Source organism: Littorina saxatilis, unplaced genomic scaffold, assembly GCF_037325665.1.
Source record: "Littorina saxatilis isolate snail1 unplaced genomic scaffold, US_GU_Lsax_2.0 scaffold_271, whole genome shotgun sequence".
NCBI lineage: Eukaryota > Metazoa > Mollusca > Gastropoda > Littorinimorpha > Littorinidae > Littorina > Littorina saxatilis.
The window spans coordinates 92,538-164,141 of NW_027129343.1; the positions used below are offsets into that span (position 1 = coordinate 92,538).

General features: G+C 41.2%; 4 protein-coding genes across 6 annotated transcripts in view; 2 read left to right on the forward strand and 2 right to left on the reverse strand.

The window, feature by feature from the left end:
* LOC138957619 (3-oxoacyl-[acyl-carrier-protein] reductase FabG-like) overlaps positions 1 to 8,347 on the forward strand; it is an 11,981-nt gene extending 3,634 nt beyond the window's left edge. Inside the window, exons 2-9 of one of the 2 annotated variants that reach the window (XM_070328706.1) lie at positions 21 to 175; positions 1,158 to 1,250; positions 1,863 to 1,948; positions 4,020 to 4,113; positions 5,116 to 5,185; positions 5,682 to 5,718; positions 6,311 to 6,374; positions 6,936 to 8,347. In XM_070328706.1, the coding sequence (XP_070184807.1) occupies positions 21 to 175; positions 1,158 to 1,250; positions 1,863 to 1,948; positions 4,020 to 4,113; positions 5,116 to 5,185; positions 5,682 to 5,718; positions 6,311 to 6,374; positions 6,936 to 7,094 (758 nt within the window). In that variant the 3' untranslated portion in view covers positions 7,095 to 8,347. The remainder of the gene's footprint in view (positions 1 to 20; positions 176 to 1,157; positions 1,251 to 1,862; positions 1,949 to 4,019; positions 4,114 to 5,115; positions 5,186 to 5,681; positions 5,719 to 6,310; positions 6,375 to 6,935) is intronic. The other variant, XM_070328707.1, reaches the window with a different exon arrangement.
* Positions 8,348 to 17,430: 9,083 nt separating this feature from the next.
* On the reverse strand, positions 17,431 to 41,715 carry LOC138957618 (dentin sialophosphoprotein-like). The gene is made up of 8 exons (XM_070328705.1): positions 41,417 to 41,715; positions 31,309 to 31,397; positions 30,639 to 30,745; positions 25,774 to 25,927; positions 24,654 to 24,805; positions 23,472 to 23,523; positions 20,959 to 22,857; positions 17,431 to 20,252 (listed from the first exon to the last, which is right to left on the reverse strand). Exons 2-8 carry the CDS (start codon positions 31,343 to 31,345, stop codon positions 19,996 to 19,998), a joined length of 2,658 nt encoding a protein of 885 aa, XP_070184806.1. The 5' UTR covers positions 31,346 to 31,397; positions 41,417 to 41,715; the 3' UTR covers positions 17,431 to 19,995.
* Positions 41,716 to 41,851: 136 nt separating this feature from the next.
* Positions 41,852 to 59,292, forward strand: LOC138957617 (uncharacterized). 2 transcript variants are annotated; one of them, XM_070328703.1, is made up of 10 exons: positions 41,852 to 41,987; positions 48,687 to 50,898; positions 51,922 to 52,302; positions 53,815 to 54,113; positions 55,468 to 55,621; positions 56,550 to 56,731; positions 57,141 to 57,201; positions 57,677 to 57,802; positions 58,373 to 58,497; positions 59,026 to 59,292. In XM_070328703.1, the coding sequence occupies exons 2-10, from the start codon at positions 48,705 to 48,707 to the stop codon at positions 59,170 to 59,172; spliced, it is 3,669 nt and encodes a 1,222-aa protein (XP_070184804.1). In that variant the 5' UTR covers positions 41,852 to 41,987; positions 48,687 to 48,704; the 3' UTR covers positions 59,173 to 59,292. The 2 variants fall into 2 exon arrangements, with proteins under 2 accessions (XP_070184804.1, XP_070184805.1); XM_070328704.1 differs by lacking the exon at positions 41,852 to 41,987 and adding an exon at positions 44,811 to 45,019.
* Positions 59,293 to 68,435: 9,143 nt separating this feature from the next.
* The window catches only part of LOC138957611 (tryptophan 5-hydroxylase 1-like), a gene marked incomplete at its 5' end in the record, with an annotated part of 3,740 nt that continues 571 nt past the window's right edge, over positions 68,436 to 71,604 (reverse strand). The window contains 4 exons of the mRNA XM_070328697.1: positions 68,436 to 68,676; positions 70,030 to 70,163; positions 70,704 to 70,799; positions 71,140 to 71,266. Coding sequence (XP_070184798.1) covers positions 68,436 to 68,676; positions 70,030 to 70,163; positions 70,704 to 70,799; positions 71,140 to 71,266 — 598 coding nt within the window. The remainder of the gene's footprint in view (positions 68,677 to 70,029; positions 70,164 to 70,703; positions 70,800 to 71,139; positions 71,267 to 71,604) is intronic.

Below are 71,604 nucleotides of genomic sequence, written 5' to 3' on the forward strand. Positions count from 1 at the left end.
GGGTTGCCAACTGATTGCAGGTGCAAGCTCTGGCATTGGTGCTGCTACAGCAGTGCTGTTTTCCAAGCTTGGTGCATCTGTGGCGCTAACAGGGCGGAAGTCTGAGAATCTGCAGCAAGTAGGGAGCCAGTGTGAACAAGCTGTGGGGAAAAAGGTACAAGCTGGGAATTGTAAAGTACGTAAGAATTATTGTCAGAAAGTTCTGGTGGCTTCAGGTGCATGTATACTGAGTTTGCATGTTAGCTTTGTGTTGGCTGTGCTTAATCTAATAGAATGTAAACAAAATTCAGTAACACTTTGTTTCTTGTTGCAATTGTATTTGTGGTTCCTTGTGTTCTTGTGGCATCAGAATTCAGATAATAAACTCAGTCAAGGCAGGTTCTAATGCTCCAAGTAACATGTGCACCACTTGGATATTGTTATATATATATATATATCATGGCTTGTAAGTGTACCTTGCATGTAGCTTTTTCTTTCTTCCTATCTGATTTCTGTTGATTCATTTTTTTATGCTTTGACTTACATGTTCTTATGTATTTTTGTTGTTGTTGATAGCATTGTAATCTCAACCGAAGGCTTTTTGTCACCCTTTGTGATCCTGACTATAATAATAATTAATAGCTGTTCAATGCTCATGCAACTGACAAAAACAGTCTTTTTTTTTAACACACTAATGGGTTTGAAGTTTAACTATATTTTATGGTCTTAATGTGTTTTTTGTGTGTGTTTTTGTTTTGTTTGTTTGTGTTTTTGTGCTACAGTGGATGCTGTTCAAAAATGTTTTTTCCATTTTTTGGAGTAGATTCATTTTGTAACAACTTTTTCAGTGCTTGTTACAGTAGTGTTTTTGCGTTTGTATCAGTGTTATTTTTTTATGACTTTTGAAAACAGTTGTGTCGCATTTCTACTTTAATTTCCACAGTTATAAGTTTGTTGTTCAGAATGTCCACATTGACCAAATGCCTACCTGTGGGGAGGTCACAAAGTATGTAGCAGCGGCCAGTGGGTTGCAGCAGATCTAATATCCTGCTAAATTATGGCTTCACATTGTGGCGAGGCTGCTGCAACCTCTTTTCTGTAAGGGTATTCTGTGTTTGTGTTTCGAATAACTAATTGACATTTATAATAATATCAAGATCTTTCTTTTTTTTTTGCAGCCCTTGCTTTTGGTGGGAGACTTGAGTAAAGAGGAAGACACAAAGCTAGTGTTGGATGAGACGATAAAACAATATGGAAAGCTGAATATACTGGTATAGTACACGTAAGGCCTAAAAAAAAAATAGGTGTGGTTACGGTAACCTGACCTACCCTATTTTTAGGGGCCATAACTTTTTATTACATTTGTCAAAAAATAAAAAAAATAAAAAAAAAAAAAAAAAAACCGAGTGCAAAAAACGCAATGAAAGCGAAAGCGCCCGTGTCGCACACTTATTTCCCTGTCAAGTAGGTTTAATTTGTACACATTAGAAAAAAAAGTTAAAAAAAAAAAAAGTGATTGCCTACCTACCTACCCTATTTTTTTTGGCTATGTTACCGTAACCACACCTATTTTTTTTTTGGCCTAAACTGTAAATTATCGACTTTTTATTTTTTTAGTGTGTGTGTGTTTCTTGACAGTCTCTTTTTTCAGGTGTCTGAATGAATGTATAAATGTACTTGAAGTGCATGCACATTTACTTTGAAGGCAAGAGAAAAGCCCCTGCAGATCATTTTACCACACTTGGATTGCGTACTGGACTGACATACATTTGTGGAACTCATCTGTAAACCTAAATTTCATTTTGAAGAGAACTGCATATATGGCTATACACATATCACCATCTCACTGTATGGTCAATCCCTTGTTTCATATTGTATTGCAGGTGAACTGTGCAGGAGTCATTGAGTTCGGCAGCATAGAGAACACATCCCTAGAGCAGTATGATCGTGTCTTCAACATCAACGTCAGGTGTGTCATGGGTATAAAACTATACTGCCAGTGTTGTTCCCAGCGACAGAGGACAGTAGGTCAATTGGACCTGGATTCAAAATATAATGGTCAGAATGTCCTGGCTGCAAAGAAATTGTTGTGTCCGCTAGAAGACATCAAACGTGTCAAAGCTATTGACATTCTATTGTCCTGGGGTTGGAACAATGTCTCAGATGAAACATGTATGTGTAAATGACCGAAGATTGAGGCCTGGGAACAACACTGATGGGACTGTAGTTGCTGATCTTCATGTCTTCATGAACATGCATGCTGGCAGCTCCTTACCTGGTGGAAACAAAATGCACTATCGTCTGGGGAAGGGGAGGGGGGAGGGGTTTGGAAGTGAGAAGGGATCGAGAGGATACTGTACTAACATAGGTTAAAACATTTAGTACTTTTCATTCTAAGAGGCTACATGCTGCCTAACTATATCAGGCTGGAAGCCCTCACTTGGTGGAAACGAGAATAAGGCAGCAATTTCATCTGGGGTAGGCATGGGGGAAAGGGGGTGGGGGTTGTGTTTGCAAGTGGCAGGGGTGTGTGGTTGGTGAGGAGGAGGGAAGTGCATGGCACGTATTGTACCACTGTCTTGGCTATGATTTCAGCTATACAGTAGTCCCTTCCATTTCCGGCCCTTTCGTGGGCGTGAACCTACCCGGAGCGGCCAGCTTTCCCATGACTAATGAGTTTTCCTTCTATAATTGACTCTTAATGGCCGTTAACCTGTCTGACGCGGTCAACGGTCACTGATTTTTGCCCTAAGGTGCCCCTCTTACTCGACAGGAGCGGCCACTTAACGGCCACTTGTCACTTTCGCGGGCGAGCGCCTGTGGTGTGTGTGTGTGTTGTGTGCACAGACGGCACAGCACGAGCAGACGACATGAATACTTACGCATGCGCAAACTGTAAATACAGACATGCGCATACATGTACATTTACGGCAGTCACTTCCGGATCGATCACAGCTGATGTGAGTTTGAAACACTTGTTTATCTGACACTCAAATACATATATAATAATCCAAACAACACACATAGAAACATACGAAACAATAGCTTAGCCAGGACGATCGAGTTAAACACGCAAATAATTAAGATGTATAAACGAAAGCAAAACTAACAGAGACAATGAATCGGCGGCTCGTGGATGATCGCTTTCTTTTCTTCATGAAAACTTGATCGTGTTTTTTGGGTTTTTTTTGGGTTTTTTTGGAGGAGGAGGGGGCCTGTAATGAACGGCCACCTGATATTTGCGGTCACCTTTGCAATGACTAATGGGTGACCGGATATGGCAGGTACTACTGTACAGTATAGTTGTTGTTGTACAGGTGTTTAAACCAACCTGAGGATGACGGGGACTGGGGAGAGGGAGATGACTCTCTATGCCACTGTCCTAATGCACTATACTTACCTTTCAACTATACTTACTGCTTGTGGTCGACAGGTCTATATAGCACCCAGAGGAGGAAGGAGGGGGTGTATATATATATATATATTGGGAGAGGGAGAGGACACGACGCACTGCACCATTGTAAATAATGGTTTTAAATAAAATTATAAAACTAAAACTTACCGCTTGCGGTCGACAGGTCTCTATACCACCCAGAGGAGGAAGGAGGGGGGTGTATATATTGGGAGAGGGAGAGGACACAACGCACTGCACCATTGTAAATAAAGGTTTTAAATAGAATCATAAAACTAAACTTACCGGCACGGTTGGCCTAGTGGTAAGGCGTCCGCCCCGTGATCGGGAGGTCGTGGGTTCGAACCCCGGCCGGGTCATACCTAAGACTTTAAAATTGGCAATCTAGTGGCTGCTCCGCCTGGCGTCTGGCATTATGGGGATAGTGCTAGGACTGGTTGGTCCGGTGTCAGAATAATGTGACTGGGTGAGACATGAAGCCTGTGCTGCGACTTCTGTCTTGTGTGTGGCGCACGTTATATGTCAAAACAGCATCGCCCTGATATGGCCCTTCGTGGTCGACTGGGCGTTAAGCAAACAAACAAATAAATAAATAAATAAAACTAAACTTACAGCTTGCGGTCGACAGGTCTATATACCACCTGACCATGCTGGCCGTCCCGCACCTGGTGGAAACAAAAGGCAGCATCGTCAACGTCTCCAGCGTCAATGGCATCCGATCGGTCAGTCTTTGCATCCGGTCAATTGTACTGCAGAATTGGTTGTTTCATTTGTTGGATGGAAAGAAATGTGGGTGTCAATAGGGTACAGCTGAACTGCCCCTTAAGACCTCCCCAAATTTGAGAAAATAATTAAGGCTTTAAAAAGGAGGGAGTCTTAAAATGGGGGTTAATTTACAGAGCCGTCAGAGGTTAAGAACAGAAGATCTGAACAATCAAGGTCTTTAAAAAGGGAGAAGTCTTAAATTGGGCCTGGCCGGTGTCACGAACTGAAACCTCTGCTGAACAATCCTTCTCATTGCGGTCAATTAATGCGCATGCGCCAATCTTGGACTTAAAAAATGCGACCCTTTGACCGAACGAACCATGGGTTAGGGTTAGGGTTAGGTTGTTCACGACCTGATTAATCTCCCCATGTTAGCACATGCGCATTGACCGCAATGAGAAGGATTGTTCAGGCAGCGTTTTTAGTTCGTGACACCGGTCTTAAAAGGGGGGTGGGGGGCCACTGTACCGATATTCAGAAATGATTTCAGGAGAAGATCAATGTAATGCTTGGGGGTGGTAGGGTTTATGGTGGAAGGAGGATGCATCTGTAATACACCTCACCTGTGCATGTCAGGTTAGAAAAGATTGTAACATGGTAACAACTAAACAAGACTTAGTGACTACAACAATTAGGCAGCACAAATAATAAAGTTTGTTGAGAACCAAAATAGCTGAACTTTTCAAGATGATAACAAGTGACTACAACAATTGATGTGGCAGCACAACTAATAGTTTGTTGAGAACCAAAATAGCTGAACTTTTCAAGATCATAAAACTTAAAAGCTTGCTCATGGGAACATATCATGTATAAAATAGCTAACAGTGAGGATGCTGACAATTGGAGGAGCTAATAGGATTAGTTCATGCATGTTTTCATTACCTCTGGTACACAATTAATTGGTCTGAATGTTGTACTGGATGATAGAGATTGATAATTATGATTCCATTATGTTCCAGTTTCCAGGTGTGCTTGCTTACAACATGTCCAAGAGTGCAATAGATCAGTTCACTCGCTGTGTTGCATTGGGTAAGTTTTGATTTTAGTTGTTCACAGTTGAGGAAAGCTTGGTTACCAAAAAGCCCCCTAGCTGGTCTATACATGTAATCTACTTGACACTATATTGCAAAGCATTTAGTGTGTAAAGATGCCTCAAGGCATACAAGGCTGTTAGCGTCTTTCTGTCTCCTTCTATATCCCTGTCACAACTGTAATACCCTGTGAATATATGCCAGCTCACTCTTCTTTAATGTTTGGTGCATTATACATCCAGTATTACAATACATACAGTACTATACAATACAATGTTATTGCATGTTGTACGTACTTCAGTAACTCTCAGACCAGCTTGTTAATTCTGAAAATTGTTGCTGAGATACCTTTCAGCAGATATTTATGATTGCACGTTAGATATGTTTGGATGGTAGGACAATAATTTTGAGTTAGGATTTAGTATTTCCATCCTACGAAATTTGATTTTGGTATCTTCACATTAATTGTTTATGACAATTTGAATTTGTTGCAGAACTAGCTCCAAAACAAGTGAGAGTTAACAGCGTGAAGTAAGTTTATAAGCTTGCATGAACATAATTATGTTTTTTAATCTGTCTATACATACCATGTAAATTGTCTTGGGTCAGTGAAGTCCTGAATTACTTGTGATTTGGTGGATCATGCACACACATTACACTGTGCTGAGTTAACGATAACACAATCAGGTGTAACTTTGAGAAAAACAACAATTTCAAAATGCTTTCCAAACCCAAAAACAAAGGCACATGGTTTTAATTCAACTGTCAGCTTAATTGCTTCAGTCACATTCTCTGTACTGCTTGTGAGTTTTCCCACTGATGTGTGTGTGTGTTGTGTGTGTGTATGTGCATTTATATGTGTGTGTGTGCATGTGTGTTTGTGTGCATGCATACATTGTGTGTGTGACAGTGTACATGCAAATGCTTGCAAGCATGCATGCATGTGTGTGTGTGTGTCACAGTGTACATGCAAATGCGTGTAAGCAAGCGTACATGCATGTGTGTGTGTGTGTGTGTGTGTGTGACCTAAGTGTTTACTGTTGTCATGAAGACAGGCGCATATAAATGATTCACAATATAAGCAATTAACAAAAGATCTCATTTATCCTTATGTGTTTTGCAGCCCTGGTGTTGTGGTCACGGAGCTGCAGAAAAGAGGCGGCCTGACTGACGACGCTTATGCTAAGGTACTCACGTGAATTCATGTAAACATTTGTTTGTTTTCTTGCAAAGACAGCATTCATTTGCAAACACTGTTGCAATTGTTTTCGTATGTAAGCAGTCAGTACAGAACAGTTCCCACCAACTGAAACTATGTGCTGGTAATTGTTGAGTTCATGGTAGGAGTACTATCTCCTCTGCGGTGGAGTTTACATGTTAAAAAATCATAATGTGGAAGGTATGGACTTTAATAGGTTTACATTATTTTCATTTTTTGAAGAAAGAAAAAGCAATGCAATGCAATATTGAGGAAACTTTTGCTGTTTGTTTCTTTTGGAGAGGGGGAAGTTGGACAGGAAGGTATGGACTTTAATAGCTTTACATTATTTTCATTTTTTTTAAGAAAGAAAAAGCAATGCAATGCAATATTGAGGAAACTTTTGCTGTTTGTTTCTTTTGGAGAGGGGGAAGTTGGACAGGAGGACGAAGGAGGCTGCGGGAATAGGACTTACATGTATTGTATTACCTGGATGGTTGCTTGCATAGTTGATGCAACATTTTCAGATAAATGTGACATTTTCTTTCAGTTCCTGGAAAGGTCAAAAGAGACACACGCACTGGGTCGCCCTGGGCAACCAGAAGAGGTTGCCCGAGCCATCGCGTTCATGGCGTCTGACGACTCATCCTTTGTCACTGGTGCTTCCATCCCGGTGGACGGTGGGCGACATGCCATGTGTCCCAGATAAACCACCGCAGACTCTACCGCTCAGTACAAATCCTGGCAAGAGTTGTCTGCATTTTAGCATATCTGCATTTATTTCACGTGCTTCTCTGATTGTGGATGATTATCGTATCAGCATTTGGGCAAAATTGTTTATTCTTTTGAATAACTTGAGGTTATTAAGAGTGTTTGTACTGTGGAACCCCCCTTTTGAGGCCCCCAAATTTAAGACTTTGCACCTGTTGTAAAATGCTTGCCTTTTTGCCTCGAAGGTTGATTTAATAGCCCACGCCTTGGCAGGGAGATAATTCAGTCAATGAGCCGACTGTTCTGTGACAAGGGGGACTACTGCGTCACCCTGTCACACTTACTTGCCTGCGATTTGTTTTAAATGTTTGAAACTGACAAGTAATTCTTGTTGTGTAATTAAAGCTGTATGTCCCCAGACTTTCCTGCAGTGAAGGTTATTGCGAAAAGCTTTGTGAAAATGTCTATGTGACCCTCCACCACGGAATGAGTCGCATGTCACCTCGCGCAGTTCTGCGCTAGGCTAAATATAAGTCCGGGGGGTGTCTGGTAACAGTGTGAGGGTCACCTTATCCACAGGCTTATAACTCAATCACTTTTCGCTCTTTTTTAGAACGGTTTTCACCACTGGATAGAGCATAAAAAACTCTTTAGGAAAATGTAAAAATATGAAAATCATGCAAAGGTGACATGCGACTCCATCCGTGGTGGAGGGTCACATATATTTGATTTGCTTTAAGAATGTTTGTCTTGCAAACTTTTAAGAATACAGGGTAGTTAAGCACTGATCGTTTTATCCCCCCCCCCCCCCCAAAACAAAACAAAAAAATCTATGAGTTCTTTTTTGTGTCTGTACACAAAATGTATTGCTAAAGATGTTTGCGACGTTAAACACCAAATAAAGAAAGAAAGAAAGTAAAGATGTTTGCACTGCTTTTTTTTTTTTTGAGTGGCTGTTGCCTTTCTTACAAATTCCAAGATTGTTCTCTATTTCTGAAGAAAGAATGTATCCTGACAAGGCATTAACTTCACAGATACCCAGTTAAGTATTCACCGAATTGTATGCTATTTGTTTTGATTGTTGAATAATAATAAATTATTGTGAACGAGTGAAAGATTGTGATCGAGGAACACTGAATACCATGCATGCTGTATGCATCTTTAATTCAGAATCTAGCTAGCTGCTGCTTTTCTGTGAAATGAGAATTTACAATTGACGCAATGAAATAATAAACGTACATCTGAATATACCGCAAAGTGTGCTGCTTGCATGTATGTTATTTGAGAAAGTGTCTGCTTGTGACAGAAATATACAAATTGAAAACCCTTTCGCTACCTATCCTGCTGCTAAGGCTATTACATGGGATAAGACCATCCCTCATCTTGGACACATACTAAAGAGCAACATCCTGACTGCTTCATGTGCAGCCTTGGATTTATTTTTCATGTGATATGAGACAGCAAGTTAAATGCTGAACAACATTCACAAAACAAATTTATTCTATCCAATGGTTAATTTGGAAATGTCTGCCTTCTGGGTGCAAATAGAGGCCCAGCACCTGACCTATGTTTGTGTGTAAATCGTCTAGCGATACAGAATTTTGCAGCAACTGTGCACAGGAATACAGGATTGTAAGCACAATAACATGTTCGCTGGTTTTAAATTTTGAGAGACAAAAAATCCGGTATTTACCGTCATAGATTGGACCCTGAAAAGTGTTAAAAAAAAAGTTGAATTATATAAGTAACAAAAAAACCGGTGCATTTTCACATCTTTGTGGGGATTTGTTTGTGTGCCTGTCTGACCCATGTGTTTTCCCGTTATGTGTGTGTATGTGTGTGTGTGTGGGGGGGGGGGCACATCTATGTGCATGATAGTGTGCGCATAATTGTGGGTTCTGGGTGTGCGTGTGCTTGTGTCATAGTGTGTGTGGGTTTGTGTTCATGCATCCCTCTGTCTATATCAGTGCGCAGGGTGACTGTCTACACTGTTTGATTCACAGCGGAAACCTTAAAATAAATATTCTGGTCATATAATGGTATTTGTTCATTAAATTAAACCTTCAGCTATCCTGTGACGTGATACGTCAGGTACTGACAGACAGGTCTGGCTGATAGATCTATCTTACAGTCACGTCAGCTCATGATCAATCCAGAACATCCGACAACCATCAACTTTTCCCAGCGAGAGGAATAAAAGTCGATCCCAACCTTCTCTCTATTGAATAGTTCCCTACCCATGAGAAAAATAAATTGAATTGCTCTCTATCTCTCTCACTCTGTGCGTATGTGTATGTGTAAGTGTTTGCTTTGATCATCCCTTCAACCTATTCAGCTTAATGTCAGTATGTGAGACTGATTGCAAGGTTGTTTCCTTTTTAATGTTTTGAATAAATGTTTTAACATAGATGAGGAATCGAGATGAGGGCTGTGGTGTGTCTGTGTGTGTGTGTGTGTGTGTGTGTATGAAGTGATTCCAAGAAAACTACTGGACTGATTTTCATGAATCTTCACAGAGTTCCTGGGTATGATATCCTCAGATTTGTTTTCATTTTTTGGATAGATGTCTTTGATGGCGTCATAGACAAGCATATCTGGCTTTTTGTGAAAGTTGAGGGGACACAATGTCACACCTCCATTTTTCGACCTAATCGCGGATTGAAATTTGGGTCAAGCAATCTTGGACGAAGTCCGTATTGCATTTCAGCTCGGAAGCTTAAAGTTACTGGACCTGTCAACTCCAGGTGCACGGAGCCCCTAGGACTTTCAGTCATGCCTCAGGCAGCTATATACGTCATCCTGAACTCAGGTCAAAAATGAGTTACTTCCCTTCGGGTCTCATTCTATCCCTGACAGGATGCCTTGGTTTTCTTTCTGTGGGTAAGAAATAATTTTTTTACATATTTAGATCTTTTCGTAATGTGTTATGGATATAAACAGATTCGCGATCGTCGATAATTATTTTTCATGGGGTTGTGTAATTTTTAAATGGCAAAGGAAGTGATATGTAAGACAGTTTCAAGCGAGCTATCTTTCGCGGATGTATTTACTGTGCAAACAACTCTAAAGTGTCACGTGATAATCAACTTTACTTCGGCGCACGCCGGAGCAGACGATTTTTTCTGTAACCAGTTAAGAGTGATGCAACCATATATCACGGTCTCCTTCCAACAGCAGTCTCAAAATGTCGACTTGTTTTGACCTTAGAACGATGTCTTTATCATAACTGTGAAGAACAGAACGGAGATCACTGTCGAAGTCGGCCAATCTGCAATCATTTTCGTCTCGCGAACACTAATCTCAAATTTAGATCAGTGTTCGCGAAAAACATATGGGAGATAACTCTGTATTCTTGTTTTGATAGATTCGCGCAACAATTTATCATGCTGTCAGAGAGAAACTGGCGATAGCCGTCGACCGATGATTATCAGAATGCTATATCCGTTTGAAAAAATACCAAGTTTTACTGACTTTCATGCAAGGAGTCAAACACTGCAATTTTTTTACGACTTAATTTTGGATTGCCGTCGGGCAGGCCTGAGTCGCCCTCGACCACGCCCATATCAAGTCCCGCACATGAACTAAATACGTCAAAAGCTTACATGGAAGTCTATTAGTCTCGGTGAAAGGGAGAATTCGTTCTGTTTTGGGTACTTTACGTCAAGTCATTGTAATTGTGATGAGTAAGAACATTTTAAAAGAGGGGTATGTGGGTCCATTTTTAAAACACCGCACCGAGCCTTGAGCCTCAGAACATGGTTACAGAAAATGTCAATTACTATTTGGCTAGATAGAGAAGGTGACATTGGCTTGCTCACTGGAATGGATATAAAACACATTTCATAACTTAACTGATAACTAGAAAGATGCACCTGTATTATATAGGTGCATCATCCATCACCTAGTAATGGGTTAGATTGGCTATAACCATGCAAGAACGAAATCATCAAATAACTTTATCCAAAAAAGAAAAAGAAAACTGTTGGCTAAGTATTGAAGATTTCTTATGTTGCGTTTCAAAAATGTATGCATTGAGGTACAGTGGAACCTCCCGTAACGACCTCTCCCAAGAACGACCCCCTCCTTTTGCCGACCGAAATTCTCAGCACGGATGCTTTCCACACTGTAACTAACCTCCCAAGAATGACGCCCTCCTTTTTCCGACGACCGACCTACCAACTCAGGGTCAATAACGACTTTGACCTTTTAACCAGTGAGTGTCAAAGTTCGTAATTACACAGCACACGCATGCCATTAGTCACGCATCAAGAGTCAGGGGTGGTAGTCTGTAGTGCGTGCAAGTCCAGTTTTACCTATGAGACCGCGCGCGCATGTGTGTGTGTGTTTGTGTTAATTCTATCCATCTGTGCGCTGGTGTATGCATGTACATCATGCTTATCCATATTCATGTATGCACACCAAATGGGGAAAAAAATAGGATAACGGACACAACTTTCAAGACTGAACTGCCCAACAGTTGCCACCCCTGGGAAAAAAAATTATATCTCCCAAAAAGACCCCTCCTTTTTACGACCGATTTGTCTGGGCATTTTCAAGGTCGTTAGTGTGAGGTTTTACTGTATCAAGGTTTGTGGGAATCGCAGAGGGTCTTAAAAAATAAAATAAAAAGAGAGGCGAGGGGGGGCCGGGGGGTTGGTGGTTCACTGCATGTATCTTGATAAATGCATACATACAAAAAGAATCTTAACAGCAGTCTTCATGCTCAACAACCAACAAGTGAAAATTGCACTCCTTTGTTTTTAATATGGTCGTTAGTAAAAATAAGCAAAATTGAAATGTAAAAACAAACAAAACATTTTACAAAATACACAAATATGAAGACTCTTTTGCATTCACGCCATTTTAAGATGTACGTATATGGCTCTTTTTTTTACATTAAGTCAAGTTTTGACTAAATGTTTTAACATAGAGGGGGAATCGAGACGAGGGTCGTGGTGTGTGTGTGTCTGTGCGTGTGTGTGTGTAGAGCGATTCAGACCAAACTACTGGACCGATCTTTATGAAATTTGACATGAGAGTTCCTGGGAATGATATCCCCAGACGTTTTTTTCATTTTTTTGATAAATACTTTTGATGACGTCATATCCGGCTTTTTGTAAAAGTTGAGGCAGCACTGTCACACCCTTATTTATCAATCAAATTGATTGAAATTTTTGTAAAGCAATCTTCGACGAAGGCCGGACTTCGGTATTGCATTTCATTAATGAATTTTTTTTTTATATAAAACGATCCAAATTTACGTTCATCTTATTCTACATCATTTCCTGATTCCAAAAACATATACATATGTTATATTTGGATTAAAAACAATCTCTGAAAATTAAAAATATAAAAATTATGATCAAAATTAAATTTCCGAAATCGATTTAAAAACAATTTCATCTTATTCCTTGTCGGTTCCTAATTCCAAAAACATATAGATATGATATGTTTGGATTAAAAACACACGCAGAAAGTTAAAACGAAGAGAGGTACAGAAAAGCGTGCTATATGCAGCACAGCTGCGAAACCACTACCGCGCTGAACAGGCTCTTCTGTTTCACTCCGTTTTGCACAAGCGGCGGACTATGGTCATTGTGAAAAAATGCAGTGCGTTCAGTTTCATTTTGTGAGTTCCACAGCTTGACTAAATGTAGTAATTTCGTCCTACGCAACTTGTTAATATATACCTTCCTTGTCCGCTCGTCCCCATATATGTAGCTTGCATCGTCACGTGGTAGTCGTGGCCTGAAGGGTGAGAGCGATGTGTCGTAGAGTACGATGTCATGGTCGCTTGTACCAAGTGAAGGGAGAGGCTTGCATCTGGTTGAGAAGGAGGGGTGTGATGTAATCAACAGGTCCAGGGTTATATTAGATTCCTCTGATACAGATCTATAAAAATGCATGTGAACATGCAGTGAGCAGTCCGAATCATCATGTCTGCCTCGACCCCCGAAAGTGCCGATAACTTAAAACAAAGAAAGTCCCCCCCCCCCCCCCCCCGATTTTTTTAAGATATGTACATTAAAATCTGTGCAGTCTGGTGCATTCTGAGACTAAAATTCAACTCGTTTGGATCAGGTAAAAAAGACATTCTCCTCACTCCCCCCCCCCCCCCCCCCCAAAAAAAAAAAACCACAAAAAAAAACACCCAACCAAACACAAAAAACATGATAACATTGTAATGTAAAACTTCAAAAAGTGTACGCTTGTCAAATATAAGGAGTTTGCTGACACATATGTTGTAACTTTGATCAGACGCCCGAATGGTGTGTACTTCTACATTCATTCTTGATCAAAATGTTGTATGATAAGCTCGATGTGGAATTATACATGTTCATGTACATTTCAGAGAAAACATAATCTGAATGCAAGTATATGCCATGTCCACAACACAGTATGATGTAACAAAACACAACAAAAATGACGCCAACAGACATTATACCGTCTTCATTTTCAAATGTTGAAAATGGTATGAAGGCAAAAATGTAAACATGATGAAAGTACTTTCACAATACAGAATGTATCATTAATTCCACTCACTTAATAATAATCCATCAAGTCTTTCTAATATCTTTATGATAACCATATATGTATAAATGGTTTATTATAAGGCCATTAACTGTTTTCAAGAACAAATAAAGAAAAACATACAAACAAATGAATAAACACAACTTAAAAGAGCCATATCATTTATGAACCATGTAAAAAACAAAATTTCCCCCAAAAATCAGCCAATTTAAAAATCTATATCAAATTCAAATTTCTCAACCCCCCAAAATTACAATAAAGTAAAGTTTTCTAAACAAGAGGAAAGAATTTCAAAATGTTGATGTCACGTTCTATTTAAACTCACAAATTAACCTGTTTAATTTAAATTTGCTGTCTGCACAGAATTGAGCTGAGTGAGTCTCTGCAATTGCAGTTTCCTTTGACATGGGAAGTACACGTACTCTGTCAATTTTAAACTTTAAAACATCATGGTAAGGGAAGGTATAAGCACAGTGAGTTTTTCCAAAACTGTTGATCCTATATAAACCTCACAGGAAGCTTGTCAAGTTGTGCAAATGCAAGACCTGCATCATTATTATGCCTCAAGTCATCATCTATATACTCATAAGCAGACTGGTGGTCTCGATGTACACATTACACAGACAATGTGAGCAAATACATTAATAATCTGAGAGGTTAATTGGATCACTGATGCACAGTTTAGGGCATTTGTTGTCTTACATAACTGCAAAACAAAATGCTCGCTTCATACATGCATTTCTCATGCAGTCAGCCCACGCACAACAATTCTGTGATCACAATTTTGCATATACATGTACATGTACACACAACATGCACATGCCAAGGTTTCACAAGCCAGCATTGACAGATAAAAATGTCACAAATTACAACAAAATGAACTTGGATACAAGTAATTAACACAGCAGAAACACTAAATCTTTCCAAAGATCTTACTTAAACAGCAGAAACAAAAAGTACATATCCGTTAAAAAATATAAACAGCTGGTACAATTTGTATAAAGGTTTAACTAATATGCCACTAATATCCTCTGACAAATCCATAGATGATTTCTGGAAACAACTGTCAGGATGTTCAAGTGGTGTGGGAGAGTAATTCACGAGCCCCTTATATCGAGGCAAGCTTTTCAAAATTAAAGCTATTAAGACGAAGCAACTGAACTACCATGTTGCTGACTGGCTTTAACCTGCCATGGCAACAACTAACCTTGATGTGTATGTATATGTTATGCACTGTGTGCATAATATGATACCCTATTCTTTCAAAAAAATACACATCAAAGTTGACGATTCGTTACGGCATTGCACGATTGCTGGCCCGCAGTGGTCATGCACTGACGTGTTTTGACCGAGGTCACGTGAGTAAAGGAAAACAAACATGCTTAGCGATTATTGCCTGTGATCAGCAAGCGCTTTAAAAACCTAGCCTCAATGTCAGCGCCATTGAGTCTGCCACACAACTTAAAAATCATGACAGAGTTTTATTTTAATAATTAAATAATGGTAAATACTAAATGTATACATCTAATTGTGTAAAAGCACAAATACACAGCAAAATACCTTATCCTGTACACTGTACAATTTTCTTATTCCCCCCTCTGCTTCTTTCTCTCTGTAAAGGTGTAGGGCTAGTTATTTTTCGGTAACTTACCCAACAACCAAAATCACTTACCCAACAACGGGCCTGAATCCTCGATAGCTCACAGGTTGATGAGTTAGACTTTGAGGGAACTACTTTAGCGATTGAAAAGTTCCGAACGCTCCAATGTACGAAATATACATCTCTAGACCAAACAATACAAACATACTGCATTTAAACTGGCAACTACAGGCTTGAACACATTAATCTCCATATAAAATCTATGAGTTTGGTTGTTTTCTAAATCCAAATCTAACGATCAGTGCAGAGAAACTCGCTTTAGATCTTTTATGAGTGCACGCAAACTCCCAAGGCAAGTAACTCTCGTACGTAAGACAAGAGTAGTTCCCCTTCCAAATTTCTGAACTGAGTTGCTTGGACAAGAGACTGCAATCCGACGGTTAGTTTTCGACAATATTTCATTTTATAAACAGATCACACGCAACTAAATGCACACATCGCATCAATTTAAAGAACATTACAGCGGTTTCATACACTATTTTGCCCCAGAAAACGGAACTTCATACAGTTTTTAACGTTGGAACACGGGTGCAAAAGTTCGTCTGCTTGTCCCATTCGAAGAAAGAACATTTCCTAAGCGATACCAAAACATGACCAGAACACACACTATCTGCCTTTACCGGCACAGCAGAATAACAACATAACTGTGTACTTGATTTTAGTCCAAAACAGGGAAACTGACAAAAAGTGTTAACAGATTTGATTGATTTTCCCTGAGCTATACAACCGCGCATTATTCAATCGCCAGCGCAGGTAGACTGGTTGAGTGATTTGGATTCGATCAAACTTTCGCACAAAAACTCCTCTTTTCTTTGAATAACTGAAGAAAGGAGGAATAAAGAGGTTACATACCTCGTCTCAGTGATTATTAAAAATAATGGTCTCAGTTCGCGGTCATGAAAAAGCTCGCTGAAGCTCGCATTTTTCATGATCCGCTAACTTCGACCATTATTTTTGATAATCACTGAGACTCGGCATGTAACCTCTACATACCTCACCGATTTGATATGATCAACAAGGAGAGAGGGGAAAGGTCAAAGCTTCTTCGTCTTCGTTCATGGGCTGAAACTCCCACGTACACACGTGTTTTTGCACGAGTGGAATTTTACATCTATGATCGTTTTTACCCCCGCCATTAAGGCAGCCATACGCCACTTTTGGAGGAAGCAATTAGCATGCTGGGTATTTTCGTGTTTCTATAACCCACCGAACCCACCGAACTCTGACATGGATTACAGGATCTTTTCCGTGCGCACTTGGTCTTGTGCTTGCGTGTACACACGAAGGGGGTTAAGTCACTAGCAGGTCTGCACATAAGTTGACCTGGGAGATCGGAAAAATCTCCACACTTAACCCACCAGGCGGCTGTGGCCGGGATTCAAACCCTCGACCTTCCGATTAAGAGGCCGACGTCTTACCACCCCGCCACAGCGCCCGTCGAAGGTCTAAGCTAAAAATTAATACCAATGAAAGTAAACAACTTTTCTTTTCCCTTTTTTCTTTCTGTTAGCTTGTGCCTGCATGTATGCAAGCAAGAATTATTACAGATATTACATTTCATCTTTACACTACCTTCTTTTAACAGTTGAATCAAACTAATTTGCTCAGCGAATATAACAAAACACTCTCCTCTCTGATCTGGTCCGATCTGAATTCCGCCCAAAATAATCAGCCAACAACAACAATTAATAACAAATGTAGTTTCAGAGAAAACTGTTTGTTCCACATTATCCTTAAGGTTAAAACTAACCAATATGATCAAATCAGATCACAGACTCGAGGATCACAAGCATTATAACTACTTTAGCAATCAAAACTGCATGGTTCAGTCGTCCCTGTAGTTGTAACAGATCTATAATTAGCAACACTGGACATTTTCTAATGATCTTTTTGTGACATTGTGCACTTTTCAACCAACGAAAACAATCAAATAACTCGGAAATTCATTGTCTTCCATTCAATCTCTCTCTCTCTCTCTCTCTCTCTCTCTCTCTCTCTCTCTCTCTCTCTCTCTCTCTCTCTCTCTCTCTCTCTCTCTCTCTCTCTCTCTCTCTCTCTCTCTCTCTCTCTCTCTCTCTCTCTGTCTCTCTCTCTCTCTCTCTCTCTCTCTCTATATATATATATATATACCGTATTTTCCGGGTTACAAGGCGCTACAGCGCATAAGGCGCACCCCCTTCTTTTAAAAAAAATTGTAATCCAGTCACCCATTGGGCGCAGGGGGCAGACAGGGCGCACCAAAATTGAAAAAGTATCGAAGAATGAAAATAAGCCGCACATCAAAGGAAGAATACAGAGTGGAAATATGTGTGCTCTGTGTGTGCGGTGAGATCAAAGGCAGGTCCATTGTGATAGCTGGGTTGTCAATTTGTTTATAGACACTGACCTTCTTCCCAGGGGTCAATGACCCAGTTTTAGCTATGAGAGGTGGTTCCCCTGTCATATCTGAGAGAGGAAACACTTCCTGCACCGGGGTCAGTGACCGAGTTTAACCTATGGGGCGGTCTCTTTGATGTCTTGAGAGGAAACTTGGCCAGGGTAGTACCTAGTAGCTGAAACATGCATTATCACAAGTTGTTTGACTGGTACTCAGGCGGTCTCTTTGATTTTTTTCGTATTTCATACACGGATTAGGCGCTTCGTTATACAAGACGCAGGGGTCAAACTCGAGGAAAAAAGTCGCGCCTTATGACCCGGAAAGTACGGTATATATAAATATAACATATAAAGCATGATTATTTTGTTTCATTATTGTTGGTGATATTTTTTTGGTTATTAAACAATTAGCTGCCATCCCCTGTGAAGCCAAGAGTAGCATAATGCTGCATTTTGGAATTTTCATAGTAACAATTGGCTTTTAAGAGTAGCATAAGTGTCTTGAATTTGAATCGCACACCCGCATTAGTTAAGGTTTGCCTTGGACTTTTTTCTTTTCGTTTCATTGTCCGTGTCACAATCAGACATCGCAACATGTCGACTTGGCGGCAAGTGGGACACAGTGTATCGGTAACCCACACCTCCAAGAACATGTTTTAAGTCAATCAAAGAGAATACGCTAACAAAGACTACAACGCGTAAAGGTGATCGAAACGACGTTCTCGATTGGATGTATGAACAAACCATCCCCTTATTGGATCAGACCTTTTCATCAAAAGCGCAGTTTTTACTGACTGCTGCAGATTGTCGAGTGATAAGTGGACAATTTGCATGCTTGTAATTTTTTGTTTGAGCGTAGCATTTTTGACTTTATAGTGTAGAAGTTGCTGCAAAATCGTAGCATACTACACTGAAATCGTAGCAGTTGACAGCTCTGTGATAATGAACCAATACAAATATATGCAAAACATGAACAAAGATTAAGAATGCAGATAAATAAGAAAAGTTGCACATCTTTAAGGCATTAAAATGGTGCTATTAGGCATTGCAAAATCAGCTTTTCAAAAAACGCACTATCTGAACATTTAATTTTTTTTAATCAAATAAAAAATCCTGTTCAGATTGCATTCTCTTTCAGTTATTCTATCATGCACAAAGGCCAAAGCTTACTAAAAATTGTGAAACAGTAAAAATGAGACCATTCACCGTGCATCTTACACATATCATTTTTTAATGTGAAACGTCACCGACTAAACGAGTCAAGATGTCTCTTCTCTATTTCAAATATAAATGTTCACTGATGTCAAAAATTGAAACAAGTGCGAATACAGTGGAACCCCCCTTTTAAGACCCCCCAATTTAAGACTTCCTCCCTTTTAAGACCTTGTTTTTTCCCATGTTCTGTTCATAACCTCTGTAAATTTACCTCCATTTTAAGACTCCCTCCTTATTAAGACCTGATTTTCTCAGATTTGTTAAGGTTTTAAAAGGGGGGTTCCACTGTAATGGCAACACGTACAAAAATCTGTCCCTTAATTCTTTTTTTTTTAAATCTTTTTTTATTTCAGTATTTGGTATATATCTAATCCTGGAACGCCGAAGAAGAAGAAGAAGAAGAAGGTATATATATATCTTATTGTGTTGGGGGATTCCCTCAAGGACATTTGGGTTTGTATAATCCCTGGGGATAGCGTGCAAGGAAAGAATTGCACTACCCAATTTATTTCTTTTCTTCCCTGCATGCAAGTATTTTGGTTAACCAAGGCCTGACACGTTTGCTGTGACCTTTTGATCTTTATCGTGCACAGGATCTTTATTGTTCTGCAAGACTCTCGGGGAACTGAGAAAGAATTTTGAGAACAAACTTTGTCTCGGTGACTTTGACATATCAGCAGTATAAAACTACTCATCGGGTCACTGCCAGCTAGGCTGTGACTGTATGGGTATTGTAAGTCATTATACTTGTTCAACTACAGCACTCAGATCATTACATGGACTACTGAATTGCTATAAATCACACAAAAAGCACCCACTGAGAGCTACTCAGCCTCGGCCCTCACCATAGTCCATGCACACAGAGAAATGAGTACTCATGTACCAGATTGTAAAAACATAAACTCAAAGCCAGCTGCAGCATCAGAACAGTAGATTTGAAAAAAAATAATATTAACTATTGAAAACAACACAAAAACAAGTTTTTTTTCTTTTCTTTGTTGTTTCTTTAAAAGTTATATAGATTATACTGTATCCACGCAATGTCTTGAGCAGTCTCATAGAAAAAAAGTCGTAAAGCTCTATTACACTTTGTGTGTTACAGAACAGTGTTTCAAAATTAACCTCCACGATATCCACATCCGCAATTTGTCCTCCTCTGGCGTCTGTGATTGAAAGCAAGTGCCAGAAGAAAAACATAAGGGGCATCGATGTCCGTGAATTCCTCTTCACACAACAAACATCGCGGAGGACCATGCAACAAGTGTTGACGCCAGAACTGCTTACAGAAGAAACACTTGAAGCAAAGATTCCTGTGACTGCACGGCAGCTGCACTTGCTTTTCTGCGACACGGCAGTGAAGACATGGCAATGTTGCTGTAACAGCAGAGAAAGACAGATCATGAACGGAATTACATGTAGTATGCAACAGAACCCCCTTTTTAAGACTGCTATAAACCGAAGAGGGTTGAGATAAATCATAATCAAAAATCAAGGTCATTTTAAAGCCTTTCAAGGGGCTTAAGAAATTTCAAAATTAACAGTTAGGGTCATAAAAACCAGAAGAAGTTAAACAAAAATCAAGGTCATTTTAAAGCCTTTCAAGGGGCTTAAGAAATTTCAAAATTAACAGTTAGGGTCATAAAAACCAGAAGAAGTTAAACAAAAATCAAGGTCAAAAGCTGGGGTCATCAAAGCTGAAGGAGGTTATAAGACAAGTCAAAAGTTAGGGTTATACTTAGGGGTGAAATTACAAGTGGGTAGTGAACTCAGAACAATTTGTGTGTGTGTGTGTGTGTGTGTGTGTGTGTGTGTGTGTGTGTGTGTGTGTGTGTGTGTGTGTATGTCTGCATTATACATGTGTTTGTGTGTGTGTGCATGTGTGTGCATGTGTGTGCGTATATGCGTTTGTGTGATGGGCGTAAGCCCATGTGCGTATGTGTGCAATTTCCATACATGTGTGCGTATACCTGAGTGTTTGCATGCATGCATGCTTGCGTGCATGTGTGCATGAGTGCCTGTGTGCATGTATCTATGCATGTCAGGCTCTGCAACCAACTTGAACATAACAGCAAAAACTTACCCTCCCTTATGTCTATGTCCACACCAGCGTAGATGTTGTAGCCAATGAGGTCTTGCGGTGCTGCTCCTTCAGCCCCATCATCTTCACTGCTGCGGCTATTGTTACCATCATTGCTTTCATCATCTTCATCTTCATCTTCATCACCATCACCGCTGTTATTGTCGTTACCATCATTGTTTTCATCATCATCACCATTCCCATCACCACTACTGCCACCACCACCAGTGCCTAGGTCATCCTCTGCTTGCTCATCATCAGATTCAGAATCATTATTATCTTCCCAATTTTCCGGAACAGCATCATCTTTCCTTTCCTGGAGGTAGTTGAGGGAACACAGTGCACTCTCAGGTGCTTGAGGATGAGATGAAGCAATGTGCTTTTGAGTGCTATCATGGTGGGGCATAGATCCAGATGGTTGTGTTCTTGCAGCTTCGGATTGGTCGTGCTTGCTACAGCTGTGAGTATGCTGCATAGAGACAGGTTTCTCCTGCTGCCTAGCGCTGTTGACGCTAACTTGAACTGCGCAAGTTTCTTGATGGTGATCCTTCTGTGATATTCTCTGTTGTCTCCCACAGATTGTTGAAGCATCTGGTTGCACGCCTGTGGATAGTGGACACTTAGGATGCCATAGTTTATCATCAGAGGTGACATAAATGGGTTCACTGTCCTTAGCCTTCTGGGTATCGCTCAAACCTGCATCTTCTTCCCGCTTGCCTAGTGGAGAAGGTGGATGATTTTCTTGCCACCGGGCTGTGTTCATAGTACTTGAGGTAGAATTTGTGTTACTCTCTCCCTGTTCCTGAATAGGCAGCTTAAAAAAGTCATCCGCATATGCTCCACTGACAATTAGGGATGATGCGCCTGCCGTCTCAATTCCCTGTTCATCAAAGACCATCCCTGCTGGAGATTCTTCTGTACACATTTGTCCATTCTGAACTGTCAATTTGTCCTTGTGAAGCAAACTAGTGGCAGGTGATGAGATATAAAAATCTGTGCACTGAACATTCTTTTCAATTGCTGTGCCTACAGCCTCATGTCGAGTTTGATTGGTGACCGTGGGTGATGAAGCAGCACCATGTTGACCACCAACCGCTGTTCTGGAAACAGTAATGTCCTTAACAACCCCACCAGTATTTGAATGTGTATCTTCAATGTTTTTATCACTGGCTTTTTTTGAACTTGCTGGTGTGTCCCCTGTTTGCTGATCATTACCTCTATATGCCCCTGTACTGAGCTGTTGCCCATACGGATCATCTGTTGCGAGTGGTGGGATACAGAGATTACCTTCAGTTTCAGTTTCTGGGTTTGTATCAGCTTGAAATTTCGTAGAATTAGCTCCGTGTCTTGAGACCAGAATGTCTTCCCCTTCAGATTTGTCACTTCCGACACATGCTGAGACAATATCTTTGTGTTTTTCGCTTCCTTCTATATTTTCAACAACGCCTGATGCTAGTGTTTGAAATGTGTTCCCTGGACCTTCTTCTTTTGCTTTTAAGGCAGCCAAAGCTGCAAGTTGTTCTTTTTTGGCACGTATTATCTCATCCGGGGCTTCAGAGGCTGTGGCTTTACTACTGACTTTCTCAGCACTACCGGTACTTTCAGCGGTTTCCGCTCGGGACTGTATTTCAGCTTGCTGAATATCAAATGCTTCTGGTGCAGCAGCATCATTACAACTCAATGCAAGTTGATCTGTGGCTCTTGGTTCCAGAGCAAGATTTTTCCCTTCATTTTGTTTGCATGTAGAGGATGCTGTGACAATTGTTTGCTGACCAGACGCTTTAGATGTCGACCCGAGACTATTGTTTGTCGAGGGTGTTGGTGCTAGGCCCTTAGTGCCAAATTGCTGGGAACTCGATTGCTCAGGTGCTCGCACAGTTTCAGGGGTTTTCTGTGTGTCTGCTGGAACACACGATTAACTTTCAAATGTACTTGCTGCATTGTACACAAAAGATAACCATGTTCATGTTCACAAAATTCACATGCATTTTTATGTATACAAACACACACACACATTGTTAGCAGTTTTATATTATTGTTTGCTTGCTGGTTTGTGTTTGCTGTTTGATTGAAACTCAAGGCAATATTAAAGAGAGTGCATAATAAATAATGGCTCTATATACCTATCAAGGTTCTTTGGCCTGTAGAAAATCCATTTTGTTAATCAGTGAACACACACATGACGGTGTATGTTACCAGAAATACATTGATACATTGACTCCGAAACCTCTGCATCAATAGTTGATAGAATTACTCCCCCTCCCCTCCCCCAACAACAACAAAACAAAGAAAAAAAGAAGAAAACAAAACGAAAACAAACAAACAAACAAACAAAACTAATTAGCTAAAGAAAACAAAAACCAAACATGAAACCATAATCTCACAAGAAAAAAATGATTATCAACACCCTGGACCGATATTGTTTAATTCATTGTTTTCTTCTGCATAAGACACTGTGATCACAAACTTCAGAGTACCAAAAACAAATTACAACAAAAAGTGCATCATGCTCATACCTTCTTTGCTTTTTCCTGGGCCTCTTGTTTTCAGTGTCCCTTCACTTGTACCCTTAAAAAGAGAAACTAGTTTAGACTTTAAACAATTTTCATAAATCAAATAGTTGCAAATTAAACAGCTTAATTATTTAGTTCAATTCAGAGTGGCTGCATGACAGTGCAAAGCATGAGAGAGAGAGTCGAAGCGAAAGATGACGAGAGAGAGAGAGAGAGAGAGAGAGAGAGAGAGAGAGAGAGAGAGAGAGAGAGAGAGAGAGAGAGAGAGAGAGAGGGGGAGAGGGAGGGAGACAGAGAGGGAGACAGAGAGAGAGAGAGAGAGAGAGAGAGAGAGAGAGTCAAAGCGAAAGATGACGAGAGAGAGAGAGAGAGAGAGAGAGAGAGAGAGAGAGAGAGAGAGAGAGAGAGGGAGAGAGAGAGAGAGAGAGAGAGAGAGAGGGGGGGTTGGGGGGGGGGGGGGAGGGAGGAAGAGAGTCATAGAGTCTAAAAGAGAAAGAGAGGGAGGGGGCTGAATATGATTTGACAGTTTGCAGGTACAGTGGAACCCCCTGTTAAAGACCTCTGAACATGTGACAAATTCAGGTCTCAAAAATGAGGGAGTCTTAAAATGAGGGTTAATTTACAGACGTTATGAACAGAAAAGCTGAGAAAAGGTAGCTAGTTTTACAAGGAAGGGAGTCTTTAAAGGGGGGGGGGGGGGGGGTTTCCACTGTATTGTCCTATCAGTTCAGGACATTTACCCCTGAAAAGACTTTCTTTCTTTTCTTTCTTTATTTGATGTTTAACGTCGTTTTCAACCACGAAGGTTATATCGCGACGGGGAAAGGGGTGGAGATGGGATAGAGCCACTTGTTAATTGTTTCTTGTTCACAAAAGCACTAATCAAAAATTGCTCCAGGGGCTTGCAACGTAGTACAATATATTACCTAACTGGGAGAATGCAAGTTTCCAGTACAAAGGACTTAACATTTCTGAACAGACTTGATTTCCTCAGGTTTTTGGTTGTCCTAAGAAAGGGGAGTGGGGATGGGGAGAGGGGAGGGGTGGAGGTGTTGGACCACTGTATGAAAACTTAATTACACATCAAAATTGTACTAGCTAACTCAGCAGACACACATGAAGGCATTATAAAGTCTACTTCTTCCTTGTTTCAAAAAGCTTGCAGCCAGTGATTTATTTACTCACTTGCAGTAGAACAGGTCCCTTCTGGTGATCAGCTAGCAAAAAGGGACAGTCATGACAGCAGCGAGCGTGCTCCTCCAAAGGGTCTGCATAACTCCCTGCATTGACTGTGATCGTCATGCCACTGTAAAAACATGCTACTTTGCTGCTCCCATCTGCATAACGCACAAGAAATTATAACACTTAATTGATTATCAGCTGACAGAAAAAAACCCAGAAGAAAGCAGTAACAACACAGTATTTGCCAATCCTGCATGTACGTGTTGTGGTGTGATGAAGTTCTACCAAATGCAGCTCAAGGGAGATAATAACTTTTTCCTTTTTCATTAAAATTTAGGTAAAACTGATTGCACACATGTGCAGTTTTTATTGCATAGGTTTAATGTGTTAACAAGTATTTCTAAGCTCCTGCCGGCATAGCTCTCAGGTTCAGTGAGCCATGCAAGTCTCCAAACCACTTCAAGGTGGCGACCCTTTTTTGATGACAGTTTACAGTTACACAGCATTAGTTTAATCTGTTAAAATGCATTTTGCTAAAACGTTGTATACCAAGGTCAACTGTCTCAACGACTTTTCACAGACATTGGACGCAAAGTGTCAGGTGTATTCACTGTCTCTAGGCACTTTATGTTTTTGGTAATTTGCTCATCAGTACCAATGATACATTATAATGTCCACTCTGTGTAAAAATAACCATAGTCTGGTGTGACGAGTTATTGATTTGTGCAATCAAATTGTCAATCGTGTTTATTCTTCTTTCTCCTGTCTATGCACTCACACAAAGTCGTTTTGAGCGCACTTCTGTAATAATAATTAACTGACACGAAGTACATTTTGTAGAGAATAATCTCGATAAAGGTTGACATTGAATGAAACAAGTGTGAGAATTTTAAGTACCCACATTCGCCCAGAAAATTAAAACAAAAACAAAAAATCAAATAGGATTGAATCGAACTGTAATAGCTAGACCTTAGAACAGCACAGAAGTCTGACATTTCCTCCTTACACCTCATTTACCCTGATCTACCCTCTTTAACTCCTGCCTGCTCCAAAGAAAAAAACAAGTAAAACTATAATGCAGTTTTTCTTTTTCAGCTTTCAGGCACAGAATACAGAAACTGACCTTCCAGATAGAAGAAACCTGCTTCAGCCAGTTTTTCTGGTGGATGCATCTTCCTCAAATGCCAAGAATCATATGTGGAAAAGCGGGCCTCTGGCGATGCCATTTTTGAAAACTTTGGTCCCTCTGATGGTGAGCTTCTTGGGTTCATCGCTTCCTGAAAGAAAGAAGAGTAGCCATAATCACGAAGGACATGGTCGATAGCCCTGAGGTCACCTACAGCCACTCTCTCAAACATGTCGTACACTCACAAGCACACACCTTTATGCGCGCGTACACACACACACACACATGCATGCACACACACACACACACACACACACACACACACACACACACACACACACACACACACACACACACACACACACACACACACAGTCATACACACACACATGCATTATTTTGCAGCACACAGACAAACAAACACAGGTATGCAACTACACATCGATATAATTATGTATATCACAGAGGCAAACACACCAACACACATACTGAGGCAAACACACATCAGAGCCACTATTTGATACTCGGGTGACAGAGAAGTCTGAATTGAGGCTGAAATTTACAAACTAAACAAGAAAGCTGAAATTGTGTGTGCAAAAACATGCATTAATGGGGAATGTTAAACCATGAAAGGATAAGCAGCAGAAAACGCCATTGTTTCTTTAATTTGGTAAAATCTGAGTTTTGCTCGTGAAAATGGACTATCGCTACACGGGACACGAATATTACATTAACATAACTATTACAAGTTATTAACTCTTAAATCATTATGAGACAGTATAAAAAAAGTTGTAAGCACAAAATTGATTTTTTTTTAATCCGGTTTCTGGTGTATATTGCAGAGTTTCGTATGGGACACCGTAACGATAGTCCGCGTGAATTTGAAATTTTTACTCGCAGCGTGTAATTCGTGTAGTAGGGTTGAACCATTTATTCTGTACATTAAGTAACTGATACCTGATATGATGTGAAGCGCTTAGTTTGCTTTAAAGGCACAGCAAGCCTCCCGTAAATTATCACAGATACTGTCAGGCTTTTACACACAGTACAAACACCAGTTCATTTAAACACTCACCGCTTGAGAACATCTTAGGTGACCTCCGTAAAGAGCGAGCAATTTTAAAAGATTTTATTTTTGCGTGGTTTATCTTACCCCTGAGCCATCTTGAACCGGTGTGATCCAGTTTCCTTTTTTTCACAATGTAGTCGTCAGTTTGTGATTTCCAATGCGACTCGCTGTAAGCTTATCTGCAATAGCACGTTATTATGTACCTCTGAATCTAAACGCACCAAACGGATGTGATTCACATGAACTCTAGCGATGGCTTTTGACTGTTCAGAGGAACTGGCGATAGGCATTTCTGTCGTCTGCTACGAGAACCACGACCTTGCGTGACCCTGCTTCCGGGCTTTTCTTTTTTTCAAACTTTCAAAACTTTGAATTGTACTGATCTGGTCTTGATGAAAAAAAAATCTTTTATGATTTAAGAATGTTTGTGTAACAAGCTGTCAATATATCATTTAGATATTAAAAGTTAGGTCCATTGCCAAAACGCACCGTCTGATTTTGTTATCAAACAATCTGCAAAATTATTTCTTTGAAAATTGCTCGCTCTTTACGGAGGGCACCTAAGATGTTCTCAAGTGGTGAGTGTTTAATTGAAAGGGTGTTTGTACTGTGCGTAAAAGCCTGACAATATCTGTGATGGTTTACGGGAGGCGTGCTGTGCCTTTAATGAACATTCAGGAGAAATAAAATTATTTCCATCGGCATGTATGAAGTGATGCAAAGGTACATAAAATATAAAATAAAAGGAAAAACCCCTCCCCCCAAAAAAAATACCCCAACCCAACAACAACAACCAAAAAACACAAATTATCATAGGGATTGTTTAAAAACCTATTTTTTACAATAATCTTTTCACCTGAATTGTTGAAGCTATAATACTGAACGCAGATCTTGGTTCATTCAGATATCAATCTTCAAGACAACCGCACAGTGGGAGCGGATTATTTTTACATGCATTTTGTTCACTTAATGTGTGGGACACGAAACACTTTTCGGTTGACTGCAGATTTCCTATTCAAGATTGTACGTAAACTACATCATCTGTCTGATTTATATATTCAAGTATTATGTCATGTGCACTGCCAATGTGTTCCGTTTGATATTCCGCTCAGTGGTGAAATCTAAAATTGACTGCGGACTATCGTTTCACTAGGGACACGAACATCAAATCGACATGTTCACGTTCAACGACTGAATGAAAGATGAAAACCTTCAATTATATATCGGTACTTGAGTATGCATTTTACCAATATAGGATCACAGTGACCGTGGTCACCTCATGTTGTAGCAGACGATCGTACTGTTTGTAAGCCTTTACTGTAGTAGGACACGACATGTAATGATAGTCCGCCAATTTTCAAATCTAATGTACAAAAAGACTGAATTAACAGATCTGTGATCTGTTACATCTTCTTTATTGAAAGTTCCTCTCACAAACACGCAAGAAAGATAAACTCATGTTTCAAATGAAAGGGAAATATTGCTTCATTGGTTAATGTTGCCGTTCTTTTTTATGACGCAATTTTGGACGAAAAATTCCACTTTAAATCCCGTTTTCCCCCGTATTACCATACACTGATCGGACTATCCTTGCTTGTGCTGTTTTTTCATCTTTTAATACACAAATACACATGATGTTCTAAAGTTAGCGTAATGCACGCTGAAAAAGAGCCACCCACAGTTGTCACCAATACTGAAGAATGTTGACACACAAACAAACACACAAACATACCGTAAGATACAGCATGACTTCCCTTCTTTGTCTCTGTTAATCTAGGGAGACAATATCCAGCGATATTTCTCCGTAGGCCTAAAGTTCGGCCATGACCTAGGCAAAATAACTTGCGCAGCCGCAGAAACAAAAAAATGGAAATCTTTTATGAAATGATTGGGAGCCACGCAAATTTGACCTCTTGATTCCGACCATGAACCCGCTGTTGATAATCTGGAAGGTCGTACCAGAAATGCAGATCTATCTCTGGCCGATTCATAGATTCAACCTACAAACTGCGACCTCATCATTCTGTGATCAGATGGCCAAGCAATGCGTGAAATCTTTTATTCTAAAGCCTTATGGCTCGTTTCGACAAGCATTAAACGGATGAAATTAACCACATGCAGTTTATTCTTCAGAAAAATGCACACAAAAAATGGATTGGGTTCGGTGATTTGTACATAAACGTCTTCCTCACGATAGATTCGCTGATTTGTCCTACGAAGCCGTCATCAACACGAACACAATGATTGCAGAAGCAAACTCTGTACCTACACGACCGAGACACAAGACTGATTATTTCACAGCTGCAATGTGAATAGAGAACAAAGACGTTTTGGGTAAGCTTACTCACGTCAGGTGTTCACTGACAAGCTAGGAACAGACGGAAAATTCCAAACAAAAGTAAATGACGTCAAAGTCTCTTTCGCTTTGCGTGTAACTTTGTCATGACGTCTTTTTGTGACGACAGTATACGCGACAATTTGTTCGCTTCCGGTGTCATTTTAGACTGAAAAGCAACTCAAAAGAAGGAGCTAAGCCTGTGTCTTGAAACAGCTGAAACACTCTTTTGGATTGCCGTTTCAATGTTAACCAAAAAGTTAAAGAAAAAAAACAAGGTTCAGTTGCGAACTGACAGCGGATTGAGCATTTATTCCTGTTGATGAAGGTACGATTGAAGCTTTATTCTCTCCGTCAACCAACAAGACTAGATTTGTAGCAGACGACAAACAAAGTGTGCGTTTTTCCTGTCTTGTTAAGGCAATTATGTCGTTATAAGTTATCTGTACGTTGTGAAGACATTTCAAAACAAAATTTAGCTTTCATGCGTCACGGGATATAAGCTTATACGTTTTCATCCATGGAATTGTTTTTTTCGTCTCGGCAGGGTGAATGAATTCATGTCTTTTCCGGAACTGGACAAAACTGGCCTTGCCAAGACTGAAACAAAATATAGTTCTACAACTTCTAGGCTTGGGTTGATTGCCCATGGTGAATTTCCAATGATTTGTTTCCACATCCCATGACAAATTCTCTTTACTTTGGTCATGCCATATTGTTACAGCTCCGTCCATCCATGGTATCGCGTGATATTTTGTCATGACGGGGTTCACTCAATCTCTTTAAATCTCCCATGGTCGATTTAAACTGTATGACTGCATCGCAACATCTTGTCATTATTCACTCGAATGATATCTCTGTATTTTTGTGAAGAGGTTTAAAATCAACTTGAAACTGTGTTTTTTCAAACATTTAAACATGGGAGGTGAGCGTTTAGAAGGTACTTCTTCTGCGGTTGTGGGCTGAAACTCCTTTGTACACTCGTGTTTTTGCACGAGTGGATTTTTACGTGTATGACAATTTTTACCCCGCCTTTTAGGCAGCCATACGCCGCTTTCGGAGGAAGCATCCTGGGTATTTTCATGTTTCTATGACCCACCGAACTCTGACATGGATTACAGGATCTTTTCCGTGCGTACTTGGTCTTGTGCTTGCGTGTACACATGAAGGGGGATATAAGGCACTAGCAGGTCTGCACATAAGTTGACCTGGAAGATCGGAAAAATCTCCACCTTATTCACCAGGCGCGGCTGGGATTCGAACCCACGACCTTCCGCTTTGGAGACCGGCGTCTTACCACCAAGCCGTTGCGCCCGCCTACAAGGTATTATACCCTATACACAGTTTTTGACAAAAAGTAGGGGGTCGGCATTTGCTCGATACCCGGCACTTTCAAGGTAGTTTATGGTACACACACATAATATATATATATTACCCTGCCTCATAAGATTTACTCACATCCTGGGAATGTCCCTCCTGGACAGAATCTTCAGTGGATATCCTTTGCTCATGTCCATAGTCAGCATCAGACTCATCACGTAGAGTGTTCAATGGGGTACTAACCACTGAAACATCCAACACAACTTCTCTCCAAACCTCCTTAACTTCTTAAGAATGAAAAATGGTGCAAACATATACAACAGTATTTAAGTTACAATGTCCACCAACATAAGTGTTCCTGTTTGTCAAAACTTAATTCTGTCTTGAAGAATAGGCTAAATGATTCTATCTATAGTGTCATTTAAAGAAACTCATAATTTTGGTGTGTGCATGCTTGTATTTCACACCTTTCTTTTGATAGTGTTACAAAGAAGGGATTCCGCAGATGAATCTGCCTTAATGTGACCATGCACCCCCCCCCCCCCCCCCCAAGCAACCTCCTGCCCATAACCACCAATCTGAAGGATCCCATTTATTTATCATATTCTTTCCATATTAACCTGCACCTGTCTTTAACAACCACTTTTGATAGATTCGACTACACTGTATATATATATATTTACATAGAAAGATAATAAGAATAAGAATATATTGTACAAACGAGGTAACACTAACAGTTACTTCCTCCTACACAGTAATTTATACTGACATTGTAACCTTTTATTTCTACCGTCTAGAATGTTATCACCTGGAGGCTGATCATGATGTGTTGTTTGCAGCGACATCTTTCCAGGTTAATTGTCGATCAAGCAAACTATATAGTATCAACTCTGTTACCTGCAAGAACAAAATAGACATGTATGTACTGTAGCACATTGAAATTCAATGATCTTGAACCAAACACCGAAACAATAATAAAATCTCAAAAACTTGAAATTACCAGTTTCATCAAATTATAACTCTACAATTCCACAATATGTTGTGCTGTTTCTCTACATCTGGCCAGGACAATCGGCGGAAAATACACAAATACACGCAGCATGAACACTTACTGTATGATTTGCTCTGCTTTATGAGACTTTCAGAAGTTTTATTGGGGATATATAAATAAAAGCACCTCAAATCAGCACATTCAAAACAAGTCACTAAACTGGTAATGTAAGTAATATAAAGGTTATTTTTGGATTTGCATGAGTATGCCAAATTCAACCATGCAGATCTTTCAGTACTGTGATTTTATCTCTGTACAGTGGAACCCCCCCCCCCCCCCCCTTTTAAGACCCCCTAATGTTACAGACTTCCTCCCTTTTAAGACCTTAATAATGTTTTCAGACTTTCTGTTCATAACCTCTGCAAATGTACCGGCCCATTTTAAGACCTCTCCTTTTCAAGACCTCATTTTCTCAGATCTTTCAAGGTCTTAAATGGGGGGTAATCCATTGTAGTCTTAATAGGACCTGTTCAAAGCTGGGATGGGAGAGTGAGGAAGGGATGGGCGACGGTAGGGCAGTGTTGATATCTGGAAGTTATCACAGCTGACATGCATAATCGTTCTCGCCACGGCCATGGGCGTAAAGAAATTCATCCTTTCCCTTTTTCTTTGGCTTTCTGCTGCGGAGCCAGTCTGAGCAAATTTTTAGTTTCACTGTTTTCTGCTGAAAATATGCTTTCACGATTTAATTGTCTCCATTAAATTAAAAAAAAAACACTATTTTAATAGCACGAAAACAGAAAGTAAAAAGTTGGTGATCTCCACCTGCCTCCTCTTCTACCTCCAACTTCACAAAATGTCATTTTAAGCAGACTTTCTGGGTCAGCTGATGGCCCCTTCAGACGTAGGAAGATTTTCTAAATCGGCGCCTGCCTATACATGTATAATAAGCACAGGTAGACTGTCTGTGTTTCTGTTTCAGCCTTCATATGACTTATGAGTTATCACAAATTTAAACTGAGAGTACTGAAATTCATTTATTTGTTTTTCTTTCCGTTGATTCGTCATTGCGCCTGCACAAAGACTATTATCATAGACCTATATATAATATAGGTCCCTGCTATTATCAATAAATGCTGGATTTTGATCAGGGACATTTATGATTTCCATTCCATTCCATTTTCATTGCACAACAACAAAAAAGAGAAAAAAGTACCACTTTTTTTCAACACTTAAAAAGAGTTTGTACACATTCTTTTTTTTTAATTCATACTTGCTATGCCTAGAAAGCACTTGTTTTTGTTTTCAATTTTTTTTATATCATTTATTATTATTTTGTGTTTGTGTGTGGGGGAGTTGGGGGTGCAGAGGCTTATCTAGTACACTTTTTGGATGGACAGTTACTGTCGCATGAGCCATTAAATGACAGCTAGTCTCTCAAAACGTGTATCCCAAAATTGACCTGACAAAAACTAAAGCCTAGCTAATAATGTAATTGGTCATTAATGAAAACTGGACAAAAATCAGAATATAAGAAGAATTTTGTACACATGTACATTAAATGACATAAAACAATAACAAAGGACGGCATATCTCTTTTGTTTTCTCACAAGGCTTTCAAATTTGTGCAAATGGTTCGGTGATCTCCGGAAAACCAGCAGGTATCAGTAAGTTATGTCCCTTGAGCATGAAATAATTATACGCTTTGCAAAAGAACCCTATTTTTTTTGGAAAGTATAACTCAACGTATTTTTATATATGTTCTGCGCGAACTTAGAATCCGGTTTCATTCTAGAATGGACCGGGTCCAGGTTGGAATTCTAACCCTGCGCAAGTACAGGGGTGCCATTCTAGAATGAAACCCTTGAATAAAGGGGGCCGTAATGTTTGTAGGTAAGACAGAGTTGTCTTCCCTTGAATTATCTCCACCTGCACCTTCCCTTTGATAAGATGGGGCTGATTTGTCTACCCCTGAAAAAAATCCTTTGGCGATCTTGCGATGTCATGTCATGTCAAGAAAGTTGACACTCCTGAGTACGCAATAAACAAAGGCAGACCATAGCAAGGGGGACTACCAGGGCGGTATTGTTTGCAGGGCAGTTGTTTTTGTGATGAGAGCCGGTTGCGGCCGCTTGCAATGTCAGCGCTGTCTCCCTCTCGGAAATGTCTGGTTTTTTGACAATTTTTTTCACAGACAGACAGACAGACAGACAGACGGTCAGACCGACTAACCGACAGACAGACCAACAGAAGGACAGAGTGAGTTATAGAGCTGTTGTCACAGGTTTAAAAAAAAGTTGACATTAACAAAAACAGAAATCAACAACAACTTTTGTCTGGTTTTATAATATTATGGGAAAAACATTGAAAGCAATTCATAGTAGTAGTACTACCACAACAAATACTCTCAAAGGGGAATTCCATGCCTAAAAGTTTGACAGTTTTTATTTAATCTATCAGAATCCCTACCTTCCAAACTGTGATATGCCCACGTTTCAAACTCTTCATGTATATGAATAAGATTAAGTCAGTCCGGAAATTTCCGTTCGTAGCGATCAGTGCTGAGTGTCTCTCAAAATCGTAATCACTTTCAGAACATCACATCACAATCCCAATTCACGATGTCTTTGAGTAAAGTGTAAAAAACCCGAAAAAAAACCCAACCAAACACACAAAAAACAAAAACAAACAGAAAATCCAGTTACAAGCGAGATCGTCAAAACACTGTCAGTCCGGAAATTTCCGTTCGTAGCGATCAGTGCTGAGTGTCTCTCAAAATCGTAATCACTTTCAGAACATCACAATCCCAATTCACGATGTCTTTGAGTAAAGTGTAAAAAACCCGGAAAAAAACCCCAACTAAACACACAAAAAACAAAAACAAACAGAAAATCCACATTTGTGGCTTTGGCTGTGTGATAGTCTAACTGAAATGACTATTCCAACTTGGACCCAAATTCCAACCTTGCGCAGGGCCGATTCTAGAATGGACCAGCAACAAGGGTTTCATTCTAGAATGGCACCCCTGTACTTGCGCAGGGTTAGAATTCCAACCTGGACCCGGTCCATTCTAGAATGAAACCGGATTCTAAGAACGCGCAGAACATATACATTGACTCATGCTTCGGGTACAAACTCGCGGCTCTTCCTGTCTGCGCAACAGTTTACCTGAATGAGTGGCACTAACGTGAAGGCCATTTCCCAGTTATACTAAATATTATATTCTCGCCTGAAAGAAACACGCGACATGTACCACTCCCGCAGGGAAAGGACAATTTAACGTTAGTTACTTCCCCTAGCACAATGGCCGCAAAGAATAGGTAAGCAAGGCTAAGCCTATTTTGATCTGTATCGTGAGGTTTCTGTGGTTTTTAGATTTCCGTTTTGGGGAAATATAGTACACCAAGCTTATGTTTACTCACCTGCAAGTTTGTTTGATCTTTCTTACCTCTGGATATTCCAGTTTCAATATTTTTTCTGCACACATAATTCACTGGCAAAACAACGTCTGGTATGCTAGCAGTAGACTAGTACAATCTTGGCGTTGATAGCTTTCTACTTTCCTATCGTTAACATAATCTCGACACACGTTGAGTGATTATGAATGAGGGATCATGTCGAGAAACAATATTTAATCTTACCTGCCACCAGTATTTGCGTTCTGCTGTTTAGTTCGCCAGACATCCGATTGTTGTTTTTCTCTTCCTCAATGACTCACATTATTTTTGTGTAATATCGGGATTTCCCGATATGAATAAACTTGCGTCACAAGTAGAGCAGGCGCCAGACACAAGTAGTGTAGATATAGATAATACAATGTACAGCAATTGTGTGCGCATGGGTATTTATACCGCTGATCACAGGAAGGCACGTTCTATCCTTGTTTTTCACTACCTATTTTATTCATGTTTTTATTACTTAGTTAGTGGAAGAATCTTTTGTATTAATGTATGTTTGATGGTGTATGCTTTTAATTAAGCGTTGCTGACTATGAATGTAGATGTAAATGCTTGTATAACTGTGTTTTGATTTTAAATGTGTCAAGCGCAAAGAGCATAATTGTAAAGTTATGATGTTGCGCTATATAAATGCTCATTTATTATTATTATTATTATTATTATTATTATCAGGCGCAAGTACCGGATCAAGTCATGTGCGGGGGAGGGTTTCTTAGGCATCAGAGAAGGCCACCTATCTTTAACATTTTGTATTGTATGGGGAGATTTATATAGGGCTTGACGTTCTCTAAGCGCTTTACATATTAATTTCTGCCGTGTGAGATGGAATTTTTTACACAATATATCACGCATTCACATCGGCCAGCAAACCTCAAGCCTATTAGGGCGAGCATTCACCTTTCACGGCCTTTATTCCAAGTCATACGGGTTTGTTTGTTTGTTTCCTTAACGCCCAGCCGACCACGAAGGGCCATATCAGGGCGGTGCCGCTTTGACGTTTAACGTGCGCCACACACAAGACAGAAGTCGCAGCAGAGGCTTAATGTCTCACCCAGTCACATTATTCTGACACCGGACCAACCAGTCCTAGCACTAACCCCATAATGCCAGACGCCAGGCGGAGCAGCCACTAGATTGCCAATTTTAAAGTCTTAGGTATGACCCGGCCGGGGTTCAAACCCACGACCTCCCGATCACGGGGCGGACGCCTTATCACTAGGCCAACCGAGTCACACGGGTATTTGGTGGACATTTTTATCTATGCCTATACAATTTTGCCAGGAAAGACCCTTTTGTCAATCGTGGGATCTTTAACGTGCACACCCCAATGTAGTGTACACGAAGGGACCTCGGTTTTTCGTCTCATCCGAAAGACTAGCACTTGAACCCACCACCTAGGTTAGGAAAGGGGGGAGAAAATTGCTAACGCCCTGACCCAGGGTCGAACTCGCAACCTCTCGCAACCTCTCGCTTCCGAGGCAAGTGCGTTTACCACTCGGCCACCACAGACCACATTTAAAATTAAGAATAAGGTGAAAAGGTTACTATTGGCGTTGGGAAAATTTAAAAAAATTTAAATTAAAAGGGGGGCTGGCAAACATTGACTAGGCGTCATTGGTGTGTGTGTGTGTGTGTGTGTGTGTGTGTGTGGGGGGGGGTTACAAGGAGGACAGGGTACCCATAGCTCACAGTGATCAGGAATAGTATGTTAGTGTACTATAAAGAAAAACGAAGACAAGGGTGGGAACTTATTCCGTTATTTGTCTAATAAGCTTAAACGTTTTACCTTAGTAGAGGAAAATAAGCACACAGCTTTCTACAAACTTAAACAAACATCTTTTTTTTTTTAACAAAAGGCTGAAGGAGGGTATATAAGTAACTATAACTGTCTGTTGTTATTTGCACAGTTTTCTTTAATTATTTTGGCTGTTGGTGGTTCTCAGTTTTCTTTATGAGCTTTTTTTCCACCAAACTGAAGATGTCTAAATGAAAAGAGCACAAACTAAAAATGAAAACGTTCCAATGTATAATTTAAGGTTGCATTTACATGAGAAGAATTTGTTTGTTTCTGCCCTTTTCTGGTGATTTTTTCCCGTGTGTATGTGTGTGCAGCGAATATTTATTCTTTGAAATGAAGACACTGAGAAACGTATTTGCTTGTATTTGGTGTTCCCCATAGGATTAGATACATGTCCTCATGCATTAAAGTGGCAGAAGACTGTATACACAAATCTACCAGCTAACTTGATTGGAACTCTTGTAGCTCGCTTAATTGTGGTTTGGTTGTTGTTATTGTTTTTGTTGTTGTTATTGTCTCTCGCAACTTTTGAAAACAGTGTGTGTGTGTGTGTGTGTGTGTGTGTGTGTGTGTGTGTGTGTGTGTGTGTGTGTGTGTGTGTGTGTGTGTGTGTGTGTGAGTGTGTGTGTGTGTGTGTGTGTGTACATATATATATATGTGTGTATATACATATATGTGTGTGTGTGTGTGTGGGGGGGGGGGGGGGGGTGTACTGATTCATGTAGGCAGCATGATGACTGGAGAAATGTTTAAGTATGAATTTACAAATATGTAAGTTGCCTTTGAAATTCCAGAATCATGGGGGAGGATTTGATATTTTTGCTTTGTTTTCACCCGCTGAAGCTTATGTATTCAATTTATCTAAAATAACAATAACAATGTTAAAGACACACTCCTTCCTGTGCATGTGTGATAAGAACATTCCCCAACTTGGAGACACATACCAATTATTAACATCCGTACTGCTTCCTCTGCAAAGTTACACTTACTTTCCCTGATTTATAAAATAAAAACGGAAAAAAAACCTATCAGGTAAGACATTTATCTATAACAATTACCTTTCTTCACTGAGTGAAAGCACCCATGGTGTTGAGTTTTGGTATGTGCCCACGTTGAAGGATGCTCTTATCTATTGTTTAATTGTGGACAGATCTGTGGTGTTACAAAGTTTACAATGGTAAGGAAAAGGCTTCAGGGTTAGTGTTTTAACTGACCTGTCTTTCTCTTTAATATTCAATTCAATTCAATAAAACTTTATTGTCTGAATGCATTAAACAGAAACTTTTCTTTTGGCTCGTGACCGAAGTAGCATCACATAAAAACACATTCTCAGAACATATAGACACATACAAATCAATATACATAACCCAAACCCCACATATCCATACCCATCTCTCACATACAACCTCGTACATACTCTCGTTTATCCTTTATAATCATTGATACATTATGGTTAATACAGGGGTGTACCTTAACTTTTTTTGCTACCGGCCAGGGGGGCCGGTAAGTCAAAAATTGAACCGGCCCTCCAAAATTCCAACCGGCCCCCAACCAGCCTGGATTTCTTACAACCACCTCAGCGGCTCATCGCGTGCTAAGCACATACACAAAAGACGTACATTTATACTTATAATGCATACATGCAAAATAGGATATATACAAAAAGTCTTCTTTAAAATCTAATCAATATATGCATAGGCAATACACGCTTCTTTCTGTGAAATACAGTCAATATCGAACATGCTCTCATATTCTCCTTCTGTTGACACAGTCAGGGGTGAGGAAGAAAAATCGCAATTCTGAGCTCCCAAATAGGGTTTACACGGTCCGCGAAAGACCTCTGGTTTGAGTTAGGAACATCAATTACGAAAAGAAAAAAGAAAAAACACACAAATAAAGCTTAGATCCCTAAGGTGGGAATGAGCAGGGTCTATGAAAGTTACACAGTTTACCTAGATGGGTGGCGCTGAGTGGTACTACTTTGTCTGTTCGAAGTTTGATTCCACTCTTGGGTTATAACTTATAAGTATAATATATTTTGATGTGTATTATTATAATTTTATTTGGATTTGTGCACAGAATAATTTATTTATGCATGTTTTTGTATGAGCCGCTTAGAACTGTTTTAGGATTTGCGCTAAATAAATATCCTCATTATTATTATTATTATTACATGTATTATTATTATTGTCTTAAGTTAAAGGATCTTGCTCTGAAATTATTGGTCACATGTCACAATGACACTCACAGCGAAACTGTTGTTTTTTGGGGCACGCGCAAGCAGACACATGCAGCAATTTTGAAAATATTTTTTTATCTTTAGCAATGCATATATTATATAATTAAAGTTTTATCCTGGCGTTTTGAGAAGAATTTTTTTTTATCCGAAAGACATAACGTGTTTATATTATAGACAAAACAATATGTTACAGTCATAAATATATATCAACCCAACGTGCATTTCAAATTTCAAATTCTGAATTTTGGAACGTTGGCAGTCTCTTTGTTTTTGGATATGTGTTTAAATTAGACTCAACTGAATTTTGAAGTCAGATCTGCGACATATTTACATGTTGACTTCTTGCTTTTTTTCTTTTTACATTTAGTCAAGTTTTGACTAAATGTTTTAACATAGAGGGGGGAATCGAGACGAGGGTCGTGGTGTATGTGTGTGTGTGTGTGTCTGTCTGTCTGTCTGTCTGTGTGTGTGTGTAGAGCGATTCAGACTAAACTACTGAGCCGATCTTTATGAAATTTGACATGAGAGTTCCTGGGTATGATATCCCCGGACGTTTTTTTCATTTTTTCGATAAATACCTTTGATGACGTCATATCCGGCTTTTTGTAAAAGTTGAGGTGGCACTGTCACACCCTCATTTTTCAATCAAATTGATTGAAATTTTGGCAAAGCAATCTTCGACGAAGCCCGGGGTTTGGTATTGCATTTCAGCTTGGTGGCTTAAAAACTAATGAGTGAGTTTGGTCATTAAAAATTGGAAACTTGTAATTAAAATTATTTTTTTATTAAACGATCCAAAAACAATTTCATCTTATTCTTCGTCATTTTCTGATTCCGAAAATATATACATATGTTATATTTGGATTAAAAACAAGCTCTGAAAATTAAAAATATAAAAATTATGATCAAAATTAAATTTCCGAAATCGTTTTAAAAACAATTTCATCTTATTCCTTGTCGGTTCCTGATTCCAAAAACATATAGATATGATATGTTTGGATTAAAAACACGCTCAGAAAGTTAAAACGAAGAGAGGTACAGTAAAGCGTGCTATGAAGCACAGCGCAATCGCTACCGCGCCAAACAGGCTCGTCACTTTCACTGCCTTTTGCACTAGCGGCGGACTACGTTCAGTTTCATTCTGTGAGTTCCACAGCTTGACTAAATGTAGTTAATTTCGCCTTACGCGACTTGTTTCTTGTTTGTTTGTGCTTTGGTTGAACCTTTTGGATGTTCATATTCATATATATTTTTGTTTCATAATTATTACTTGTGCATCGGTTGGCCTAGTGGTAAGGCATCCGCCCCGTGATCGGGAGGTGGTGGGTTCGAACCCCGGCCGGGTCATACCTAAGACTTTAAAATTGGCAATCTAGTGGCTTACAGCTCCGCCTGGCGTCTGGCATTATGGGGTTGGTCCGGTGTCAGAATAATGTGACTGGGTGAGACATGAAGCCTGTGCTGCGACTTCTGTCTTGTGTGTGGCGCACGTTATATGTCAAAGCAGCACCGCCCTGTATCAACTCTATAAATAATGGAGAACAAAGCTTTTGAAAAAATTAAAGCAAAAACCTAAAACACGAATACACACACACTCAGGCACACACACACACACACACACGCACACACACACACACACACACACACACACACACACAGACACACACACACACACACACACACACCTCGAACAATCCAGCCACCCACTACCTCCAAAACAGAATTAAAACAACAATTCGTCTTGTGATGAACAGAAAATAGGTACAAGACCTTCTTCATCAGGAAATGAAAAACCATGCTCCCCGTTGAAGTTGTCATGTAGATATTTATCACAAAGTCGTCCTTGCTCTTGCACAACTTTCGAGAGCTCAAAATGTATTTTCCAAACCTTTTTTGTTGAGCTGACCGGCTACCTACTGCGGAAAGTTAGAGTTTATTGTTTTTCTCGCACATAATTGCCGGCTATTTTTATGAGCCGTTGGTGGCATGAACATCATAAGTGCGGGTACTTCTGGGTAATGTGTAAGGCTGATAAAGCTTAATTATTTCTAATATTGTAAACAAGGAACGGACAAGGAAGGTTTTGGAAAAAGTGTTGAACCCGCAACACAATCAGTTCCGCAAAATCGAAGCTCTTTGCTGAGTCTTACTGAGCCCTGTGTCTTACTCTATCTGTATTTGTATTTATTTATTTGTATAACAAAATAATGGTCATATAAACAGTTGCGTCGTGGGGATGAACTGGAAATATTGAGCACGCAGTGATGTGGTATAATTGTGTGTTACTCACTTCAGAATCAGTACGTCAAGATTTCTTAACATTGATATCCCTAGAAATGCATGTGTGGATTCAATGACTGATAATGCTTCGTTTTAATATGTTAGTTATTTTAACGTACGTATTGTTAACTATGTTAATTAATGATTTACCTTCTCTGGCTTCTTCAGGACGTAATTCTTTTCACTTACACATTTGCACTGGCTGATGTTATCACTAATCGTTTATTGACAAGACATACAGCGATCATGTTGTGTTATGTTATGTTATGTTATCAGACTGGTACTTAGGCTGTTAAGCCTTTGTCTGATCTTTTGATCAGTTGCTATCCTAGCCTAACTTTGAGCTAGGTAACCTACACGATCTTTTGATCGTGGCCTATTTTATCAACTTGCGTTTCCCGCATTTATCTGTGTATCTTTATGATGATGTGGAGGTCGAAACATGTATAGTGAAACTCTATAATATTAATAAGGAGTGCCGCTGACGTGACACTGTAGAATTTACGTCAGCGTCAGTGGGCAGTGTGGATAATCTTAACATCGGAGTTTCCCGGTAAGTTTTGTTCGCCTGATCATTGGTTGTTGCGGGTAATGTGATGTGGTGGCCGTGGTGCACTGACTGGTGATTTGACATTGTGTGGAACGCAACGCAAGGAGAGGACGTTCAGCTGTTTCTCAGGAACGCTTTCTGTGGGGTTTTCCCAGGCAAAAGGAACGCCAGGTTAGTTATTAGGTAGTTTGTGGGTAGCTTTTTCGCGGAATTAATTTTATTCGTTACTTGTATAAATGTCCGGGGTTGTACTGTCTGGCGACACTGATCATGAACAGTTATCGACTTATAGTGGAGTTTTTCGCGACAGAACGATTTTCTCAGTTCAAAATATAACTGTTGTTGTGATCTTGTACTGAGTAGTACTAAACTGACTCTGGAAGTTAGCTGCAATAAAAAGTCACAACTTGACTCGAATGTTTTTTTAAGCACAACTTAAATATGAACCATAATTATCAGAAAGTACATGCCTATACCGACAGATACATTATAATTATGTACGTAGTATCTGCTGCATGGTAGTTCTCTCTCTCTCTCTCTCTCTCTCTCTCTCTCTCTCTCTCTCTCTCTCTCTCTCTCTCTCTCTCTCTCCCCCTCCCCCTTTCTCCCTGTCCCTCTGTCTGTCAGTCTGTCTGTTCGCCCACCCCTCTCTCTCTCCCTCTCTCTCTCTCTCTCTCTCTCTCTCTCTCTCTCTCTCTCCCTCTCTCTCTCTCTCTCTCTCTCTCTCTCTCTTCCTCCCTCTCCCTCTTCATCTCTCTCAGTTTTTCTTCCTCTCTCTCTCTCTCTCTCTCTCTCTCTCTCTCTCTCTCTCTCCCCCCCCCCCCCTCTTCTCTCCCCCATCTTCTCTCCCCCTCTCTCTCTCCCCCTCTCTCTCCCCCTCTCTCTCCCCCTCTCTCTCCCCCTCTCTCTCTCCCCCTCTCTCTCCCCCTCTCCCTCTCCCCCCTCTTTCTCCCCCTCTCTCTCTCCCCCTCTCCGAGGCTCTTTCCCCCTCTCCGAGGCTCTTTCCCCCTCTCTCTCCCCCTCTCTCTCCCCCCTCTCCCTCCCCTCTCTCTCTCCCCCTCTCTATTTCTCACCCCCTCTCTCTTTCTCACTCACTCTCTCTAATCACCCGAATCAGGTTTTCCGTGAAGACAAGTGTCTTCTCATATCAATGACGTAGGCCTGTTCGGATATTCCCGAATGTGACAGCTTATTTCGTAGCTGGTCTTATTTATAGTCAGCGTACAGTTGTTGCGACCCATCTCGTCATCGGCGCTTTTCCGGAAATGACCTGCGCTTTGTTGGAATTCCAACAATGGCCGCCATTGTAGGAATTCCAACTTTGCGCTACGCGATTCTAGAAATGTACCGCGCGCATAGTGAGAATTCTGCTCTTTCTTAGAATGCGATGTAAAATGATACAAGTCATGAATGGCCTAGTATGATGATCCTTGTGTTTTAAAGTGATCAATGCTTAGTTTTGAAAAAGCAGATGCATTGTATAACGCACCAAACCAACCGAATTACAAAAAGCAAAAAACCTTTTGATAACATCGGCGGGCTGTAACAACACAGTTCAACGACCCATCCCACTCGACCAAAACGCACCAATTTGACATAATTGTTAACATTTCAGATCTTACATTTTACAACAACAAAAACACAACAAGAGTGTTCCGATATAACTTTTCACTGGTAACTATCGATTGTAATAATTTTTTACTCAGTCTTAACTGATTATATATTAAACTCACAGTCTCTCTGGGCTGCAGAGACAGCATTACGTCCCTTTACTGAGTAGGCTTTCTTGTCACTGCATGGTAATCTAGCTAGGCTCTTGAAACGTATTGTGCAAGTCTGTGCGCTATATTGATGTGATTGATTGTTGCAAAAGGTAGATTCAAATTAAAGATGATTTCAGGCTGTTGTAACAAACTAACACTCTACCCTGAGAGAAAAAAATCATTGTCTTCAAAATAGTTCGAGACAGCAGCAACTAGCTAGCTGCATGCGCTGAGTGTCCCTGAGAGAATTGTTACACAGTGTACCCCCACCCCCCACCCCCAATTCAAGACTTCCCCCTTATAAGACCTTGCTTTTTCATATACCTTATTCAAGACCTGTAAAAAGGGTATACTTTTTGTGCCAGTCGAAGGGTTGCCATTTGTAGAACGAGGCAGCTCGTTTCCAGAAATGCGGCGCTTTGTTGGAAATCAAAATTAATGAGGTTTCGGGAAATCCCGATTATTCCAACTCTGCCCCGGATTCTTACTTTGCGCCCGACACAGTTCGACGGACTTCACCCTTTATCATTTATGTATGTGTAAATTGGAATTTGCTTAGTGAATTTCTTTTGATATCAGGTTAGGCTTTTCTCAATCAGACTTTATTTATAAAGCGTCAGATCCTAAATTACATGTAGGCCTATTAGTCCTGTGTGGGCGGAAACTCTCTCTCTCTCTCTCTCTCTCTCTCTCTCTCTCTCTCTCTCTCTCTCTCTCTCTCTCTCTCTCTCTCTCTCTCTCTCTCTCTCTCTCTCTCTCTCTCTCTCTCTCTCTCTCTCTCTCTCTCAGGACTAAAGGTAGTCAGTGAAATCTTTGGCACTCCCTTATCGTATTGTCCCTTGCAATCCAAGGATTTTATCTTTCTTTTTCTTCTCAAAGACTTGCCATGTAGATATCTAAGCTATATGACGCACTGTCGACTCACTTATGCGTTGTGTCAAATTTTGTCGTTAGATAAAATTACGTCAGCTGGGCTTAAGCCGATCTTGGGCACAGTTCTGAGAAAGTGTTTGTCAAAAACTCTTGTAAAAGGTAAGAGCTTACAGGTTTTCTTCTTCTGCGTTCGTGGGCTGAAACTCCCACGTACACTCGTGTTTTTGCACGAGTGGAATTGTACGTGTGTGACCGTTTTTACCCCGCCATTTAGGCAGCCATACGCCGCTTTCGGAGGAAGCATGCTGGGTATTTTCGTGTTTCTATAACCCACCGAACTCTGACATGGATTACAGGATCTTTTTCGTGCGCACTTGGTCTTGTGCTTGCGTGTACACACGAAGGGGGTTAAGTCACTAGCAGGTCTGCACATAAGTTGACCTGGGAGATCGGAAAAATCTCCACTCTTAACCCACCAGGCGGCAGCGACCAGGATTTGAACTCACGACCTCCCGATTAGGAGGCTGACGTCTTACCACCACGCCACTACGCCCGTCCAACTTACAGGTTTTAATTTGCTTTCTTTCCGTTGAACCGAAAGTTTGAATTTTAACCGTCACGGATGGGATGTGTTTGAATTACTCCAATGTTGGATGACAGAGGCTAATGGGGTCTTGTGAGAGAAAAGATGAAGACGAGAATTTTCCTTCCGACTTGCGAAATCTTAGCGGGTTATCAGGTATGGCAACGTTCTCATTATTTTCTCTCAATGTTTTAGGTGTACACGAGAAATGTATCCATATAAACACACACACACACACACACACGCACACGCACACACACACACACACAAGCACACACAAACACAAAGACACACACACTCAGTGACTCAAGCACACATACGTGAGGGCCCCAAAGGGGGGGTATCATCACGATCACGGGAAGGGAAATTTTAGCTTTCACGATCACAGTTACCTTGATTTTTTCACGGATCACGGGCAAAATGTACGTTGAAAATAAAATGCTTTGCAATAATGCCAATCACGATCACGAAAACAACTGTCGATCACGATCACGAGACTTGATTTCTTTGTCATCACGGATCACGGGCAAAGTCCCATCACGATCACAGAAATGGAAATTTCGGCAATCACGGTCACAGAAAGGTCAAAAAACGCCAATCACGATCACGATTTTAAACCCTTTGGGGCCCTCATACGTGCATGTACACACACACACACACACACACACACACACACACACACACACACACACACACACACACACACACACACATACGCGCGTGCGTGTGTGTGTGTGTGTGCGCGCGCGGTTGGATGTGTCTGTGTGTATGTGTTTGTGTGTGTCTGTGCGTATGTGTTTGTGTGTGTCTGTGCGTATGTGTGTGTCTGTGTCTGTGTGTCTGTGCAATTGATTTTTTTTTATTAGTTTGTTTGGTTTTTGTTTGCATGTTGGTTAGTTGATTAATGGTTGGTTATTTACTTCGGTCAATTCTATCTAAACATACCGTAGTCTGTCTATACACCAACATTTCACACTGGCATTTGCTGAGCTGTGTCTATAACGTCATTTAGGCTTAAGTCGTTGCATGGGCTTAAGCCCATACGCCATGTTGGAAATGTGATCGATAACAAGGAAAATTAGTCATAATGGCATGCGAACCCGGTTTTTACACTGGTGAAGTTGCGTAATTGCTGTTTCATTCTGGGACACTTCAATGGTAATTTTCTTTTGTTTTGATGTACATATTCACCCATGACATAAGTGTGCTTAGGAAAGCATACATATTTAAAGGTTCCTGTTCCTTCTTTCCAGCGTAGAAAATGGTGTAGATAGCCAAGGATCCGTGCATGCTTTCCCCTGACGTAAGAACATACTTCGTCTTGGACACACACCATGAACCAACAATCTACAGCCTGTTTTTGTGTGTGTCTTGGTGCCTGGGAATTTTTAAGCAAAAAAATTTAATTTTGTTACGGAATTACTAGCGAAGCAAACGATTTCTGCTCTGCGCAGTAAGCAGTCAGGCTGTTGAATGTTGGTGAGTTACAAGGATGTTTTTATCCTGTGTAAAAAGCCTACAAAGATATGTGGAGGTGTACATAATTGTTAAGCGTTGCCGACTATGAATGTAGATGTAAATGCTTGTATAACTGTGTTTTAATTTTAAATGTGTCAAGCGCAAAGAGCATAATTGTAAAGTTATGATGTTGCGCTATATAAATGCTCATTTATTATTATTATTATTATTAAGAGGAAAAAACCGTATGTTTTGAGTTATTTGAAGTTAAAATGATATATTTGTCACAGACCGAGAGAGCCCGCACAGATGCGCGCGCGTGTGTGTGTCTGTACGCGCGCGCGCGTGTGTGTGTGTTTTTCTGTTTTTCTGTCTGTCTGTCTGTTTCCGTTTTTATGTCAGTCTGTTTGTTCTTGTGTCTAAGAGAGAGAGAGAGAGAGACCGAGAGAGACCGAGTGATAGTGAGAGAACTCAGAACTTGGAAAGTTTATTGTTCAGGCCAACTGACCCGTTACAACCGGTACATATCAAACATGACAGCCCCCCCCCCCCCCTCTCTCTCTCTCTCTCTCTCTCTCTCTCTCTCTCTCTCTCTCTCTCTCTCTCTCTCTCACACATGCACACACACTCTGACTCTCACTCCATCTCGCACAAACACACACACAGACACACACAGACACACACACACACACACACACACACACACACACACACGCATTCATACACACACAAACACACACACACACACACACACACACACACACACACACACACACACACACACACACAATACATACATGTATGGGTATGTACAGGGGATGGCTGGTGCCAAAGTGAGAGAGAGAGAGGGGAGAGAGAGAGAGACAGAGACAGAGACAGAGAGACAGAGAGAGAGAGAGAGCTGTGTCATCACTGATTTCAACACTTCCGTGAATTTCACTGCCCGCGCTTCCTTATGACGCACGATCTAGCCCGGGAATTCCGAACTGTTGTGTCAATTTTACATCCTAGTTTTTTTTGTCAGAGTATATAAATGTACAACTAAGACACGAAACGTTCATTTTCGAAACGTTGTTTTTACATCAAACTTGTTCGTGTTGTGTTCCCTGTCGGTGTGTTTTTGTTTTGTATTGATTTTTGAATATGTACTGCATAAAAGTGCTGGGTACAGGGTAAATAAGCGGCAAAATGCGAAAGGCCACAATGGTCCTTCTTTAAAAACATCCGACAACGATTGACCCCGAAAGTCGACTAACATTTTGCCAATATTTTGTCAACGATAATTTCAGAATGTGTTGAAACAAGTGTGAAAAAAAAAATGAGAGAAATCAATCAGACTGACTTTATGATACAGAATTTTGAAGATGATGGCATGCCAACAATCATATAAACTAGGGTTGGGTAATTCAATGGGGTATCTGTCCAATCAATTACAATCGAATCACATGACCTATTTGGGAAGTGGTATTAATCCCAGGTTTACGTTTGTTGTGATGATGTGTTTCTATTTGAATTATCAGTAATGCGTCTTTTCGATATTGTTGTTGGTGGTGGTGGTCGTCGTCGTCTGTGTGTTTCTCGCTGTGTGTGTGTTTGTGTGTGTGTGTGTGTGTGTGTGTGTGTGTGTGTGTGTGTGCCTGTCTGTCTGTCTGTCTGTCTGTCTGTCTGTCTGTCTGTCTGTCTGTCTGTCTGTCTGTCTGAGTATTCTGGTGTATCCATATCCGCATGTTCTATCTTTGTTTTGCAGATATGTCATGTATGTTGGAGTTTCCCAAGCGTTTTCCTCATGTTTCTTTTCCTGTGTAAGCTTTTGTCTCTGTCAAAGCTGTTGCTGACCCTGAGAGCTCTCGGCTCAATACGAAGTAACCAAAAGGCTTCTCTGCGATTTGTTATAGCTTTTCTTGGCGTTTAGTTTTACTTTTATAATTGCTGTTCTAGATGTAGGTGTGCCTTGAATGGACACAAAAGAAGGAAATACATGTTTTTCTCGGTGGTTGTTGTTGTTGTTGTTGTTGTTGTTGTTGTTGTTGTTGTTGTTGTTGTTGTTGTTGCTGCCTATTTGAGCATTATGTGCTTTGAGGTGCTGATCTATACAATACTTTTGCTCGTTTGTCTATTTAGGCGTATATATATATATATATTGAAACCAAGACTCTGCTTTTAAATCGATATTATTTCTCTTTCATTTATCAGATATCATCAAATCTGGACATGGGAACCCTGAAGCAACTAAAACTGAAGCTGCCAGTTTCTCTTGAGCTAACAACGCTGTTTCCTTTTTACGTCATTGAAGACGGACATCAAGTTCTTGTGGATATAACAAACGTCGGTGTTGTCTGTCTATATGTCCCCTTTTTGCGTTTCATGGCTTCTGTTGGGATAAACGACTCCAAGGAAAGGGAGATCCAGGACAATAACGGGGCAGAAATTGTTTCTGGGGAACAGGCATTGAAATCAAAACACTACAATCATATCCGATATGCCTGTCTGCAGCAAAAACATTGCTACAAAACAGAAGAATCTGACAGCCACAAATGTGAAATGGGCGATAACTTTAGCGGGAGAATAAAGATCAGAAGGACGCAAACTTCTTCGGTTATTTGTGATAACAAAACAATGGCCGAAGACAAGTTTGATCTCCCAGTTGAACTTAATGATGAGCAAGGCATGTTGTGCGGTGACAACAGTTGTTGCGCGAACTTTGATAACAATGATTCTGCCATTGATCAAACTAGCAAAACATGCCCTGAGAGTGTGAAGTTCCTCTCATCCACAGAAGTGGGTTGGCCTACAACAAATGAAGGCATTGTCATTCAAAAGCTTTTGGGAGTGCTTGGACACATGTGTCCGGACAGAAATTGCAACGTCAGAGAGACTGACTGCATTGCGCCTGTGGTCATAGAACCAACAATGACAGTGTTCAGAGATTGTACTCAAACTGTAACTCCTTTTTCTCCGGTTTACAATGACACTTCATTTCTGTTATATGAAGTTGCCGAGAATTATTTGTCAGAGTTATGTGGTTTGGATGCGCATTACCTTGAGCCTTTGGTATGCCTGGAACATGTTACTGCTTGTAAAATACATCGTGATATTGCCTTATGCTCCACCATTAGCATTAGTACCAATGTAGTGTGCACTAAAAATATCGTAGAAACAGCTACTTTGTCAGTACAAGCCACACTAACTCACCACCTTGGTTTCCACGGGCACAGTCGCTGCGAAATCTTGTATGTAAGCGAAGGTTTCCCATGGGGAGAGCAAACTGCAGGTCAACCTCATAATGGAGTTGAAGATGAAGAAGGGGAAGACCAGAATAGCGGAAGCCATGTAGGTGACGAGTATGACGAGGAATACCCTCAAGTATTTTCCAGTGGATATTCACCTTTTCTAACCGTCACGGTCAGTCCGATTCACGCAGGCAACACCAGTCCTGGTGACGTGTTCCCGGTCGAAGAGACTGGCCTAAAGGATGGGGATAAAACAAGCTCTACCAACTCTCCACCTACATCACTGCCATCCTTCTTTTCGCACTCACAGATTTCGGACACATCTGATACACACGACATGAATCTTTTCAAATTCGGCCCTGTTTGCTACAGAAGCGATGCATTTTCTGAACATACAGAGAATGTCAGAGTTGACAAAACAACGGATATTGGCGTTACTGATGCAGCTGACTTGGAGAAAAGTAAGTGTTTCGGAGAAAGAGACGACGAAGATCAGCCATTGAAGAAGGATTGCCACGAGCCACGGGCATCAACACTACAGACACAGAACTACCCCGAAATGAGAGCCATGGAAAAAGCGGTCAGGGACTTGAAGACGAAAGGGGTCGAGCTTCATGAATACCAGCCAGCTGAGCTAAAGACACACGGGAAAACGACGAAAGACGCAGAAGAATGCGACTGTGACGACTCTGATTGGTCTAATGAGCTTCAGCGGTATTTGTCCCCGCCTCTACGTCCAAGGCCTGAGTTTCGCGAATGGGCTGTTGGAATGGTTCGAGCCCCATTTAGACAACAGTTCCAAAGCATGCAGCAAAACTCATCTGCGTCAGCAGGTCTAGAAAGCGAATGGAAGCGACTGGCCACCTTTTGCCACTATGAAGCTCCAGCGGGAATATATCTAATCCCCATCGCAGCAGCTGGCTTCTTTCTCGTCAATGAAGTCGACGCTTCAAACAGCAATGACGCTAAAGTAGAGTGCGCTTTCTGCACAGTTGTTGTAGTTATCAAGCGTTTCTGTGGCAGAAATGCTATGGCCCTTCACGCTGAACTGAAGCCACAGTGTCGATTCGTCCGTGGAGAGGACGTCGGGAATATTTCCATTGCTGAGGCGGCAGAGCGCTCAGGTGCCGTCTTCGTGGAAAAGTATTCAATACCTGCAGGACATGCTTCTGATGGTGAGTAACGTAAATTTATAAAACTTTCTTTGTTGGGATTATAGTTTGGGTGGTCTCTATGGTTATGGTGGTGATAATGAGTAAATAAAGACAGAACTTTGATATGGACAAAATTGGCATTGGTTTCACGAGTTGCAGTGTAACTTTTTACATGTCGTACATGCTATGTACATAAAACAGTAACATGCAAGAATTAGGCAAGACATCGGTCCGGTTAAGTGATGCATGACACTTTGAAATAAGCAACCATCCTGGTTGGGTTTCTAAAAAGTGATGTATGAAACTCTTGACGCTTTGATGAGTCCGTTTAATACATGGGTTCTGAATTTTGGTTTTTTTTCGTGTGATGAATTGGTCAAATGACATGTTTTTTGTTGTTATACTGATTCTGATCAATTTCCTGTACGTTACTGTGATAGTAGTGGTATGTCTGTATAGTTGTGTTGATGTCGCTCGTTTTTTAAAAGCATATGTGGGGTGATTATACCGTAATACGTTTGGTCGGTCTTCTTCCCGTCCAGACTCAGTAAACTTCTATTCCTCTCCGTCTTTTCTTAATTGTTTTTTGTGCTTGTTCATTTCCACCTGTCTCCTCGTGTTTGCCTAAAGTCGCAAACTGCATTTAGGTCAGATCTGTTTTTGTCTGCTCTGCTCTTGTCATTGTTCTTTTGTTGTTCTTTCGTATTTATTTTACTTCTCGAAGACCGGTAAATCATTTTTATCAAAGTTATCTTAATGTTAGCACTAAAACACAATTGGTGAATGTTAAAGGGTAGCCCTATGAGGTTTGTAGCACCCTCAGTCCGTGGCTCAATTTTCAATCAATCAATCAATGAAGCAGTCAGTCAGCCATTCTAATGCTCCTTAAATATTCCCCTCACCACCTTTTTTCTTCGACTTTAAAACAAGAAGCAACACTTTACTAGATCTAAGTGTTGTCAGTGCTTCTGCCTATTTGTGTTATATCCCTCTTACTGCATTCGTAATTTAAGTCTTTCTAACCATCGTTCCTCTTCACTGCAGCCACCCAAAGAAGCCTCCAAACCGCCACAAGCCCAGTAAGAAGAGATCATCTGGCCGAAGTACTGGCAACCGACTCCGAACCAACTGCTGCTGAGGAGCCTGCAAGTTACCCGCTGTCTCTGCCGACCGACAAGCCTGGATCAGTTTTCTCCTCCCTGCCTGCAGACATAAGGAGTTCCCAACCCTTTGGTAACAACGACAGTGGCAGGCTCAGAGACACAGCAGGGCCGCAGCTTCACCAGCAGCTTCAGCGGGATGGAACACAAGGTTCAGGTTCTCGAGATGTCGGAGAGACTGTGGCTGATTCCAGGCCAGCTTTGGCGGCTGGTACTGGTGGAAGTCATCTGGCTGCTTCAGCATCCGCGACAGCGCCCAGTGCCGGTATGTTGCTCATTTAATGTTATTATCAGTGATAATCGAAGGTACACTTACTTGGAGCAAGAAAAGGAAGAGAGCATACATGTACCATCAATAACACTTCAGCAGAATATATGAATAAAATACACACACACACACACACACACACACACACACACACACACACACACACACACACACACACACACACACACACACTTGATTATGATTTCATACTTCCATGCAGGAGAAATGTAAATGGCAATTGTAGAGGAAATTCTAGGTGAAAGTGCACTTTTATTTACTGCACGATGGCACGAAATGTTTTAGAAGGGCAAGAAAGCTCTTGAATAATCAAAGGCAGATATGCCCTGTGGTGATTGCTTCAAAGGGCAGAACGTCTTGCGCGGATTACCCCAAAGGGCAGAAATGTACAGTGGCGATTACCCCAAAGGGCAGAATTGTACAATGGCGATTGCTTCAAAGGGCAGAAATTTACAGTGGCGATTGCTTCAAAGGGCGGAAATGTACAGTGGCGATTGCTTCAAAGGGCAGAAATGTATGGTGGCGATTGCTTCAAAGGGCAGAAATGTACAGTGGCAATTGCTTCACAGGGCAGAAATGTCCTCTGACAATTGCTTCAAAGGGCAGAAATGCCCTGTGACAATTGCTTCAAAGGGCAGAAATACACTGTTAAGATTGCTTCAGAGGGAAGAAATATCCTTTAGTGATTGTTTCAAAGGGAAGCCTTGCCCTGTGGTGATTGCTTCAAAGGGCAGAAAGTCCCGCAACAATTTCCACAGAGGGCAGAAATGTCCTGTGACGATTGCTTCAATGGGCAGAAATGTCCTTTGGTGATTGTTTCCATGGGCAGCCGTGCCCTGTGGTGATTCCTTCAAGGGCCAGAAATGTCCTGTGACGATTGCTTCAATGGGCAGAAATGTCCTTTGGTGATCGTTTCCATGGGCAGCCGTGCCCTGTGGTGATTCCTTCAAGGGCCAGAAATGTCCTGTGACGATTGCTTCAATGGGCAGAAATGTCCTTTGGTGATCGTTTCCATGGGCAGCCGTGCCCTGTGGTGATTCCTTCAAGGGCCAGAAATGTCCTGTGACGATTGCTTCAATGGGCAGAAATGTCCTTTGGTGATCGTTTCCATGGGCAGCCGTGCCCTGTGGTGATTCCTTCAAGGGGCAGAAATGACCTGTGATGATTGCTTCGGAGGGCAAAAATGGCCTTTTGTGTTTGTTGCAAATGTTTGGTGAATATTGCTGGGCAAAATGTCCTGTGATGATAGCATGAAAGGTCACAATTGTCCTCTGGTGATTGCTACAGTGGCAAGAATGTCTGCACAAAATGATAAGAGCCTTGGGAATAGATATATATGGTATGTTGTAAGATCATCTGCAGGGCTGTACTACCCCCATAATTATACGCGGCAACTTTCTGTCAGCTTAGACAGCAGAAACTCATGTCTTAGCAGAGATGCTCTTGAGTTAGACAGAAGTACAAGGGCATAGATGCTCCTGTGTTTAACAGGTAGGACAGAAATGCCCTATCAAACAGCAACATTCAGCACACCCGAGCCCCAATCCTCCAGCTCTGGCACCGCAACACCCAGCCAGACCACCACAGCAAACCAGCCAGCCAGCAACCAGACCAACGGCCCACACCAGACCACCAGAGTGTCAGCAGGTCCCGTGACCTCTGGAGGAACAGCACGTGAAGCACCCCAGAGCATTGCACAAGGGTCAGAGGGCGTGGAAAGAAGCCAGATCAGTGGCAATGGAGGTGGCACTGACAGTAGTGGTCGCTCTGAGAACGGCACGGAGAGACAGGTCAGTTGTGGTTTTAAAAGGATATCTATGTTATTAAGCACACAGCCTGATTATCTAAACTAACAGTTTGTTGGTGTCATTGCCAGAGTGTTACGAAAAGCTGTACTCTGGACATGATTTTTGGACACAGGTCTATGGAGTTTTCAGCCTTAGCAGTACCACGTGTCCGAACATCCTGTCCATATGCTCTATTGGGTTCACTGCTGTGAAGGGCTGACTGCCACTCGCACAGTCTCCATTTTAATACCTAACCAGGAAATCTGTTTTGGCACCCTCTGACGAAGGGCCTTTCTGTTAGTCGATAACCACCTGTCTGAAGAATATTTTTGCTTTGCACAATGATACCAGCAGATGTAACAGGAAGCAAGTGACCGGACAGTGTTAATTTAATTATCATGGGTTTGTGTGACTGTGTCTCAGTCTGTGTGCTCTGATATGGCACAGAGGTGACTAATGCACTTTTAATTAGTCTGTTAGATTTTCCTAGTAACATCCAGGCTCTGGATACACGTATACGTGGTGGCAATTATCTTGGCGCGTGCTGTTTGATTTATTTTTGTCCAAGTAGTTCCTTTTAGGAAAATAACATACTCTTTGTTCTTGCAGCTGGATGCTTTGTACAATAAGAGGTCAGCATATCCAAAAAGGAAGGCTGATTGAACATGCAGTTTAGATCTGTTTTTGAATGATCGATTCCTGTTGTATAGATTATACCTCCATCTAGTAGTGTTGCAAAATTGATAGAGAAAATGTTCACAGCAAAATCAGCAGGTGAAACAACTGTTGCAACAGCGACAGAAACAACCACAACTACAGAAATTGCAACACATCAACGGCAAGAAGTACCAATACTGTGCTGGTAACGAAGCAACTCAAACTGACGAAGATGCTATTATCACACATTTCTAAAAAAATAAACAAAACAAAACCCACAAACAGTGACCAAAACAACTGTCGTCAAAATTGACAGTGAGCCCAGTTGCTACAGTGTACAATGAAACCAACCACGAGAAACGCATGAAACTGCCGACGCTGCTGTCATCACACCTACATGTTCGAAAAACAAAACAACAACAAAACTCGCAGTGATCAGAACAAATGTCAACAAAAATCACAACGCAAACAACCCACACTAATGTCAAGAATGACGTTCTACCATCACACGCAAGAACACAGGTGAGACCGTCATTTTCAACTCCTACATGCTAACAATCAACTTAAATGCTTGCATCACCTTATTGTTTTCAACCAGAATTCCAGTTTAAAAAATGAAACATTTTTCAAGAGTGCTCATTTCTGTTCCACATCATATTTGCCAAATTTCAACAAATGCTTACTTCTTCTAAAAACACAGTTGGTAACATACGAGGAGCTGGGCATATTCTCCCAAAGACCGAAGCGACCTGACATGGCTGTGACACAAGTGCGCATCAACACTTTCGAAGGCTGGCCCCACCAGGCTTCACACCCGAAGGAGGAGATGGCAGAGGCTGGATTCTACTACACTGGTAAATATCTGATTTCATTGTCGGGTGGGTTTTGTCTTTCTCACTCTCAGTCTTTCGCCTCTGTGAGGACGTAGCTCAGTCGGTAGCACGCTCCGTCGCGATATAACCTTGAATGGTTGAAAACGACGTTAAACACCAAATAAAGAAAGGTAGCACGCTGACTCTATAAGTTCCTCCCTGTCAGCGTGGGTTCGAACCCGTAATTCCTGGCTGCAGACTCTTCCAGGTGGCCAGACACCCTTGTGTGCATGCAAGCACTCGATACAGATTCCAAGCTCACAGCGAATTAGTATCAGGGCTTGGAATACACGCATGCATCGAACAAACGAAGATTAAAAAACCCATCGCTGCACACCATCCTAAGTAGTAAGAGAAGAAAAAAACGGAATTCCCTTCAGAAAATTCCTCAATGACAAATACCAAATCCGAATCAGTTAGTTCGGTTCCCACCTGCCCTAACTTAAAATATACACCCCCCGCCCCCCACCCCCCTCCCCTCTCTCTCTTAATTTTCTTTCTTTCTTCCTCTATCTCTCACTCTTTCTCTCTCTTTCTCCATCCCCCCTCTCTCTCCCTCTCTCTCCCTCTCCCTCCCCAATGTCAGTGAATGTTTAGAAAGGCAAAATTACCATACAAGGTTCTGATAGAAGAAGAGTGAGAACTTGATTTGATGAGATTTTGTTTCAGCGGGTAGCAGCTATTCTATTTGGTGCTTCGGTGTTTACCGAGGAAGACTCTAAGATACCAGTTCCAACTTGGTTTATCTTTCTTGTCATTACAAACGAGATATCTCGCCATTAAAGTGGTAGAATATGAAGACTGACCGAATTTACACTTCTTTAAAGGACACTAAAGGCAAGGAATACCTTGCTCATTTGAATGGTCTTTTCTTTGGTGGTTGTGTCATACCTGGATCGTCCATTTTCAGGCCATGCGGACCTTGTCAGATGTTTCCACTGCAAAGGAGGGCTGAAAACATGGGAAAGTTCTGACCAGCCGTGGATCGAACACAGCCGCTGGTTCCCCCGCTGTCCGTTCATCAAGCTGTGCAAGGGACAGAAGTTTGTGCAGGCGGTGCAGAAGCTGAACGACCCAGACACTAGGCCCACGGTAAGGGGTGGTGTGTTTGTTCCTGTGTGTATGTCAAGAACGGCAGGGCAGCATGACCACAAGGGTGTTGTATGATGTTCCTTATCCTGTGTGTATGTCAAGAACGGCAGGGCAGCATGACCACAAGGGTGTTGTATGATGTTCCTTATCCTGTGTGTATGTCTGGAACAGGATGGTAGCATGACCACAACGTTGTTGTGTGGTGTGTCTGTTCCTGTGTATGTCTGGAACAGGAGGGCAGCATGACCACACGGGAGTTGTGTTGATGCAGATCAGAACTGTGACTTGCATGAGCAGAATTTCGTCAACATAATTTATTGACCGTCTCAAACAAGAGCAGCTTGATTGAATTTTTACCTCAATATATTGTCTCCGGAAGATATGTATGGATGATATGTAATTGTTTCAGATCACTGAAAGTGACGTTCTGGTGGAAATCAGGAATATGGAAGACGAAGAAAGAAGCAGTCGTAAGTCGAGAAATTCTCAGTACTTTCATGCTCAGTAACGGGCTCTTTGTGATTCTCGTCATTTAATTTCATAAATCACATAATTGACAACGCAAATCTGATATCCAGTCACGGTTTTGACACGAGGGAGAATTGTCAAGAAGGCTAGTTCTTTCTGTTTTTCTTTGCAAGATCTGAATGCTTATTTTAACCGATATTTTTTTCTGTGGGTTTTCTTCGCTCACATTCGCTTACTTGGGATCAGTGATTGAGAATGTCATCCAGTGTCAAAACGTCAAAAGCAGTGAAATTGACGAACTTTGTACACGAGTTGTTGAAGTTAACTGAAGCCAAAGCTCTGGTTGCTGCTAGCTTTCCTCATTGAGGAAACGATCAGAATTCCCAATCAGTTGTATACCAGGGCTATGAAAATGAGAGAAACATTAATGTAGACCTGAAAGATGTGGCCAATACTGACGATAATGACCTGTTTTAGTGCGTGATGATGTGGTGTTGTTGGAGAATTTGCCCAACCCCAACGCTCCGGCTGATCCGGTCGATGCAGTTCTTGCCAGGACTGGTCTGCGTGTGGACGCTGACGTCACTGAGGCCAGCATGCAAGGTATGACGTCACCATGTTATCTCTCTCTCTCTCTCTCTCTCTCTCTCTCTCTCTCTCTCTCTCTCTCTTCATCAGTACATGTATTATCTTATCTTTTCTCTCTCTTTCTCTTTCTCTATCTCTCCCCCTTTTTCTGTCTCTCTCCCCCTTTCTTCATCTCTCTCCCTGTTCTCTCCCTGTCTTTCTGTATGTATGTCTGTCTCTCCCCCCCCCCCCCCCCCCTCTCTCTCTGTCTCTCTCTGTCTGTCTCTCTCTGTCTCTGTCTCTGTCTCTGTCTCTGTCTCTGTCTCTCTCTCTCTCTCTCTCTCTCTCTCTCTCTCTCTCTCTCTCCTATTTTCGAGTCTCTCTGATTGGATGCTTCGTCTCTGAGATGTTGACATCCTGCTAACAGACTTGTGGAAACTTTACAACACAGATCACACAAGATTTTAAGTTCTGGCGTCTTTTTGGTATGTATATATGCGCCTTTTTGTCTTGTCTGTCTGTCTATTTGTCTGTAAGTTGTTGTTTTTTTCTTCCTGCACAATCCCCTCTTGAGAGTGTTCAAACTCAGCATTTCATTGTTGACAGAGGTTGCGGAACGCTTGGCAGAGGAGAATGAGGAGCTGACGAGCAGCACTCTGTGTAAAATGTGTCAGACGAACGAAGTGAACGTGCTCTTCCTGCCTTGTGGCCACCTGGTGTCCTGTGCACAGGTATGTTCTAGGAAATGATGACAGTGAAACTCGCAGACGAACATGCTTTGACCATGCCCTATTGTGTGTTTTTTGTGAATGTTTTTGTTGGTTGGTATTCTTATTTATTGATTGTTGATTTTCAGACGAGTATGTACCTTGTCCTTGCTTAAATGTTATTTTTTGTATTGATTGGTTGTTGACTTTACTTGTCCTTTGAACCCGAGAGGGCCATTCAGGACTGATTCCGCTTTGTTCTTTTTGCTCTTTCTGTTGTTGTTGTTGTTGTAGTGTGTTTATCATTCTGTCTGTTGTGTCAGCAAGTCTTTGTTATCGTCTTTCTCTGTTATTTTCTTGTTGTTAACGTCTTTCTCTGTTGCCGTTTTTACTACTACCACCCTCTCTGTGTTTTATGTTGCATAAACAGTTTACATTTTCAAACTTCACTTGCTCATTATATTGCATCCTTCTGTGGAAGTTTATCAAGGTTTAGTGATCACAGTTCCTTGTACAACAGTATGCAACAACGTTTCTAATTTTCCTTAACAGTGTGCCCCAGCACTTCGCACGTGCGCTATGTGTCGCCAACCAGTGAGAGGCTCTGTACGCGTGCTTCTGGACGAGAAAAGGGAGAGTGAGGAAGCCAGACAACAACCCTCTGGTGGAGCTGCTGCTTCTACCCAGGGTAAAGCCTAGAGTAAAGTAAATGTGGAGCTGTCCTGTACTTGTCTGCTGTGGAGAGAGAGAGAGAGAGAGAGAGAGAGAGAGAGAGAGAGAGAGAGAGAGAGAGAGAGAGAGAGAGAGAGAGAGAGCGAGAGAGAGAGAGAGAGAGAGGCAGGCATTCGGGGGGGAGGGATGTGAGTAAGCAGAAGGATCCTAATCCTAGAGAGAGAGAGAGAGGGAGGGGGGATACTTTCATGTGCATGTCATGAATAGCAGAAACGTTGGAGAAAAAATCAAGGAGTCCTGAAAAAATTGTGTATGTATATTCTCTATGTTGCATTCATATACAAAGATGCAAATTTTCAAGAAAAAAAGAAGAAAGAAAAGAGACTGTATATGTGTTGTTTCTGTCAGTGTTTTAAAGTATACATAGCTTGCTGGAAAAAAAAAAAACCCATTAAGTGTGTATTTAGTGACCATAGCAAGAACAGATATTCTTGTGTCGATAAGAAATCGACAGTGCAACATATTTTAGGTTTAAATCCACGAACCTCTGATGTAATCACGCAGGCAGGCAGTCTGACGAGATGAACATTTAACAATGTGATGAAAACTCGAGAGGGTTACTTGTATTTTGGGTACCTGAACCTCTGCAAGTTTGGTGTATTTTTTGTTACCAACTATTCTTTTTCAAGTCAATTGCTGATTATTTGTACAAGATTTTTGATCATTTAGCAAAGCAGATCCTCATCTGGTAAAAGGTTGAGGTTGAGAATGGAATTGAAGATTGTGATAAATGGTGTCTGGCAGCAAGAGTATTTGTGATGTAAATAGTAAAGTAAATGCTGATAACTGTGCCCAAACGATATTAATATGCCCATGTTAGAGCATATTTAATCTTGCCGGGTAAAACTATGCTGCTTTTTTTTTTCTGCACACAATACAGTATTTATGTTCAGTACACCCTTTGACTGCAATTTATGTTCCTAAACACGTCTCACGATTCCCAATATGAGTTAAAATAGAACATTATTTATTCTCTATAATGACATTGCTTTTTCCTCCCTATCATACACATGCAAATTTTGAAATATATGTAAATATTTTTTGATTGACGTGTGAGGCAAACCAGCCTTACTATTGAACAGGCTTGTTCTACCTTTTCCCTCCTCGCGGGTTGCGATATTTATAATTTCAACAATATTTTCTTTCCTGTGTTGTACTTAAAATTGTTTCTTTGTTTTTTAAAACCAGACGGAGACACATATCTACTAGTACTACATTTGTTCGTTTTAAATTACATTCAGGATTTCTTGTGATCATTGATTACTTGGGGAGAAAAAACTGTTACTCTGGTCCTTTTTTTTTTTTTTTTAAGTATTTTTTGTCAGTTGACAACGCGGGAAATGTCATTTTTTGATTTTCTCAGATTTTTTTAGGAATTGTTTTAATTGTATGTATAAACAAGTCAAGATACATTGAGTTTCCAGTATCTTGATCTCACATTTTGTTTATTTGTGTATAAACACATGCTGTTTAACAAACGTGGCCGGTGGAATTTCTCTATAATTTTGTGTCATACTCTACATGTAGTTGTTTGATTTGTTTTGTGTGCTTGTTTCGTCTTAGTAGACTTTTCCTGCAAGAGACAGGAACGTTTCATCTGTCTGTTTGCCTGTCATTAGATATGCCTCTCTGTGGCTGATAAGGACATTTTACAGCAGTATCTTGTTGATCCAGAATACACTTTACTCTTTCGGAAATTATGGAAGTAAAAGAAGCGTCAACAAGGATACGATGTCTTCTGGTATGGGTGAACTGTGACTTCAACATTATTACCGTACTTACAGAGTAAAAAGTGGATACTGGTTCAGCGATGTCCCTGTAGTCTCCACCTGTTACCATCTTCAGCTAAACTTTATCACAGGGGTAGACTATATTCTGGATAATTGAAAGCGTTCGATGGAACAAATTTAGCTTCTGCCCTGGCTTCTTGTGTATCTCTCTCTCTTTCTCTTGGTCTCTGTCTGTCTGTCTCTCTCTCTGTGTCTCTCTCTGTCTGTCTGTCTCTCTCTCTCTGTGTCTCTCTGTGTCTCTGTCTGTCTGTCTGTCTGTCTGTCTCTCTCTCTCTCTCTCTCTCTCTCTCTCACTCTCTCTCTCTCTCTCTCTCTCTCTCTCTCTCCCTCTCTCTCTCTCCTTTCTTTTCCTTTCGGTCTCATGAGATTGAGGCACGTATAGCATTGTACGCTAAATTCCAATGATTTCAAAATAATACCTTCTGTTTTAGTTATGGACGCAATGCTTTTTGATGAAACCTGGCTTGACAGGTCCAAAGAACAAATGTAGTTTTTTGGTTAAATCTAAATCTACGTGTTTAATAAACTTTCAGAGGAGAGCAGGTAAGTCTCTGTCTTTGTGTGATGTTTTATTGTTTTTTGTGTGATGTTGTTTAATTGATACCTTGTTTTTTGTGTGATGTTGTTTAATTGATACCTTGAGCATCACTTTTACAACTGTACACCTATAATTATGTATCCACTGCATTTTTTGCTTTACTTATAAGCGGAGGGTTTTACGTATTAGTGGTAATTAGTTCTGCACCCCCCGCGGGTTAGGAGGAAGAATGTACCCGATGCTCCCCAGCATGTTGTAAGAGGCGACTAACGGATTCTGTTTCTCCTTTTACCCTTGTTAAGTGTTTCTTGTATAGAATATAGTCAATGTTTGTAAAGATTTTAGTCAAGCAGTATGTAAGAAATGTTAAGTCCTTTGTACTGGAAACTTGCATTCTCCCAGCAAGGTCATATATTGTACTACGTTGCAAGCCCCTGGAGCAATTTTTTGATTAGTGCTTTTGTGAACAAGAAACAATTAACAAGTGGCTCTATCCCATCCTCCCCTTTTCCCGTCGCGATATAACCTTGAACAGTTGAAAACGACGTTAAACACCAAATAAAGAAAGAAACAATTAGTTCTGCAAGTATTTGTTACACATATATATATGATACAAGATCATTACCCGCTTCGCCGGGTACCGGCTTCGCCGGAAAGAAGTAGAGCCGAATACCAGGCTGCGCCTGGGACCCGAAGCCGGCGCACGAAGGAAAGGAGATAAACGCGCAAAACACTGGAGACCTTCTAAAAATAGTAATGTGCAGTGACCTTCTAAAAATAGTAACGGGAATATGGGTTGACGCCACACGGAGGAAGGGAGATAATCGCGGCTGAAAACACTGGAGAAGATAAAGAAGAGTTACTGGTAGTGGATTCAGACCAACAAAAAACAAAATCGGTTCAGCGCGCACAGCGCTGCGCGCTGAGAGCACGTGTTGAAATATCTCATCGACCAGGTTGTGTCCAGGGTGTACCCGAATATGATCACCAAATTTGAAACAGATCCATCGAGAACCTTGGCCGCGCATCGCGCACAGACAGACAGACAGACAGACAGACAGACACTAGTCGTATATATATATATAGAAAGGCGAGATGATTATGTTAGTTTAACCACTGATGAGTGAATTGCAAGGTACAGTATATGTCTGCTCGGTGACTATGCTTCTGTCCAGAAAACCTCGTATAACGTAAACGTATAGATTAAGAAACATTTCCATGACTTTGGGTTCTGTTTTAAAATATCCTACTTCATTGGACAAGATGTTCTTTGATCAGTGTGCAGTTTCATATGGCTCAGAGATGATTCCATGCTGTGCTTCAGTAATGGGTCAAAACTGAGAGAACATTATTATTATGTGAATGGTTTTTTTCACTCACTGCAAATAGTTTTGGACGCAAGAATATTCACTATATTTTGTTGTAGTTGCACCATTATGTTAATAGGCCAATCTGTATTTACTTGGATTTTTCTTATTGTAATTAAAATCTCTCATGTTGCAGAAAAGAAATTGTTTCGATGTGTTGTTTAATTTGTGACGAGAGAGAGAGAGAGAGAGAGAGAGAGAGAGAGAGAGAGAGAGAGAGAGAGAGAGAGAGAGAGAGAGAGAGAGAGAGAGAGAGAGAGAGAGAGAGAGAGAGAGAGAGAGAGAGAGAGAGAGAGAGAGAGAGAGAGGAGAGAGAGAGAGAGAGAGAGAGAGAGAGAGAGAGAGAGAGAGAGAGAGAGAGAGAGAGAGAGAGAGAGAGAGAGAGAGAGAGAGAGAGAGAGAGAGAGAGAGAGAGAGAGAGAGAGAGAGAGAGAGAGAGAGAGAGAGAGAGAGAGAGAGAGAGAGAGAGAGAGAGAGAGAGAGAGAGAGAGAGAGAGAGAGAGAGAGAGAGAGAGAGAGAGAGAGAGAGAGAGAGAGAGAGAGAGAGAGAGAGAGAGAGAGACGACGACGACGACGGTCCTACAGCTTGTGTGAAGCGTCGAATCATCTGCAAAAAAATCCGTTTTAACTTTGGAATTACACAATTTGGAATACACAAAGCAAAATAGGCCCTAAAACTGACCCCTGGGGGACTCCACTCTTTTAAACATCCTTTGGGAGAGGTTTTACCGTTTATAGAAACATACTGTGTTCTCAGTGTTGACAAGATATGATTTAAAGAATGAACACGTTGCGGGATTGTTCACGTACAATGCGAGTTTATGTAAAAGTAATGTGTGATCTACAAGATCAAAAGCTTTCTTAAAATCAAGAAATACAGCCCCTGATATACCCCCCGCGGGTTAGGGGGAGTCCCATATTGGTTGGGACTAGAAAGAATTTACCCGATGCTACCCAGCATGTCGTAAGAGGCGACTAACGGTTCTGTTTCTTCTCTTCTTTTGTCTTATTTCTGCCTTACCAGTCCTTTCACCTATATTTCCTTCCAAGAAAACTCTCCCTACTATTCCCTGCAGTTTTCCAATTCTTTTCTTGTTGTCTTATTTCTACCTGACTGGATCCATCACCTTTATTTCACTTACCAAAAGTCTTCTTTTCCACATCCTTATTTCTCTGCACCCCGCATGTCGTAAGAGGCGACTAACGGATTCTGTTTCTCCTTTTACCTTTGCTAAGTGGTTCTTGTATAGAATATAGTCAATGTTTGTAAAGATTTTAGTCAAGCAGTATGTAAGAAATGTTTAGTCCTTTGTACTGGAAACTTGCATTCTCCCAGTAAGGTCATATATTGTACTACGTTGCAAGCCCCTGGAGCAATTTTTTGATTAGTGCTTTAATTTGTGAACAAGAAACACTTAACAAGTGGCTCTATCCCATCCCCCCCCCCCTTTCCCCTATCCCATCTCCCCCCTTTCCCTCGTCGCGATATAACCTTCGTGGTTGAAAATGACGTTAAACACCAAATAAAGAAAAGAAAGCCCCTGATATATCCGAACGATTAATTGCCGATAGCCAGTTATCACATAGTGATGAAAGAGCTGTACTACAGGAATGTTTCGGACGAAACTCAGATTGAAAGTTGTGAAATAATTTGCACCTTTCCATGTAGTTCAGAAGATTCTTCTAGATGTGCTTCTCTAAAGGCTTTGATAAAATAGGAAGCAATGAAATTGGCTTGAAGTTATTAGGGTCATTAGACACATCTTTATTTTTTGGAAGTGGAACGACCTTTGCCGTTTTAAATGCATCAGGAAAAATATTTTGTTCAATGCAAAGATTATACACATACGTTAGGGATTCCACTATGTACGCGGTAGAGCTAATTTAAGCAACGACGGGGAGAGAGAGAGAGAGAGAGAGAGAGAGAGAGAGAGTCCATTTCAACTACACTGCATTTGGTGTGGTGTGTGGCATTTAGCAAGCGGCTTTTTTTTTTATTTAAGTTTATTATCTTTTTCACAAACGCACACACACACACTCCCTCTCTCTCTCTCTTTCACTCTCTCTTGTAGTCAGGACGCAATGGTTTCAAACTGCAATCATTTCTTTTTTATTTTCTAAGAACAGGCAATCACTAGTGCCCTCGCTTTGCTATCTTAAAGTGTTTCGATTGTCAACAACAAAGCACGTTTGAAAAGTCAACGCAATTTACATCAGTGACAATTTTTAGACTCGAGATGTATGTCTAACAGTTGCTATTATATTTTCAATGAACGAAAAATGAAAATAAAACCAAGCACTTAATTCGTCCATTCTGTTGAAACAAATGTGCTTGGTTTGGTCTGTGATTAGGTCTGCCCTGACGACCACCTTTTAATAAAGACCACCTACCCATTACGACAACCCCGACGAAGTTCTTTCTTCTAAAATTCACCTTTTCATCACTACAATAAGGACCACTATTAATTGGTGCCATGGGCGGTCGTTATAGTATTATATTTTATATAGTTAAAGGCACAGTACGCCTCCCGTAAACCATCACAGATACTGCCAGGCTTTTACACACAGTACAAACACCATTCCATTTGAACGCTCACCGAACGGGAACATCCTAGGTGCCCAACGTAAAGAGCGAGCAATTTTCAAAGAATTAATTTTTCGGATTGTCTCCTCACACAATCGGACGGTGCGTTTTGGCGCTAGACCTAACTTTTAAAATCTAAATAATAAATTGACAGCTTGTTACACAAACATTTTAAAATCATAAAAGAATTCTTTTTTCATCAAGACAAGATCAGTACAATTCGAAGTTTTGAAAGTTTGAAAAAAGAAAAGCCCGGAAGCAGGGTCACGCAAGGTCGTGGTTCTCGTAGCAGACGACGGTTTATGCCTATCGCCAGTTCCTCTGAACAGTCAAAAGCCATCGCTAGAGTTCTTGTGAACCACAGCCGTTTGTTTCGTGCATAGTCAGAGGTACATAATAACGTGCTATTGCAGATAAACTCACATCGAGTCGCATTCAAATTACTAACTGACGACTACATTGTGAAAAAGGGAAACTGGATCACACGGGTTCACGATGGCTCAGGGGTAAGATAAACCACGCAAAAATAAATTCTTTGAACATTGCTCGCTCTTTACGGAGGGCACATAGGATGTTTTCAAGCGGTGAATGTTTACATGAAAGGGTGTTTGTAGGCCTACTGTGTGTAAAAGCCTGACAGTATCTGTGATGGTTTATGGGAGGCTTACTGTGCCTTTAAGTATAAAAAGCTGAATTTAACAGTGCTTTATTAGTGATATCCATACATTTTACCACCATTCCGAAACCAGACCGACACCAACGATCCTAGTTCAACACATGCAAACCCATGCTCGAGCCGATGATCCAACTTCAAAACACGCAACACATCGTTGACGTTCCGTCCAGTTTACACAGCCTATTATTATCTAGAAGTCCAATGGACATTTGTTGCGATATGGTTTAGGCATGTCTACTTGCATTAATTTACTCGAAAATGCCCCGTATCCATTCTAACTCATTAACTGACTGTAAACAGCGGAACGTCCTACTCTTCAGCGACGAAGTCCCGATACAGTCTAACGTCACTTTATTTCCTCCAAGTGCTGGTAACGCATACTTCTAGCAGACGAAACCCTTTAGATTGTATGAATTCAAAGGCGTAGTTTTGCAAATAAAGCAAAAGTCAGAGTATGGGGAGAATGTAATATGCAGTTTTCTTTTTTGAATCAGGGATGGGAATTGTCCGTCGAAAGGCAAATTTCCGCCGAATTTGTTTTTTGTTCCGCCGAAAAAGCAAAAGTGTCCGCCTAAAAAATAAATGGGGGAGGCAAAAATGGTTCTACAAATTGAATTTAATGGCAAACTTGGAGCTTAGATGACACCAAATTGCACCATTTGCAGGGGCGGACGAGGGGGGGGTTTCTGGGGTTTCCGGAAACCCCCCCCCCCCCCAGCCAAAAAATAAAAATATTTGTGTGTGTTTTTTTGGGTTGAGTTTCAGTTTTTGGGGTCTTAATCAGTGACAAAATCTGCTGCCTGAAACTGGTAATGATCATCCTCAGAATGCACCACAGATTGCACCATTTTGCATCCTTTTTTTCAAAATTTTCCGGGGGGGCATGCCCCCGGACCCCCCTAGCAAGCTAGGCGCGAAGCGCCGTCGGCTCGGCGCTTCGCACCCATGTCTTCACAATATACTTTTGGAAACCCCCCCCATAAAATGAACTGATCCGCCCCTGATTTGGGTTCTTTGGAGAAAAAATTCCGGGGGGGCATGCCCCCGAACTCCCCTAGCAGAGCTAGGTGCTTTGCGCCGTCGACTTTGCCATTACTTACAAATTTTCAGCCTTTTTTACTTTTTTCAATTCCCATGCCTGTTGAATAGTGGAACGTTTAAACACGTATTGCACGGTTTTCCTGGTGTGTGGAGTCATCATTTCAAACAATCAAGACAACTGTATTGCTCCAGAGACGATTTGAGACTGCTGTTGTTGCAATAGTATCAAATTAAAATATGCAGTCCACCGCGCTGCCCTACCACTGATTCACGTCAGTATAGAACGTTGCTAAGTCCTGAACTTAAAACCGTGTACATCCTAGTCCAAACCATTGTTGTAAACAAAGTACATTGTTGCTCAACTTTGCCCTTACTTTGAAACCACGCACACCGTTACCCATCCCAAGATTTCAGTTCAAAACTTTACTTCCACCCTTACACGCAAAGCCCTAGAATTCAATCGAGCATTCAAAAACATACATTCCTTATCTGGGGAAACTTTCTCTTTCAAATCATAACAAGTACATCAATAAATTGCTGCACGCTCATCCCTTCAGCTCAATTCAAAACACATTATCCCATGTCCAACCTTCAGTTCAATAGACGATGTTCGGGAATAACTCTGTCAGGAGTTTCAAGCGGTGTGACAGAGTTAGCGCCCCAGAATGCTGGGCGGAAGTGCACGATGCTGACTGCGGCTTTTCCCTGCAATCGCGGAGAACAAACTAACTAAACCCCTGATCGAGTTATTTCCGGAAAACGTCTATTCAAAATACATTATTCAACGCCCAACCTTCAGTACAATTAAAAACAAATTGTTCCACGCCCAACCCAAATTCAAAGCAGACACGTACACATCGTTGCACGCCCAACCTCAGCTTCTCTTCACCAAACAACATGCACACCGTTGCCCAACCCCACCCCTCGGTCCAAAGCAGTTATTTACACAGCGGTTGAAAGTGGGAAAAAGACTCGACCCTTCCTCAGTTGTTACCGACCAGTCTGTCTGTGGGACCACATGGCGGAGGTGCTAGAAGAAAAAGTGGGTGCCACCCAAACGGGTGAGAACAAACCGCGGGGCCTGATTTTTTTTTAAATCACAACAAATCTCGATTTCAACCAATCCAAAAGCCGCGGCTGGCTCCCACCCGGTTGGTAACTTTCTCGTACACCTCGGCCCTGCTGTCGGGGGGGGGGGGGGGGGGGGGGAGGAGAGAACCCCATCGCGCTATCCTCAGTTGTCCCCGAACGGTCTGTCGGGTGTCTGGGGCGCCACGCTGTCGGGTGGAGGGGAGTCTAGACGAAACTGCTCAATCAGCTGAAGTCGTCGCAGGGCGTCGCTGATGATACTGAGGTCCCCGCGAAGCTCGCTGACGACGGTGGCGATAAGGCGGGTCGAATCCAGAACGTCCACGCTTTGCGTGTAAGGGTTGTAGCGCACGGCAAACGGTCGCTTGATGGTGGCGGCGAATTGTCTGCAACGAGAGAAAGACAACGAAAGTGTGTAATTTGGAATTGACGGCGAATTGCCTGCAACGAGAGAAAGACAACGAAAGTGTGGAATTTGGAATTGACGGCGAATTGTCTGCAATGAGAGATGGACAACGAAAGTGTGGAATTTGGAATTGACGGTGAGTTGCCTGCAACGAGAGAAAGACAACGAAAGTGTGGAATTTGGAATTGGCGGCAAATTGTCTACAACAAGAGAAAGACAACGAAAGCGTGGAATTTGGGATTTTCGCGTGGAACTTAAGAGCTGAGCTTTGTTTTTGGTGGACTTCAAAACACCAGCCAACACCTACCGTCAATTCCACCGACAAACCCATTCCTCACCAACCCCCTGCCCACCCCCGCCCCCCCCCCCCCCTCCAAATGTACGCAGCTGAGTCATGGAAGGTGTCGTTTAGAGAAAGTCTTTCGACCGCCCCTAACCAACATTTTAAATGAAGTGAAGATTTTGTTTTTTGAAGACTAGAAATTAATTTCAGATACTACTGGGTATTTTCTCCAGGTTCGAATTGCAGCGTTTCCATTGTCTTACTTCAGGTACAGTGAAACCTCTGCTTTAAGACCTCGCACAATCTGATAAAATGAGGTCGTATAGTGGAGGGAGTCACAAACTAGAGGTTAATTTACAAACCTTCTTAAAAGAACATCTTGGGAAACAGGGTCTCAAAACCAGGGGTGGGACTTTTCCGCGAATCCGCGGATTTCCGCGGACACAACTTACGAATTCCGCTGGAGTAATCTATTTTTCCGCGTCCCATTTCATCACAGTATCTATAATTTGTTGACTGAATGATATGGAGAGAAGTGAAGATGGAACAGAACACTGGAGGCTTGAGAGTTAAATTGTGCTGACTGAAAACTCCTGATAACTAATAGTTATTTTGAGCTTCAATGCATTGAATCATACTACTATTGCCAGTATTGGATTATGGATACATGGTTCATAACGTAAGTAGGCTATGCACCATTACAATGTTACATTGTTGTGTGAAATTGGTTTTTTTGGTTTTTTTGTTGGGTGGTTGTTGTGGTTTTTTTTTTTTTTTTGGGGGGGGGGGGAGTGTGGAGAATGTATTTTTTACCCGATCCAAACGAGTTGAATTTTAGTCTCAGAATGCACCAGATTGCACAGATTTTAATGTACCATTTTTAAAAAATCGGGGGAGCATGCCTCAGAACCCCTCTAGAAAAAAGGGATTTCCTCTTTTTTCATCACAAGAGAGTCCCACCCCTGCAAAACAGAGGGGGCCGTCTTACGATGGTGGGTCTTAAAAGAGAGGGTTGACTGTATTTTCCATTTTTTTCCCAAAAAGACTTGCCTCATGTGCTCCTTGGCCTCCTCGAACGTCTCGGTGAAGAAGTAACAGTCCTGGAAGGTGGTGATGCGGCACACTTGCTTGCACGTCAGCAGGGGCTCGAAAGGTTTCTTCTCGGACTCTTCCGACAAAGCGTGCTGCAGATCGAGCGACAGCAGAAAATGACATTCATTTTCAGTTTGTCACAGCCAACAACGAAATTTATTGACAAAATACAAATAAAAATTAGCTTGAAAGAGTCTCTCTGTAAAAAAAAAATGAGTCTAAAGTAGCTGACAGAGAAATGTATTCGAAATGTGCTAACATTTGTCTTAAATTGTCTTTCTGATCATAAATCCAATATAACCAGACGGCGACGTGGACAGAAAAATGGCCACAGCTGATTTCTGTCTTCACCATGTTTAGCTCTATGTTTGCACAATTCTTTTCCAAACGCAGCATTACCCAGGGAAACGAATGGAAAAGACTTCATGCAGCATCAAGCGATGAAAGGAACAACAAATACTAGATTCACACTCACTCATTGGATAGCAATTTTTACACTCACTAAGAGACTTGAATTAAGTGTCAATTCTTCTTAGCTGTACGTACATGTGTATCTTTCAAATAATAAAAAAAAAACTCTTATCAAAGTACCGTTATGCTGACGATTTTTCTTTTAAAAAAAACAACCTCACTTTTAGTTCTCCGATGGAAGAGAGCAGACCCGCGCCATACGCTCGAAGCTGTTTGTCTTGCTTGCACAGTCCGAACTCCACCGAGAAAAAGTAGCACTGGAACAGTAAATCAAAAGCACAATGAGACATTTTGGGCCCAGGTCTAAATCTAGCCATAAAAAGGCATAGAAAATATAGCAGTAATGCGAGTAACGCAATCAATAAAGGAACATGCTATTCTCGATCGTCCCTCAAGAGAGACGAACTTTTCAGAAACAACGTTCTGGAAGAAAATTAGGTCATGTGTCTATCCCGATCGTTCAAGAAAAGTGACTCTACTTTCTAGAAAGGTTACGTTTTCTGATCGGATACTCGCACATGTGCACACACACGTATACGGCCAGACGTCCTGCAAAAAGCGAGAAGGTTCAGATTTGAGGAAGCTTGCTATACTTACCGTGGCCAGCTTGGCGACGTCATCATCAGACGCCCCCAGGGAGGCTAGTCCCAGCTCCTGAGAGAACTGGGCAAAGCTGGCGTCAGCGAGCAGCGGCACGTGACCCATCAGCTCGTGGCAGCAATCCCTGTGAGCAAAGGACACACTGATGAGTTGATGCTGTAAATCTCGAATAACACAGTTACACTAGACTTGTTGTTGTTGAAACATCCACAGTCTCACTGCTTCCTTTGCAGAGTGGGATCGTTCAAACAAATAATTTCGTAGATAACATCAGAGTGAACATGCAACATTGATTTCAGCAAATAGATTCATAACTGAATAACTAAATAAATAAAATAATAAAAAAATAAAATAACTAAATAAATAAAATAAAATAAAAAATAAATAAATACTATGAAAGACGATGCATGTACAGAACGCAGCCAGGCTGGTGAATTGAGGAACGTGTTTAAGTGGCAAAAC

Excerpts from the sequence above, each read along its gene's own strand:
- LOC138957618 (XM_070328705.1), bottom strand. The coding sequence starts at position 31,345 with ATGTCGCTGCAAACAACACATCATGATCAGCCTCCAG. Across the intron at positions 25,928-30,638 it reads AGGAGGGACATTCCCAGGAT|GAAGCGATGAACCCAAGAAG; the intron begins GTGAGTAAATCT and ends TCTTTCTTTCAG. Across the intron at positions 23,524-24,653 it reads AGGGACCTGTTCTACTGCAA|GGTACAAGTGAAGGGACACT; the intron begins GTGAGTAAATAA and ends TCTCTTTTTAAG.
- LOC138957617 (XM_070328703.1), top strand. The coding sequence starts at position 48,705 with ATGGGAACCCTGAAGCAACTAAAACTGAAGCTGCCAGTTTCTCTTGAG. Across the intron at positions 52,303-53,814 it reads CGCGACAGCGCCCAGTGCCG|GTAGGACAGAAATGCCCTAT; the intron begins GTATGTTGCTCA and ends TGTGTTTAACAG. Across the intron at positions 54,114-55,467 it reads AGAACGGCACGGAGAGACAG|TTGGTAACATACGAGGAGCT; the intron begins GTCAGTTGTGGT and ends CTAAAAACACAG.